Raw genomic sequence first — 60,289 nt, forward strand, 5'->3', positions numbered from 1 at the left:
CTTGTAGACCAGATCATTAATATCTACGCATGTGCCTGCAACTTTATCTATACCTCTGAAATGAGAATATCAGTGCGTCACGTTGTTGGATTATCACAGGCCATAGCTGAAAAAACAAAATTATTACCGGTATCCATGGTGTAATGGTGTTATGTTAAAATTACTTTAACCTTGTATGAATTATTTGTTTAATAATTCACTCAAGTGCCCGAATAGCTTCACCAACTAAAACTTTTCAATCACTAACTCAACCAATTTAACTGACAATGTTACAAGAGCAAAATCTTAAACCATATGCAGTTTAAAATGTTAAAAAAAAAAACATAGCAACGATGACCTATTTCGAGGGTGAAGAGAAGATATATTCCCTTCAACTTACAGAAAGCCATCGAGAAATCATAGTGACGTAAAGCGTAACTTGTTTCACAAATTTCTATTCATCGCCCTTAAAACTAAATATAAAAAGTCAATTTATAAAAATTGCCGTTATTTCAAACCTTTTATTTGCATTAACGTTAATACATAAAGCAAAAAACCCAAACATAACCTTATCATCAGTACTAGGTAATCTTATTAACGATATAGTATTATGAAGAAGTACAGTAACTATAGAACATTTTGCCGGTATCCGAATAAAATTTTAACGTCAATAAAACATTTGCATTAATTGGACTTGAAATTATTCTTGGGGTTATTATTTGTATAAACATGCAATGTATGAACGAAAATCTGAATAAGTCTATTCTTTAAGACTTTGTTTTTCTTTTGTTGTTCTTTTTTTCTTCCTCAAATGTTCGTTTTTTTCTTTCCATTTCTTGCTATTGTCAATTTAAATGCTAGATTTTCTGAAACAATTTCTATTGGTCTTTCCATTACTCAGCGGCACCTTTGTTGCGCTAAAGTGCGCTGTTTTCCACCATATTCCCCATGTAAGACACGTTTTGTCAAATGCATCGCCATTAACTGTTTTATTTTTTGAGATGCAGAATATCTAGATCTGGGTCTGCTGCAAAAAATGTTATCAAAAGTAAAATACACTTTTACATGACAGAGTAGATTCAATAAAAAAGCTTAGGAGTTTAAGCTGGCATAGTGGAGTGTAGGATTTACTTAAAACCTCGCTTATATGTACCAAAAACGCTCATGACAGCTTTGTATAAAAAAAAATATCAATCTGCCTGAGCATTTTTATTTGCTTCGTTCATGAACAACCGGTTTTATTGAAAAAAAAATTATCTAATTTTATTATAACCTAGGAGCAAAACACTTGTTCAATATAACCAATAGATTAATTTAATGGCAGTGAAGATGAAAACAGTCTAGTTTCGAAATGTTTGCTGAATATGAATGAAGAATATAGGCTACGTTTTAGGTATTTTTATGTTTTAATTATTATTATGACTTTGTCGCCATTTTGTCAACACATTAGCTTCAATAATATAACATGATCAGACGCGGTATTTGTCAAATCTTATTTATGTGTAAAGTAATTCAAATGTAAAAATCAGATTTCGTAGATCTACTATTACAACAGGCTGTAAGCATTTGATTTACAATGTATAATGACAACATTTTTTTACTTATAAAATCAACATCTGCAGACGTAGAATCAATGTACGCTAACAATGAGCTCGATTATTTAACACCATGGTATGGAGGCCGAAACTATTTGCATATATAAAATTTTTGTTTATGCGCCAATTTCGAAGTAGCTGATTTGTGTATAAAACCTTCTTGATAAAGCTATTGTTGTTTTTAGAGCAGCTTTTCTGGAACAAATATGTTTCAATATCAAATACACGCGGAGACTATTTCCAATGTAAAAAGGTCCGTGTCATCAAATTGTACAAAAGTGATTACCCCATTTTTTTTATTGTCATTTCAGTGTTATTGCAATGTAGACTGAGATAGGATGCATTCTACAAACCTATCCTTTTTTACATTGAATTTGAATTAAATATAATTACCCCACTTCATGTTCCGCGAAACTTCTGTTGAAGAGCACTGACATGCTGTAGATCAGGTTACTCAACTAGCGGACCGCGGTCCGAATCCGGACCTTCTAGGTGCTGGGACCTTGAGCTTTTGGAAGAATAACATCATTGCCACGTTTTAGGGCTTCTTTAAACAGATTTCTAATGGGAGGAAGCAATTTTTACAGTGATTATCTTAGTTGCTGGAGGGATTCGCCCCCCAGACTCCCCAACACTTTCTCAGAAATCCAATTCGAGTGACATTTTACCTAAAAAAGTGGTTTGATGCAGATAGTTTAACTTTCGTGATTGCATGTGAAATAACTTATTCACCGGACCGTTAAAAATAAATTCAACTTTTCAAACTGGACCTTTGTTAAGATTAGTTGAGTAACCCTGCTGTAGATGCTTAGATTTATGGGGAAAACACGATATGTGCAAAGTTTCCATTCTTTTGTTGCGCACGTGTAAATGCAAATAGTGCAATAGAAATCGATCTAGGCGTTGTATAAAATATTGCAAAATTCTGCGGTGTTCGCCTAGCTGGCCTGTCTGGTAATACATTTTGTAACGATCATAAGTTAGTATAATAATATGAAGACCAGAATTGTAGAACTGCTAAAGCCATATTTTGTGGAAATTGACTTATCACTAAAATAATTATGTTGTTATGATGTTCAAAGCATCACGTAACGTAAATTTTGATTTAAAGAACGGCTTTATTTAGCTGTAGCACACGTGGTGTTTGCATAGACAGATTGAAAGACGTTGAAAAACCTTTAACCTGCTTTATCTCAAAAGCTGTATTTTGGATTTAAGTAGTTCTTCAACTCAGGTTTTTAATTGTTCAAAATGCTTTGGGTCTGTGTCTATCAGATTTCACAATCCCAGACTATCTGATAATAAATACAACATGAAGCCAATTGTTTTGTTTTACATCAGAAATTCGAGTTAACTTTTTTTTGTATCACTCAATCTCTTTTTATATATATTAGTGATTAATTTTAGTAAACTCATATATGTTTTTACTTTGAAGGATAAAGTCTAAAGCATTACTTCATATCATAAATTTCATAAAAATTTTGATTGTGAGTTATTTCATGTGTGCTCAACAACTATTACAATGACAAACCAATTTTGAAACCTTATCAATCATTTGAATTTGTTGTCACTTTTGCTGTGCTTTCTTTCTCAGAATACCTATGATATTAAATTAATGAAGTCTTTTCTTCAACACATACGGAGCCGACATTTTTAGTTTGGTGGTCAATTTGGTCTAATGAAGTCTCTCAAGGGCGGCTCTTATCCATTTAGCTACGGCTTTCTAAAAATGGTGTTGCGCGTTAAATGCTAGTCTTCATCATGTACTTCAAATCACTAAGAATAAAAATCTTCACAGATAAAAACAACAACTTGTTTCCGTGAAGAAGTTACATTTTAAGAACCGGACATTAAGACAACCCACTTCAACACAACATTAGGGTGAGAAGAAAAAATTATTAATTTTTTATGTAACAAAGTATTGTTTTTTTATAATCGCTTACAATAATGTTTGCACGTAAAGTTGTTGCTTTATGTAGGGCAGGTTTTCAACTCACAAAAATGGCCAAAATATTAAATGCGCTTACCAACACCACGGTATAACAAAAAAATTTTACAACACTGCTGTTCAAAAATATTTATTTAAAAATCATAAATAGCCCTTGCAGTTTAAGACTGAAGGCATCCAAAAACCTAAATCTGAAAATTTACCAGAAGCCCAATGTAGGTCTAAAAATCTAATTTTTTAATGAATTAAAACTACAAAGTCAAGCGAGTATATCAACATGTGCAAACTTTGCATAAAACCCCCATTTGGTTCAAAATTTAAGGAATGAAAATCCAGATTTTGACTTTTTTTTGGCTTGTTCATAGCTTTAATTCGATTTGATGTTGCTATGTCATTCTGCATTTCATAACTTGAAAGTTTTTTTTGGCCTAGTTGTGATAGATTCGTGTGCAGCCGGGGAGCTATACACACGAGACATTCACAAAATAAAACAGATATAGCAAAACTTTTTTATTTTCCTTTTAAAGCAAACACACCCAGTGCACTATATCTACTGCACATTTATAAAACATGACATTTAGAACCGAAATTCGGAAATACAGTAGGCCTACGGACTCGCTGTTTATTTTTGTAACGTACAATGAATATTATTCTTCACACAAAATTAGTCGATATTTTGTGAATCTGAAACACGGATTTATTTACTTGTGTATTTACTCAACTGGATATCCCTCATCAGAAATATACTTTTTAATATGGTCCACAAATAAAAAAACGTTTATTTTATCACAACTTGGAGATACAAATTTATGAAATTGTTAGGCTACAATAAAAAAGTAAGCTATAAAATAATTTGAAAAAGTGACAACGAAAAAGATCCGCAACTTCTCAAGCATATGTAGCTCCAAATAAAATGAAAATTACATGACTTTAAAACTCTTTTTTAAATGATTTGAAATCAAATGCTGAAAAAAGCATTACTAAATACTAATGCCTTATAAAATACTAAAATAAATACTAATACCTCATTAGGCATCCTCTTTCAAATCGTAGGCTGCTGATTTTTTTATTTTCACTTGCTGAACCTATATAAATCAATTTGTAGCCTGTGGATTCTTTTCTTGCTTCATGGGCCAATCCGACAGTCATTTGAGGTAAGCTGCGACCTTTTTTTTTCAATATAAAATAATTGCGTGTTCTTTTGCAAATTAATTTTGAACTGTTGACGTAGACGGTTGAGCTCACTGTTAAAGTAATCTGCAAGTTACAACTTCATTGCGCTGTTCATTAAAAGTTTGGATGGTAGGCTAAATCGTTCAAAAAAAGCTTTTGTTTTCTACATTAAATTGAAATTTACCATATTGCACCATTTGCTAAAATGAAACTTATTGCGATGTTTAGCCAATCATTATACTTTCGCCAAGTATCTTATAGCTGTAAGGATGGGCCTATAATTTTTGCAACAGCCTTATTTTAAATTATTGCAAAACCTTTCAGATTAACAACACAAACCTTTTGTACATCGTTGAAGGTTGCTATCATAACAGTTTTGATACAACCTACCCTTCTAGTAGTCTATTCTAACACTGAAGACAAATACAGAAGAATGTATCTAATTATTCATATCATTTACAAACTACCTTAGCCAATCTGCTTTACATATTAATTTTTTTGTTTACAATAATTCCAGTGGATAAATAATATGACGCGTATTCAAGGATTTGATAAATGTCAATCGAAAATATCTTATGTAAATTGCATTCACTATATTATAATTATCACAAAGTGATGATAAATGTTGGTTTGCCAGTGGAAATGCAGGCAAGCCTTTTTGAAACCGCAGTAGACCTTCTCCTGATTCAAGATAATGGCTCATTGCCCAGTTTAGATGTGCGTAACACATTGTTTGCGTTGTATGCCTGCTTAGTGCTTAGGCCTATTTGTGAGAAACGAAGTTTGTTTAGACGATTAAGCAACTTTCAAAAAAAATTGCTACAGTCTTGTAATTATTTTTGACGTAAACCCTATTTGGTCTACGTTGTTTTAGCCGCTTTCAGAAGTTTGTTAAGTTGGCCGATGTCACTACAAACATATAAAACTTTTCAGCAGTTATAAAATAAATCATTTTATATAAAAACATTCAGATACTTATTCACTTTTTGTCATTTTAAAACAGTAGAAAATCCACGTAGAATATCTACCAAATACACAAAACTGAACTTCGACTCTTATCTTTCCCATGGAACAATATTAGTCCCAACTATTGTTGACCAGGGTCAGGGTCATTGAGAGGATAATTTGGGTCTGGTACCACAATGAAAAAGACATTATCTCAAAAATGTGGGGGAATATATTATTAAGTTTATCAAGAAAATAGGTACGGTAGTTTGTCATCAAAAAGAACATTTTTCTATAAAAGAAGAATCTTAAATGGATTCAAACGCATTAGCTTATATCACAATAGTCCTGCCTAGAAGTAGCTGTGTTTTCTTGGTAACAGTCTTCATTTTCATTTTCACAGTCTTGTAACCTTTGAGGAAATGGTTGAAGCTCAATCGCTTTGCAAACTGGGGTTCGCTGATTCAATTGCAACATGTTCTTATGTGGCCTCGCCGACTCACCAGTTTGCGCATGTGGCTCAGATTTTTAAAGTGCATACCACATTATATATCAATGTCCTGTATACCAACACCGGTCTAGTCAATTTATTTCGTTTTAATAGCCCCACATTTAGATAAACAGGTTAGATATGTGGATAGATAGATAGATATTTGGATCTAGGATAGATACGTGGATATGTGGACCCAGGATAGATATGTGGACCTAACAACGCTCGATGAACACACAATCCATTTACTACTGTGCCTGGATATGACAACGTGAACTGCGGTGGCCGCGAACGCAAGAAGAACACAGTCTTGTAAAAGGTGGTCAATTTTGCAAATTAGTTTAATTATTATTAGTGCTTCAGCCCCGGTTTCAGCGAAAAATCACAAATTATAGAATAATCTATTTAGTCACACTATGAATCATTGAATCCTTAAGCCTAAACACGGTGGATATTGATAATTATCAATTATAATAGGTGATAGTTTGTGGTAATATGGACTTTAGGATGCTAGTACTAACCAAATAGGCCTACTAGTTTGTTTGTCAGAAAGAAGAAAAGCGTTGTGCCATTGCGCTCCACGATTTCACAATGGCTGCCAAACGCGAACGTAACTAGTGCTTTAGTTTTAAACCTAGGACTAAAAACCAAACAGATTTATTACATGCAATGCAGTAGCCTAAGTATGTAAATTAAGAAGCCCCAACAAACAATCTAGCCATCCAGCATAGTTTAACAAAATGATAATGATGTCTCTCAACCTCTGTTCTGGTTCCTCGATGTTATTGAGGATGAAAAGTTTTACCTACAAAGATGTTTCAATTAGAATGCGAACCCACAATTTAGCATAATACGTGCAGCAAACAAAATTAATCAGGTTCGAAAACCTGTAAAATTTATTGATAAAGCTTTCGCCACCCTAAAAAGGGCTTCTTCAGTATTTTAGCCTACTCAAGTACAATTTTATACAATTTATTGATAAAGTTTTTGCCACCGTAAAAACGGCTTCTTCTAGTATGTTATTTAAATACAATTTTATCTGAATAAGATACTGAAGAAGCCGCATTTACAGTGGCAAAGCTTTATGAATTAATTAGCCTATACAAGTTTTCGAGCCTATATATATGTCCTAGGCCTACTTCTCGAATGAAAACGAAAAGTTTTTGACACAAAGAAACAATAGCAGCTACAAATTTTAACTTAGCTATGCGGAGAACGCTAATTAACTCCTCGTAATATATACCAATCAAGCACAACGCAGAAGGTGAAATGTCATGAGAAATTTGTTACGCATAAATTGCAGTGTCGCGAATAATGGTGTCTGTCCGTGCATCGAAGTCCGGAAATCGAAGTTAATCTGCCACTCATGTCAAGGTTCATTAGCCTACCTGATTTCCAGTCAGTGTTAAATATCACGTCAAGCACCGTATTGAAGAAATTGCCTTGTGCTATAATGCTGTCACAATCTAACTCTGTAAGATGATTAATGATCGTTTCAAATGAGGCGTTATTAATGCAGCTCATTATGATATTACTCTCAATGCCACCTGGCGATTATTTAAATAGGTCTAATGCATGTTAAACAGATAAGCCTAAAGTACCGTAGCCTATGTCATAACTTTTAAAGATCAATTGCTACACAACTTTTGCCTTGAAATCAATGCTCGTAGCAAAATCCACATCATTTCTGAGGAGAGTAAACGATTATTGGCAAATGTAGTATCATCTCAGACATTGAGTAGCCTGTGTATAGCAAGTGAAAAGTCAGTGTTAATAAAAAGATTTTTATTGCGTTTTTATTTTTGCCACCTCCTTCTGAGTCGAAATAGAAGTTTTTAGTTACTAAAGCTTGCCAAGTTAAGATCTTCATCTTTAAGAAGTAAAGATGTGAGCGGTGTTTTTCAACAACCAACAGCCGCGTGTGCGAATCAGGATCGTATAATCAGAAAGGGAGCGCCTTATCTGCGCCTGCGCCATTTAATCCAGCTGTTCGCATGTTCATTTCTGTATAGGCTACAACTTAGTGAATAAGAACTAAAAAAGAGATAGAGTTTAGCCCTAACTTGTGCATATTTCAATTTTAAACCAACTTTATCTCATAAATTGTTTTCATGATTGATTTTTGTAGCTAATTTATGTAGATAATTTTCAAAACAACTACGGTACGCCTAATTATCGGAAGAGAACATTTGCTGCCACAAAACAAAACGTAACGGTGAATTTTTAAAGAATTACACGGTTAATAAAGACAAAAGGCATTAATCTCTTTGTGTCAAATTTGTCTCAAAGTTAAATAAAATCTATCCGCTAAAAGAAAACTTTCCTCTGCTGAGAACCTTTGCAGAAAAAGATGAAGCTCATCTGTGGTGGAAAATTTTCACTTGTCGTCTGGCAACATAGTTTATTCACTCAATTTTCAATGGTCAAAATCAAGTTGATTCAGTTAAATCAGTTCATTCAGTCAAAGTTTACAAGTTCATGGATAGGGAGGTCAGTCGGGTGTTGTCGCCATCGGTAGCAGGCTCTTATTTATGCATAAACCAGTAAAAAAACAGCTTGTCTGTCGTGACCCATTCTTTCCAAGGTGGTAACTGACTGATAGACGGTATGGTTGTTTCGTTGTCTCTTTAAAAAGTGTGTGTATTTTTAATAAACAAACAGTTGAGTACAGTCAACCCCGCTTAATTGGCCCACGTTTAATAGGACCACCCGCTTATTTGGACCATTTTGCACTGGTCCCGAATCCAAATCCATTTTTCTGTACAATTTTCCCCGCTTAAACGGACCACCACCCCGCTTAAACGGACCACCCTCCGCCCTAAAATAGGCCTTTATGGTTAACGTTTTTTACTTTTTGTACATTTTTCTGTGAGGTGACGCGTCAAGAGTTGATGTAGGCAACGTGCTACGTTCTCGCTAAGCCATTTTAAAGTGAAGTAGGCTACAGATAAACAAACGCTTGTTGTCACTTCATAAGGTCAATTGTCATCTATCAGAATTGCAGTAATTGTGATGCAGCACCGAATACTGTACTGTACAGAAGAATGAATGAATGCTTTTAGCGCTTAAATAAAATTGGCAGCAATAACTCGCGTAGATCAAACACTTAAAGAAAAAATAGAGATTCTTAACAAAATGAAAAACCAGCCTTCGGGAATGTCAGAGAGGAAGTTAGCCGAGATTGTTGACCTACCAGAGTCAACATTAAGAAGACTGCGTGTACAGGAGAGGGAATTGCAAGATCTATGGGCAAAGCATGAGAATAATGGTAGTGCAGCTACAGCTTCGCGTAAACGCCAACGAGGTGCTTAAAATGCTTAAACTATTTTCAAAAACGATGAAAAAAATTCGTTCTCCCCGTTTAATGGGACCACCCGCTTAATCGGACCAATTTGGCTTGGTCCCGATGTGGTCCGATTGAGCGGGGTTGACTGTATTTGAAATGGTTTTTGAAAAAGCTAAGGTTGTAAAATATTATTACTGAACTAGGGTTAATTTTGTGATGAAAGTAAGTGATAGATACACAGGTTGCAGCCAGCTTTCCCTTTGTAAGAGTTGTGATGCAGGGTTCATGACAGTTGGTGGTATGCAGGTGGAAATGTGTTAAGTGTTATGGGCTGCTAAAAGTGATTAAACATTGTGAACCATTAAGTATTTTAAAAATAAAAAAGGATCATGTCAAATAAAAGGCAGAAGTTAGAGTCTGAGGTATTGAGTCTAAGGAATCAATCACATTGGGAAAAAGCTAAAGAAAGCTTGAGACAACTTATCAACAAATATGGTTCATCAGGTTAGTCACTAAAACCTCAAATTTTTTAATATCATTCCATTTGTATGTTAAGTATGATAGGCTATAGAGTTTACAGTAAGTAGGCTAGTTTAATAATTTTAAACATTTGTCAACTAACCTAGTAGGAGAGCCTTTCGCAGGGGTGCCCAAAGTCTGTCGCGTTGGCCAGTTCTGGCTCATGCGGCAATTTTTTAAAGCCTACTTTTGTTGCTGCACAATGTGTTGGTTTTGGCCTGCAAACACATATAAATTGTGTAGGCTAATAATGGCAGCATTTTCTCAATAACAATTGGAAAATAGGCTGAAATTTTTTATTGACTGGCAAAAATAAGTTAGAATTACTATAGCGCCATATTTGGAGGGTTAACCAATATTCTCCTGAAGAGTAGAATTATACGGTGGCGTCTGACAACACTGACCAAACATTCTCAGTTACAAATGTCCACAAAAGCCGCTTGAGACCAGAACTGAGCGACTCCTATCTATATAATATTTTACACTTTGCTCATCTATTACTACTCTCAAATTACAGTATTTTTTTCAGTCATTAATGTGTTCTAAACTGATTGCTTGAACTTATCAAAACACTCATCATATTATGAAACTTGCCTACATTTCGTGCTCGTAAGATGTTCTTTCATTTTCTTGTTTACCAGATCCATCTGTGAAGTTGGTTGAATGTGAGGCACACGTTGAAAACTTTTTTCTTGAACATGAACCACGGCACGAGAATGTAAACAAAGCATTGTCATCACTAGCTGGCATTAAAAAATCCTTGCAAGATTTGCAATCAAGTGAATGCAAGAATTCATTGGTGTGTTCTGTGTATACTGTATACAATGTCTCATCTTATGGCATGACATTTTTTGATATATTTCTTGTAGAAATGTAAACTTCTTAATAAAATCTATTAATAGATTTTATAGATTATATAAAGCTCAGTTGTTGTCACAGAATACATGACAGTATACAAGTGGTGATTTCAATAATTTTCAGAATTTTTTTTTATTTTGAAAAACAACAAAACTAAGCCCTGAAACAGCACCATTCCTATAACAGTACATATGCATTACAATCCTGGTGTGTTAAAACAATAGATGACTGATATAAAGATGATGATTCCTCAGCCTCATCTGGCAAAACATGGTAGAAGATATTTTATTATTATTTAGGGATGACAATCGCTACTCCAAGATACCTGATGCTTGTATTTTGTCAGAGCTTGAACATAGATCCTGCAAGCTATTTTACCACACTGTGCTGTTAGCATGATCTCAAGACTCACGTATACGCTCAATACTGTTATATATTCATTTTAATATGTTACTATTTCCTGACAGTTTCAAGTCCCAGAAGAAGCGTCGATGCTTCTTGCCAAGGTCCATTACGCCCAAGGGAATTTGTCATCATCTCTAGAAGTGTATGATAAAATAGACCTTGATGTGTCAATCAAACAAGCTTGTCACTTGTACAAGCTAAGAATGTTATCAGAAGCTTACTCAATCAAAGGTTTGTTCATAACCTTTAGGAGTAATGGTAACATTTTTATCTTGAAAAGTTAAATTGAAATTATTGTATAATAACCGCAAGTCCGATTTGTTTCAAAAGATGCATGCTGAATTTTATTACAAAACTTTATTTCTTAAATACGTCTCGTAAAGTGACAGCTGAATGTTCTGAATTCCGGTTATTTTATATTTTCAGGTCTTTGCTTGGAGCAAGTATCCGAAAAGTCTTCAAAAACAGACACTGATCCGTTTATCAAGTGCTATCAACAAGCCATTATGCTATTAATTAAATATTTGGTTGAATTTGAAAAGGTTAGAAAACTGCCAATACTTTTGTGGTTTAGCATTTCTCGTATTGTAAATAACCTGCAGCCTATTAGTTCAACAATCAACATTCTTGTAAATGACAATTTTTATTTATTTCAATTGATGAAAACAACTATATAATAGAAACGATTGTACTTCATATAATTGAGTGGATGGACAACATTATCAGTTAAACTTATTTCTTTCTCACTAAAACTCAAAACTTGTTTTTGTGTCAGTAGTGGCTTAATACTTTGAATACGGTAGCCTATTTGTCATACCCACATTTATCTTTCCATTTTGCTTCTAAGAAGCCTGGTCTTTATCCTGAAACATCAGAAGTCAACCATATTCACATGCATATTAATTATATACATGTATATTGTATAACAGTATGTTTTTCTGACATGTTACATGTATATACATTGCAAAATGCGAGTCTGATGTTTACGTTTCATTGTGAAATACGTGACACAGGTTTATCCCTCACGGAGCATGATTACTGATGACACGCTCGTGAGCTTCGTGATCGAAACTGCGATTCATAATTGCACAGTTCTTCAAGTGAAAAACGGGTACGAAAGAAAAGTATTCAGCTAGTCGGTTTGAATTATACAGCGATTTGCAACAGTTTAAAATTCTAGCATTCAAGCAATAAACTCGGATACAAAATCTGATCTATTATATTTTTGCTATATTCTTACTTAGATTTCACGTGCTGAACAGTGCTGACCAAGATTTTAATTGCAAACGTAGTGGTAAAAAATAAATCTAAGAATGAAAATTTTTGTTTCAAAAGCAAAACATAATGCCGCAAGTAACAAAAACGCAAATTACATAATAACTTTTATCAGCATTGTGTAAGTTGGAAATAAATTAAAAAAATGTTTTTATTTATGCCAGTTGCATCGTTTGTTTATATTTTAGTCCACATCTGTTTACTTGCTTTGGGTAAAAAATGCCTGTTGCTTAGTAGACATATGTTCCATACCTCTTCATATCAACAGTCATGCTAAACAACGTTTGAAATATGCTATGACATTGTTTTACAAGTGTTTGTTACTTAGTGTTAAGAGAATATGAGTGGATTTAGGGTAAGGCTGATGTAGTCGACTTTACCTCTATAGCCTACCGCTTTTCTGAAATTTTGTCAATTATAAACTGCTCGCAGTAGTGTGTGCTTGCGATGGATGCAGCTTCTGTTATTACATCACAAGCAGCACCATTTACTTTATATGATAAGACTTTCGTTTTTGCTATTGTTGATGCTATATGTAATTGTGTTTCCTTGCACCTCAAAAATAAATTTAAGACAACAATGTTTTGTCACTGTTTATCTTGTAAAAACGCATTTGACTTTTTTGTTCATACCTTTCTTTCAGCGATATGTGGAAAGGTGTGAGTCTTCTTCGAACCCTTATAAAGACATTACATTCAAAGCTATCTTTTCATTTCCAGCAGGTTCGGTTTTATTGGTTGTATTATTTTTGATGTGGTTTTCAAAAAGCAATTTAGTTTAAAGTGAAAACAAAGCACTTTTTGTTTCGAAATTAATTAGTTACGTGTTTTTCTGCTTGGTTATAAAGCTGTGTGTTGCCAGATGGATTTCAGTAATTTGAAATAGCAAGAATAGGGCAAGATTTTACTGTTTTCTTTCCAGACTTTGTCTTGCAAACTTGCCATGATACTTTTGCGTGGAACTTCAACGATCAAATACAGTATTGAAGGAAACGAAGATGACAAGCCGAACGACAAACCGTCCCAGTTTCTCAACATGAGCAAAACGTCAGAAATGTTTCCCACTTTACTTGAATCTCAGCTTCCTACAAATAGTTCTTTCCAAACAAAACCGAAATTTTTCTTGGGAGAAAAGTTAGTGGGCACGAGTGATGGCTGTATTATACTGCTTTGCTGCCTGCTTTTTATTTTTGTTTTGTCGTGTACTCACGTTTGTGTGTAGTCACTTCTCAAAGATCACTTGTAGTTAATCAACTTAACGACGCAACTAAAAGTTGTGAATCTGACTCGAAAGGACTGATTAAAATGCAAATGTGTTGATTTGATGTTAAAGACACTTTTAACTTTGCTAATTTCGCCGCCAAAATCGCTTGTAAAACGTTTTTTTTTGTTTTTTTTTCTGTCGCATCCAGGCTTACGCCCAATGGTTGAAGATTTAGATTAAGTGGACGGAAAGGCAAGGAAGCCAATCTTTGTGTCCACCATCACTGCCATCACGCATGTAGTGTCCTGCCAAAGACGCAGCCGTATGCTCTCGAGCGGTGTCGAACCGGCACCCTTTCGTTGCCGTTTCAGGGCTCTCATCACTCGGCTATGCAGCCGACAATTGTAAAGCCGTTAAAATTGTACAGAAGTCATAACATTGATTGTAGTACGGGTAGTAACTGACAAACTTAACCACTTAAACTTGTCCTTGGAATGATCGGGTTGTACGTATGTACTGGCGTAGCGAGTGTAACCAGTAGATGCGATGATCCTAAAGATGGAATGCGTTCGATCGATGTTGGTTCTCATCACTTTAATAAACACCTGCCGGTATTTTTGAAAGTGAACTGCATGAAGTTAGATTGCGTCCGTTTTGTTTTCATGCTCACTGCATGCAAATTGTGGAAACGCTGCGCTGTTTAGCATACATTTTTGACGTTCATGGAAAAAAAAGATCGCAAGCACGTGCAAACGTATGTAATGTCTAAAAGAAGTTTCGAAGCTGCATTTTTTCTTTTCACAGAGCAGTTTTCTTGATCATGTTTGGATGAAGCATGTGGAATCACTAACTTTTCTCTACAAGATTTCGTTGACACATTGTCACTGTCATGGACAATAATTTTTTTTTTCAATGTCTACCCTTCAAAGAGCATGGCTAGTTCATCATTTATTTTGTTCCACTTCTACACCAACATTCACAAATAACCTTATGGGCAGTAAACTTGCGAATAAATAGATTTGTTCAAATCTTGAACAACTGATTCTCTTTATTTCTCATCATATTTTTGTTTTTCTGCATTTGATGTTTTGTTAAACACTAAACATCCAAGCGATGGACCAATTGGAGCATGTTTAGTGTAGGCTTTATGTGTGATGTTATAAAACAGTAACACATTATTTGTCGTTATGATGATAATACAAACACATCGTGATGTAGTCACAACACAATGCATTGCATATTTTTTAATTTTTTATTGGAACATTGAGGCCGATCTAGCTTATAATTTAACTTTTCTTCCTCCTCAACTCTTGACATGGACGCATGTCCCATGTAGTATACAAGAGTTCTATTAAATATTGTTTTAAAATAAACAAAGTATACAAATTTTGAAAAAACTTACTGATCTGTTAGAAGATATTTCTCTTTTTTTACTTAAGAATTGATCAACATCCCACATTCTAATCTAGTTTTCACGATTCTTCGTAGAACTTTGCAAATCATTTTCAAGGAACAGTTTTTGTGTGCGTTTTTTTTTGGAAATCGCTATAGCTGTAATTCTTTTCGTTGTTTTTTAGCGAGTTCAAACCTGCCACCATTGAACAAGAGGCCATTCTATTGTTGTTCATTTCTGAAATAATGGTGAGACTGATTTCTCAAAATAATCGCTCAAGTTCTGATTTTCTTGTATGTTTGGTGTTCGATTCACGTTAAACTCTTTGACAGCATAACAATCATGCACCTCAACCGCCTTATGTTCGTAACAATCAATGGCTTCATACAGTAGTATAAAACTATCAGCTGTGCTCCAACCAGGGATATCTAAAGAAGGGGATACGAAGGCTTTTATTACGTCTGACAATAGAAGGGCTTTAGTTTATCGTAAAATGACAATTGGCACCGATAGTAGTTTAGTAAATCTTGTTATGATAACCTGCATTGCGCTATTAGAATCAGGCCTGGATATCCACAGCATGCTCATGGTTGCTTGTTAATTCAACTACCCATATAGTTGCTTTACATCTAGCTTACCGCAAAGGCTTTGTTAAAAAAAACAGCTTACTCGTAACTTTTCAACTGTCTTTCCAAACAAGTATTCTTTAAATATGCTCTACGTAACATTTGCTAACTGTCTTCTGTAGCTCATTGTACCAGCTGCACTACAAAATTTTCTACGATTTTAAAAAGAACCACATGTTTAAAGCACTACAAACTACCGCCCTGGTAGTGTCATGAGAATAAGGCAATCGCTGCGAGCCTTCATATCCCCTTCTCTAGATATCCCTGGCTCCAACCAAGTAATGTTCGTGTTTTATGCACCTCTGTATCCAACGCAGACATGCGTTGCTCTCAGTGGCTCACAAAGCAGGCATCAATTCATCAAACTTGTATAAAAGCAGAGCTTAGTACATTATTAGTCTCAATTTATTTCCCTAATGATGAGTGCCATGCAGTTACCTGATTTAGTGCCATACTTATGAGACCTTTATTAACCCGACAGTGCATTCAAGTTAAGTTAGTTTTGTAGCAGAAAATGCAACTTGTAGCACAACAGGAATAAGGCAAGTCCCTGCCTTACAACCTACCCAGCCACTGCAGCGATGCACTCCTTATAATCCGCGCAACATACTTGCAGTTAAATGTGGATCCAGTATTGGACATGTCGCCCGAACACGCTGAGAGCAGAGAAGAGACCCTTCGTAGTGCGGAAACTGTGTACAATCTCTTATGTATTGCTTGTGTACACTTGGGACAGTACGAACTCATAAGCTCTGTAAGTACAGTTTTTAACTGTTTCTCAGTGGCTGTATCCTGTTAAAAATGATGCATGTTCTATTGTACGTGTAAGCTTTCAGCAATTGCTTATAATTATTATTTGCTTTTTTTACAAAGCGGGTTAATTAATTATTTCTTCTGCAGTCTAGCAGAAATATAACAACTGATTTGAAAAGAAAATGGTAAATGGAACGATTTTGTGCAGTAAGTGCAAACAACTTCTTTTCTCACTAACATTTGCTTTCATTTATTCAGTCCATAGAAAAGTCACTGAAGTATGCTTTTGATCGCTACCATATTTGGCATCAGTACGCTCTTGCGCTTTGCTCTGCAGGAAAAGTAAGTATTTCATGCATTGTCCACATTTACCTCGTTGAAATTCAACTATGCATAGGAATTCCATACAATGCGTGTTGATTTTGTGTTAATATGTATAATTACATTGTAACGTTTGATAAAAATGTACAGAAAGAGTCAGTTTTATATCACCACAGATGAATTACATCATGCTGGTGTAACAATAAGAACGCTTCTTAAGCTGTCGTCGTCAACAGATTTTTTGTTCAGGGTTGCCAAGCTCTTCAATGCTTCTCAGAATGTTGCCAAATCAAAGAGAACGACTCGGTGTCAGCACTGCTGGCTGCCAAGACTTGCTACGAGCTACATCCTCCAGAACTAGATAAAGGTTTAACGTATTCCCGAGTAGCAGTCAAAATGGCGGAAGGAAGTTTCGAAAACGAAGGATTGCAATCACGGGCTCATCTTAGCATCGGCGTGGGCTGCTCTTTGAAAGCGTTGTCCAGTGAGTATTGTTTACCACAGCATGACTACTATGGATGGATTGCACATTAACCTTTTTTGTTTTCTCATAGACAACAAAGTAAAGCGTAGCGTGTATATGAATGTAAAAAAAAAATCTTTTTTCAAGGTTCTATTCGTAACGAGCAGATTTCGTTCAGACACCTTGCCGAAACTGCGTACGCAAAGTAAGTGCTCTTGATGCAATAAATAGTGGCTGTTTAAGTTGAAACTATGTAAACGCGGCAACTTTTGACGGCTGGCTACACTTCCATGTTGCAGTCGATAAACAACTGTTGTTTATTGGTGTAACCCAGTGTGTAGAGCACCCTGCTGCATCACCGATTCGATCATTTATTTTTAGAGCACACTCACTCGACCCACACGATCACAAGCCACTCCTTTTCCTCGGCTTAGAACTCGCCCTGCAAAGAAAAATTCCTTTAGCGTTAAAAAAGGTGAATGAGAACGCAATTGTTCAAAGAGTTACTTTAAGTTCTTCAAGATAGTTACTTCAAGGTTGAGTGTTAATTTTGTATCTTTTGACGTCAAGAAATGTTGGGGTGTCGACTCTGCGATGATCACTCAGTCGCCATGCCAGTATCTATGTATTGATAGCAAAGGTTTGCTTTTTGGCAGGTGAAGCAAGCTCTGGAATTAAATCCGGAAGACATTGACTCTCTTCTTCTACTCACGCTCCTCCTTACATCTCGCAAGCTCTATGATGACGCCAGGCTCTCTCTTCAGGCCACGCTCGACATGTATCCAGAAGACATAAGGTGAGTCATAACGTTATGTATCCTGCGCTTCGATGGCTAGAAATTTTCGCATACTTGATGTTGTGTTTGGATCTTTCTATTTAAAATGTGTGATTTGCAGCAATAAAACTGCCTTTTGCATCAGTCGCCTGGATAAAACGTTTATTTTGCTCAGTAATAACGCGTTTAAATAGAATGATTAACAATTGCCCTCTTGGTTATAACTTTTATAGCAATGCTGCTTCAAAGTTTTTTTTGTTTTGTTTTTCGTTAAACCACTATATGATGTTGAAAGCAAACTTTTCGTTAGCAAGCATGAGTGACTTGCTCAAGCAGCTAGAACAAGTGCTGCCTGCTGGTCTCGTATGAGAATGACGTAATACAGAGGCGTCGTTATCATCATCCAGCATCGGTTTTTCCTCCACTGTGGGTGGCTGATACTGCCCTTGCGGCGTTTGCCTTTACGTTTTTTCTCCGTCTGATTCTGTCCATCGCAAATCAAGAGATGAAAAAACTAGTAGGTCGTAAAATACACAAGCATCTTTGCTATTTCTTATCGTTTCTTGTTCAGGTAATCTGCGGATATATGCAGTATGCGTTTGTAATGACAAACTGTATATGATAGGTTGCTCGCAACTATGTGCAAACTAGACCAACACACTGGCAACGGTGGCGAAGCTTTGTGGATGTGCGATGAAATCATGAAGATCTGGTCATCCAGGCCCGAAGCAAACCTGTAATTATGCATACCAATTTTCTTGTGTGACAAAATGAATGGCATATCTTTTGCGAAGTGAAAAGATTATATTAACGTCTTGAACTTTTGCTTTAATTGCTTGCTGTGCTTTGTAAATGCGTTTTCTGTTGCTCTTCACAACATGTTAAATGTTTTAATGTATGAAAAGTTTTTTTTTAATCTGCTTATTTGGTCAATGTTTTGTTGGTAGGTTGAGTCCAGACAACGCCTTTGACAGAATGACAAATGACGGGATGAGTGCAACCAACTTAAGTCTTGGCTTAGAGCTGGAAACTGGTATTTCCTTTTTGTTTTGTTAAAAATTGTGAAATTTTCTGTTGTGGTCATTTGAACTCATGTTTGGTTGGTGATGACATGTTTATACCTGTGATACAAATTAATTTCAAAGACTCGACTGCTGCGAAATAAACATTTTTTCCACGTGTTTTTTTGTCATGTTCATCTGCATGTCCGGTGGTTTAAGATTGACGTAAGTGGACGGGGAAGTCATTTTCCGTATTTTATGTATTTCAAGAATGTTACTACGTCACTTATTAAGACACAACCATTCTTCGATCAGTGCTTTCACCACTCGGTCATGCAACCGAAATTTGATGTCTGTTAACTGGTAACTGCAATGTAGGTTCGATCATGGCTGGCTCGGCCATTGCTTCCAAATACGGTCAGACAGCCTCTGATGTTACATCACAGACGGATCTGCAGCCAAGGTAGCGAAAATTTAATTCGTTTTTGTTATGGTCTTGAAATGTTTTAGTTGAAACATTACAGATTTCGTTTCTGTCACGGCGTGGGTAATTTGCACAGATGTCTGGATCTACCTTTTTAAAATCCTGATCCGACGAATACAAGTCGGATACGATGGTTTTGAAAATTCAAAAGATCCTGATATTGTTAAACTTTCAATGATTCTGTGAACATTTCTGCTTCCTGGCAACCCTAGGACACAGTCCTTAATCCTTTCAAAATTGAATTTTAAATGACATGTCAATGTGATTTAGAATCTATACCAATGTCATTTTGAACTGGGGTGCGCAGGGCACATCCAAACTATAGCTCACTTCATGTCATGCATAGGCTAGATATAAAGAAAAAAAATTGATAAGTTCGTCAATAATTTTATGCGCTTTTTTCAACATTTGATCGGCTGCAAAAACTTTTGAATCCTCCTGATCCTGCAGGATCGTGATCTTGTGAATATCTCTGGTAATTTGTATGACTTGGTAAACTGAACGCAATGCTGTCATGTGAAATTATCGTGCGTCAGTCTTGTCAAACAGAACTTTTCTACACAACTCTGAGCAAGAGAGTACAGCGCAGTAGTTTCATCCGAGCGATAAATTTGTTACACCTATGTTGTTGAAATGCAGTAATGATTGAAAGCATTCTACCAAGGTAGTAGTGAAAAAGTGTGAGTCTTTTCGTGAGTTACCTAACAAGTGTCGTTCTGTGTCTTAATTGTAACGAACAGAAATCCACAGGTTGGCTTCGATATCATCGGCCCGCGCAGAAGCTTGGCTGCAGGTCGCTGAAGTTTACCTGACGCTCAACCGGTTTAACGAAGCGCAGCTGTGTGTGACGGAAGCGGGATATATTCATCCGCTACTGCCGTCGTTTTTATACATGGTAAGATCTCACTTGTGTTGTAGTTTTTCCCTGGTCTGTTTACAATTTCACGTCAACTTATCAAAAGTAATTCGTTTTTTCAGTCAAACACGAAACCCAGGATGTTGTTTACTTCAGTTTTCAACAAAAACCACGCTTTTAGCTGATAGAAAGGTCTGGTATATTGTATCTGCAGGCATTCCTACTTTAATTGAACTAGTCACTTAATTTATTCTGCTTTGTACATCGAAAACAGTCTTATAGTCTAGTGATCGGTATGACGTCTATGTTTGAAAATTTGTAATTTGGATTGTTTGGTTGTAGGAATCTTTATCTTCGGACTGAGAAAGTTTTTTTGTCAGCTTAATTCTGACAGTGTCGCATACTTGCAGAGGCTTTGAACCACTGACACAGGCTCTTCATCAATTGGGCTATCGAGGGTATTATGTTTCTGTAAAAAAAAAAAAAAAACATGATAAAGCAGACTGCAAGAATGGACTGATGATATCAAATACTGGACATGATTTGAACACAAAACTGCAATTAAAAATCTCACAACAGAAAAATCTGGTGCTTTGTTGCCTCCTGAACCTGATAAGTAATTTGCCAAAGAAGTTTTGTGTACGATCTCATGTGCACCGCCCTGAAGCATGGTTTTTGCTGTGAATGTATTGCTACGTTATCGTTATTATTTTGTTTTGTCGTCCAGAAAGGAAGGCTAAGCGAACACTGTGGAGACTTGGCTGAGGCTTGTACCATGTACAACAACACACTCACTGTGAGCCCCAATCATGTTGGAGGTATGCTGTGCTTCCAACAATGAATATTTTTTTCTTTGCAAGCTTAAATGTTAGAGACATTTTGGCAAAGGATTTTTTGTCCAATAGTCCCCGCTTATTAATCTCAAACTCGCCCGATCCCGAAGTGAACCTAGTATGTGGGCTCCGGGGACTAGGTTACTGTATAAGTGAATTCATCGACTTGTAATTAAGTGGCGCTGTATACTGTTTACAGTGTATAATGTTCTTGAAATGCGACTTCCAGTATGTGGATTTACGAAAATTCGAGCAATGCTGTTCTTGTTAAATTAAGGCAAGTCGTCTAAAAAGCATCTTGCCGTTGTCGCATTTGTAAATGTTATGTTCATCTTTAAAGCTACGGAACATCTGGCCAGTGTACTTCAATGTCAAGGAAGAGTTGGATTTGCGAAGAAGCTTCTTCAAGACGCTGTCAAATTAGACGCCACATCACACACCATATGGTGAGCCACTGACGCTGGTGACTAGAATTTTTTCATACAGTGTGTGATATTGTCCTTTTGTCACTGCCTATCTGTGAGTCTACTTGATGAAGTAGCTTATATAAAATCAATGTTTTACGTTTATTTACAGTGATCTACCAAACTTACTAAAGTATAGTGTCTCCGAGACGAAAGCCGTAACTTGCGAAAATTTTACGTGTCATTGCTTGGCGCATCGATGAACGTTGCGTTGTTTTCATATGATTATAGTTTTTGATTAATTGTTGGTAGACCTAATTTATCTGAGCTTTGTTTCGCTTTCAATGACCAAGACCGTGAAATGTGGTTGCGTTAACAAGGGTGACCAAATACTTTTGCAAACTATGTGAACAGGTATATACATTGGATTGATTGAGGTTTATTTTGTTGCAAGTATAAATAACACACACTCATTAAGCAAAGTCGGTGTTGTTAACATATCACTTTTCGTCACGCAGGCAACAGCTTGCGGAGATTCTTGAAAGCGAGGGAGATAGTGATGCTGCTATCGAATGTACCAATTGGGCGCTGACTTTGGAAGACAGTTCCCCTGTGCTTCCGTTCACTACCATTGTTCCCAACTTGTAGACTTGCGAAATAGTTGATGTTTGCTTTTATGTGTTTTACTCCAACTATTGAAAATTGTATTGAATCACCATTACACTTCCATTCTAAGCAACGTTATTCTAACGTCAAACAGCATCATACTGATCTTGTTTCTTCTATCAAAAGATGTTAAGAGTACTCCAGCTACGACTAACTAATCCAGCCAATATATCAGTTCTATCTTACACTGATTCAACGTCTACAGATCCTAAATCATTGTAAAGGTCTACTGAGCTTCATGGCAGAAAGGATAAAACTATCGCAAAGACAGTCTTGAGAATTATTTTATGACAATAAACTGCTATTGTGAAACTGTGCTATCCTTCAGTGAAATCTTTCAAACCAGGGAAAATCATGTGGTCGTTTATGGCTGCAAAAGTTTGGTTGGCGGTTTTTAAAACTTCTGTCATTTCACGATTTTGCTGGAAAAGTTCCAACAACACCGCATCTAGCATCATGGACGTTACAACGTGATATTGATGGTTTTGTCAGTGAACTTCATAATCGCGTTGCAATATTTAGCAAACTTACTGCTATCATCATAGTTTTTAAAAGCGTTGAGTTATTTAACGTTGTTAGTCTGTGTTTTTGTCCTTTTAACTTTCATGTTTCCATGAGGAAAAGTGAGTTTGGAAGTATACTGTAGCTAATTGTACAACTTTGAAAATCATCGTTTTATTGTGATGCAATTATTTTAAACTTCTTCAAAAAACTTTAATTAAAAGTTACCGTCATTGACTTTCCACTTGCTATTATTGATTTTGTAAGTTATACCACAGCGACAATTATCGATCCCATCATGGAATCGAACCCTTGGTCGAAAACCTAAGCGTGCTTGAGGAAGACGAGCTATAAGGCAACGAAACGGCAAGTTATTTCACAATTTGCGCATTTGGAAAGGTCCTAAGTTTACAGATTGATTGTGTTCTCGCTTGCCGAGACCCGACACGCCTACATCTCATTGCACTAAGACTTTGAATTGTGACGCTGGTCAACACAGAATTCGATGCCTGGAATGTTCTTTAGAGTATATTTGGAGCGCCAATGTAAAAGCACACTCATTTTTCTAGTCACTCTAGTTTTTAGGGGAAATAGGGTATAGCATCTTGTTGATCTAGTTCTTTATGTAAATTGCCTACCTGAAACAAGACTACAATTCCTTTCATCTTAAATACTGATTGTTGAAGATTAAACAGCTCTATGTAGCCTATTACCGCGGAATAAGTATTCGGGACGAGTATTTTTTTTTTTATCAAAATAAGAGTCGCAGTTGCAAGGTAGAATAGACATTACAAAGGGCTTTTTTATGTGTTTTCAGAAGTGCTTGACTAAATAAGAACTTCATTGTCCTACAAGCACCAAAACCTTTTGTCCAGCCCCAGCGGTATCATGTGCGTCTCAAGGTTTTCCAGGGAGCCGCGTAAATATGCAAAAACTGTAGCGTTTATGTTTGTTCGCAAGGCCGTTGAGGAAACATTTTGGGCACGGATGAGAAGGAAAGGTATAGAATTTCATAAAATATGAGTTGTTTTCTTTGTAGGCCCTTCGACCTGGTCGTCAACGCTAGTGCATACAGCGTGAATTTAAGTAGGTAATTTGGTCACTTTAATTTTTAAGAAAAAAACTTATTCACACGGTGCACAGGTATGTTTTGTAGGAAAATGGACGTTCTCTGTTTGTAATCCTACATAGCTCCAGATGTTATTATTACGTTTATTTTATAACAAAAACAATAACTTTATTTTTTTCAAGAAGATGATTTCCAAACTTTTCAGTTTTGCGGTTTTCCTGCGAAAGTGAGCTAGTTTTGTTCTGTTTACTCTCATTCCGAACCGACTAATAAGTTAATGTTATGTTTTATTTATTGTCGCTCAAACTGCTAAGGTCTTTCAGCGACAGGGTTCGTTTTAATCATATTGCATTTAGGTTGTCATCAAATTATTACCCGACTTATCTTCACTGCGTTATGCAAGAAAGAACATTATCGGTAATATGTTTAAAGTCTTCGGTGCGACCCGACCTGGAATTTATTACAAACCTACCAGTACTAGAGGCGAAACCCCTTTATATAAATAATAAATAAATTCATAGATAAATGCCTTTCATAAGAAGCTATTATTTCTAACCAAAAATATTTGGTAATGAATATTTTCAAAAAGTGTCTTGGAACTCCGTCATTTTTTGTGCATCAAACACAATTTAAAATGATTTTTATTTTTGAAATAGTTGCAAGTTTTAACTTACTAGGGCGTTGTGAGCATTTATATATTTTCAGATGTAGCGGTTTGCAATGAACCCTTATTTGTAACTCAAGAAAGCCTGACTGGTGTTCGAAACCTGGGTCTATGAATAATTTATGGAATTCAATTAAACAAAAGAAAATATAATCACTGCTAATAGAAGCGCATGCGACAAAACTTGATAATACAATGTAAGGATACAAAATAAAACATTCCCTTTGAGTTACAAGCATATTGGCTCCATGGAGTCGTGGCAGTTACAAGGTAAAACATTTCCTTTGACTTAAAAGCATATTAGCTTTGGCTCCATCAGGTCGTGGCAGTTGTATCTCTATCCAGACTATCACGCTCAGCCAGCAAAGTTGCCAATGTGATGGGAATTGTTTCAATGTCACCAGCTGATGGGAAAGTAGTAACTTTTCTAGTTAAAAATTAAGGCATCATAGTTTCGTCCAAACAAAGATTGTGATCATAAAAAATAGCACAGTTTTAGCGTCTTCCCGAGCTGCTAAAGTTACAGAAAGATACACAAAGCTTGATTGCCATAAATTTTTGAAAAAATTTGCATTCTTTTGGAAGCTTTGGAGCTCATCAACATAATAATTTTATTCTTCAACAGAGTTAGCCTAACTGAAAAATATTGTATTAGATTTAACAGTCGGTAATGATATAAGTTTGCTTGGACAAAAAAATAATTCTTTTAAAAAAGATTTTAAGTCTTATAGGGCTTTATACAATAAACAACAAATTACTTTTTTTAAAGAAATCTTAAAACTTTATTTAAGCCTAAATTATCAAGCTAATTGGTTGCTACAAAGGAAAGTTTAACTGTAAACTTTGTTTTGCAATGTTACAAAATCATGAAGAGGTTCTTCAATTCCGTTTAGGTCGGCTGCATTGCCGAATGGTGAGAGCCTTGATGCGGCAATCGAAGGGGCATCGGTTTGACACCGCTCAAAAGCATGGCTGCGTCTTTGGTAAGACATTTAAAGACGTACCTGAAGGTGGATACGAAGATTGGCTTGCCTTCGAGTCCACTTGTCTTCGAGTCCCAGGCGTAAGCCTGGATATCACAAAAAGTTGCGATTTATAGGATGCCATTTATATCAAACTGGTGACACTGGTCAACTCTGCGTCGTTTAATTGTGCTGTTGTTGAAGCTAAAAATTCAAATCCTGTAGACCTAAATGTAATTTTTCATGAAGGGCTGACAAAAACAACAGATAGCCTTGTCACTCTGTAGAATCGGCAGTGAGTAGGCCTAATGAAAACAAGTTCTGCACAATGCACATGCGAGGGAAGCTTAATTAAATATTCTTAACCGATTCGGCTGAGCAGTGGCCTAATTAACAAATGAACTGGAATACTTGTTTAAGCTTTGCTTATGTTTTTTTAACCGTGAACTTAAGCATGACTAATTTTCTGAAAGTCGTTTCATATCGGAAAGAACACAAACCGCGTTGTTATAAAATGCAAATTCTGTAGAGTTTATGCACAGTAGGAGGCGTGAAAGTCTGCAAACAATGAAAAAATTGATACATAGGCAGGAGCGCTGATAGGGGGATTAAGAAGTATTATAGGGCCAAGGCCAAAGATGATTTTAGTGCCCGAAACTTTTCTAAAGGGTTCGGAAACAATGCGTATTCTTTTGCTATTAATCGTTTGCATTTATCCATTTTGTTTCAGAGACAACTTGGACAATGCAGCTTTTTATGTAGAAAATCAACTTAGCAGCCTAAGGGTAGTAGGAATTTTCGTATTTTTCTTCTCTTGAAAAAATGATGCCGCAGGTTTAAAATAAAAATAACAGTAAGAGGCTTGGCATTAGCATGGCTTCCTTTAAGTAACTTTTGATTCTTGACGAACCTTGTTGACAGGACCGTTTGTGTTGCTCAGGCTACTGTTTTGTGAAGGCATTTACATCAATTTATTGTCACTCATGCGTTACTGAAACGTTTGAATTGTTAAAAGTAATCAATAATTTATTTCTTAGGCTTTAATCATTTTTATTGATTTAAGCAATAAAAATAAACTTTTTCTCTTTGTTGATTTGTTAAAGAAGACGCGAAACATTTTAGCTTTCACAAAACAATTTTACTCACAACATCTCGCATAATGTTTTTGCATTTTTGCAAAACTTTATCTCCTTTAGGAAGCAGCTGACTCGATGACTGATATAGTATTTTGTTGTTTCCTGTCTGTTGTTGAATATAATTGTATTGGATTATGTTTAACCATAGAGACTAAATTACAACTATAAAATGGTAAAAATGGTTTATGTTTGTACCGTATACTATTTTTCGAAACAGACAAAATAAGAGGTTTCTTTCTCTCTCTCTTTAGAAACAATATTTATGACTATAGCCTAATTACTCATCTTAAAGGCATTGGCGTTAAGCAACTGTTGAATCTATGCCCAAAGGTTTTTGATATAATGAGTATTTTTTTGGATTACGTGTAGTGCGTAAGCGTAGCTTGCTTTCCGCAAGCGTAGCTTGCTTTCTTTGTTGTTTATTCTTGCTGTCACTTCATTGTCAAGTTTTGATCGATTTCTTTCCGCTGCAGACCAACATCCGTTGTAATTTAGTTGACGACCGCTGATGGTTGATAAGGAAGTTGGAAACTTGCAGAAATAGGCGCATCTAATTATAGAGTTTGGCAACTTGTTTGTTCCGAAAGTCACGTGCATGTCTAATTAGTTTACAATAGGTTTGTTTGTCACTCAGCAATGTCAGTTTTTATGATCAGCTCAGCGGGAAATGGGCAGCCAACTTTCTGCTTCTCGCAGGTTTGGGTGTATTTTCTGGTTCTTCAGTATAAGAAATATTTGATAATGGTTATTTGCGTTTTCCTTTATTTAGTGCAGTGAGAACAATTGAGAGTAATAATATCATCAACGCACAATTTTGCAGCAACGGTCATATTATCGGAGGGTCCGTAAAGTAAGTTACGTTTGGAGCTTGGCCAAGAATCATTTTTAGAGGCTGGAAATTTTTTCATGGGGAATCGAAAAAAGCACTGCGCATTTTTTGTTTTTTTATTGTGATGTTATAACTCTGCATCCATTCCAGATTTCATTACCTTGAAAATCTTTCCTTTATTATCTTATGAATAGGCTACTTTTCCTTTTTTGAGGTAGTTAGGCTGTCTTAGAATTGTTTTGCTTGACCGGCCGGTGCCTTTCATTGAAGCAGAGCTCCAACTGATGTCCTGTTAAATTGTGCAAGTCCATGTATTTTAGACATGGTGATGATCATATAAAAACTGTTGGAAATACTATAAAATAGTTATGTTTTTATTGATAACCATTTTGTTCTTTTCTTTGTTTTGATAAGACTTTTTCCTTTTGAGAGTGTAGAAGTGTTAGTAATACTATGAACCTCTTTAGAATTTATTTTAACAACTTAACAAACTTGTTTTCTTTTTTTTACTTTTGTCCTTATTTTTGTACCTATAATAAGTGTGGCAGTTTTAATTCGTATCTGTTTCATTTCATGGTAAAGTGTTAATTTGCTTTCAAGGCTTTGTGGTGTAACTCAAGAAATAACTACCATTTTGCATTACAAACAAAGTGCGGTAGCGTAGATATTGTAGAAAGCAAAGCTATATTTTTGTACTCTAGTTAGTGGCGTAGAGTGACTCATTTGATTGTGCTGGGGTCACTCCAGAAGCACTATATAATTAACTTGAAACGAAACTTTAGCTTTTTTAGGCAAGTTTTAGTCTATACAATTTAAAATTTCACCCATCATCTAATGCACGCATCTATAATAAAATTTGGCCATATATACCTCTCTAACTTGGGTTATTTGCAAACTTACACAATATGCATAATACAAAAAACCTCAGATCAAAATGAAAACATATGCGCAAATCTGCTATGGATTCTTCATTTTCCTGAATTTGGCAAATGGGCTTGAAAGACTTATTTGTTTAAAGTATCCTACAGTTCGTGCTGCATATACTGTAGGCTACTCACGACGCTAAAGTGCCGCAAAGAACATTCAATTAACCATTTGGCTAATGTAGGCCATAAACCTTATAGGGTAAAAAACTTTGAATCAGTGGCGAACGAGGAAAGTTTTTATGGTTGAGGTTGAAAACAATGCATGAAGTTACGATAAAAAGAAACGTGTTAACAAACTTTTACTCTGCGCTAAATGGCTTATAAAAGTTACAAAATGTAGCCTAGGTTTTTAATTATAAGCATAATTAGAGGGGCAACATTGTTCATTAAATTTAATCGATGTTGTTTCAATTGTCATTAAAGAAATAATTTTAAATTTTTATATTCTATTTTAAACAAACATTTTTTAAATTTAACGTCTAGAAAAACCTTGCTTTAAATTGAGCAATATTGTGAAAAACAAAGTGTGCGTCTTAAAGAAGACGCAATTTGGATCTAAAAAAATAATCAAATAGTGTCCAAAAAATGTCAAAAAGTTTGAGTGCAACCCCCCAGACCCCTGATTTCTTTTTTACTTAGTATACTTATTATATAGCGTAGCTTATACTTCATTTCACACATTTTACTTCGGACTTTGTCGCCTCTTAAATAATTTTGTAGATCCGCAACTGGTTATGGGGCTAGTTCAACATTGGTCAAACATTACTAATTATACAACACCGCTTGATTACAGTATATCACACGGCTTACAATAAAGCGATTCTCATAGGCTTGCAGTTCTTTGTTAGTCCCAGCTAGACTAGCAGTAAAAATATATATTTTATGTATAAGTACTTCAGCAATAGGCATGTTAAGCAATGTTGAATTAACAAAACTTTAATATTGATTTAAAGAAATCCAGCCTAAAGCATTTAACCTATTAATCGGCTTCATAGCCGAGTGGTGAGAGCGCTGTAACGGCAATCGAAAGGGCGCCGGTTCGACACCGCTCAAGAGCATGCGGTTGTGTCTCTGGCAGGAAACTTAAATGAATGCCTGGACATGAAGAGTGGCTTCCTTGCCTTCTCGTCCACTTAATCTAAATCTTCAACCACCAAGTGTAAGCCTGGATACGACAAAAAAAAAACTATTAATAATTTTTTTATTTGAAATAAAATCTCTTGAAATATCTACTCTACATTAGCTTTTTTGCAGCCAATAAACTCATTTGCACTCAAACATGAGTTAAAGGATACTCAGAAAAAAGTTCTTTTTAAATTTTCGAAGCTGTCATTTACTTTTCTTTGCTTTTATTGATTCTCATACAACTTTCCATCCACAATCTTTAGCCATTACGAGCCGTTTAGACCTACTTGTATACTCCAGTGATCAACAATTCTGTGAAGTGAACGCGCTGCTGTTCTTTTACTGAAACATCACATTGGCTACAGGAGGTATCAAGACAACCAGTAAACACTAAACACATTCGTATCAGATAGGTCAGGTTCAAATCTTCACACTTTTGAAGTCGCGTGACGGTGAGGGTGTTTTACCAAAAGACATCGTAAAAAATGTAGTTTTCTGAATGTTTCGTTGCAGTAGGTTACTCTTAATTTAGCGATCATGTTATGTTTGTTGTTTGCATAAAAAAAATTAAATGATTAAATATTAAATAGTTTGCAGAGAAAACAATTAAACGTTTTGAAGTTTTTGTGATCAATTTTACTACATGCTTGCTTAATACGTCCCTGAGCGGCATACACCAGTCTGTGGTGAGTTAAAAAAACTCCGTAGTTTCAACAAAATTTTATCTATGACAGTTTACAGAAAGAGCAAAGTCAGAAAGTATTCAATAAAAAAGGCTGTGAAAGCATTTTTGGCTTCCTTTCTTACCGTTATCGTATTAAAAAAAAAGCATAGAGAAAAGACTGGTACGAGGAGCTACTGCTTGCGACGTGCCAGTAACAAAAAACAAACTTTTTTTATATAAACATAAATTGTAAGACAAATCTATTTTCTACCTAAGAATTGGCCTGCTATAGTAGCCTACTATGGGACAGTGGAACAGGTTGCGGGATTTCTAAGACTACTCACTAAAGACACAGTCAGCTTTAGAACGATTCAAAGGCCCGACCGTAGATATAGAAAGGTAAGTTAAGTTACCTACCTTGCAAAAAGATTGCTGTGAATGCATTTGAATTGTAAAAAGTCTGCATGAAAATAAGACAATACTGAAATAAACGTAGACCTAAATGTAAACTGGAAACTAAATAGAAAATATAAGAAGCAGAAGAAATGGATACCAATAAATTAAACAAAATATTTTCTAAATAACCCACTTTCACTAATTATTCTAATTACATTTAAACACTTCAATTGTTTGTTGTGATGTGCAAGACTGCTAACTGGGTCGATTTTAATTTATGTAGAAGATAGGCTATTTACAAAGCATCTGCAAGTCCAGATTACACATTAGTTTGAGTCTTTCGTTTTCTTTTTTATTTACAAGTATCGTGCTTTTCCATTAGTTTTAAGTTCGTGTTCAGCAGAATACGAAATTTTCGCGTCAGTCGCCGACGTTTACCCTTAATTACTTGACATTTAATATATGTTATAATTTTTACCTTTGCCAGTAGTCTACCCTTTTTTTCGTTAGTAAACTGTGAGTATTTCTGTTTTAATAGATGCAAAATATATTTTCTTTTCCAAATCAATGATTAACTAAACTCAATCAGCATTTTTAATTTGAATTCCGAGCTTTCGACTGTCAAATGTAGGCCACATTCGAGTTTATGGTTTTGATGATTATGTTTTTTTCAAATGCTTTGCTGCAGACTTTTTAGGTTAAACGTAGACTATTTTTATTGAAAGCAAATGACATATGTTATTAATTATTTTCATGATTAAAAAGACTTTTGATACTGCTGCGTTTTCGCAAGATTGCTATTTTATCAATGAATTGATTGCCAAAGTTTTGCTTGTTACTATTTCATGGGTAATTTATCTACAATAAAACTTTAATGTACAAAGTAAATATTTTTGATGTTTTTCAATGGTCATGTCAACTTCATGATGTCCAACAACAGTACCCTTGCGTCGATGTTATTCTTCAGCACTCAGTTTGATCAAACCAAAAGTCCAAATGACACTGAACACGGCCAAGAAATTGCTTTGGTCATATCAACACTTGCTGGACTTTGCAGCCTTGTTACGGTGGTTGGAAACATCATGGTGATTTTATCTTACATCATCAACCAAAGCCTGAGAAATTTCAGCAATTACATGATATTGAGTTTGGCCCTAAGTGATCTCACAATTGGAGCTTTTTCAATGAATGTCTTCACCACATACAACGTTCATCAGTCGTGGACTCTAGGACAAGACATGTGCAAAGCATGGCTATCCGTGGACTACACCGCCAGCAATGCTTCTGTAATGAATTTGCTGGTTATCTGTGTTGACAGGTACGATGTAGGGCTTAGCCTACTTGTCTGCAATGCTTTATCGACTTAATTAATAATTTAAAAGTTTTTTATTGCTTTTCTTTTGTCTGTACGGTACTTTACACAACACAAAGTATAAACACTTTTATTAGGCTAAATAGACAAAAGTAAAAAAAAAATGAATATAATCACTTCATCGAAATTTTCTAAAGCCTAAATTGCTTCTCCAGTCGATTTGTGTTCTCATGTTTTATTAGAATTTAGTTTTGAACTCCCTACAAAACAATGCACTGTGATGTATGGCTAAGTGTAAGTAGCCACCAATAAAAAAAATTCCACTTATATAAACTGCTTGATATACTTAAGATAGAGGATAGTTATAAACTTGAACTTGAAAAATAATGTTTAAAATTTATCATAATATATATTACTAATACATTTAAAAAGCATGCTCACCAAATCTAACGACAGGCACGTGTAGCCTACTCAGTCAAAAGTGCTAAAAATGAGTCTATATATATTCAACAAATAAACTCCAATTCTGGAAAAAAAATGTTTCAAATCTGCTGGAAAAGCCTTGTGGAATAACATCTCAAAGCACATTACAATGTTGTTTGATTCATTCAAAAAGAAATATAAAAATGAACTCATATCAAAATGTTAAAAACTTATGGCATTGTTTCCTTTCAGAACTTATAAAGGTTACCATCAACTGATCAATTGATGTGATAATTTTGATTAGTATTGTATTGTTATTGTTGATAACTTATATAAAATACATAAAAAAATATTTAAAACAATGAAAACTATTAATATTACAAAAAGTGCTCAATGCTAAGCAAAAAAGCAAAGCAGAGCGAATTAAATCAAATATGGTTGTTTCTATCTGAATCCTTAACAGCCTGTTTCACCTACACGGATCATCAGAAGGTTCTTATTCAAATAGAATCTATTTGAATAAGAAATGATATTATAACTACATTCTATTTGAATAAGAACCTTCTGATGATCCGTGTAGGTAAAACAGGCTGCTAAGGATTCAGATAGTAATAACCATATTTGATTTAAAAAAATATTTATATTTTCTGCTATTTGTGCATTGAAATGAATGTGGAGTTATATTGAAAATGAACTTGATTGATCTGTAATCACTAATATTACACCTTGTTCGACAGTTTTTAGTTCCTATTATCCAACACAGATGGTTTGTGGAACTTCTACTTTAAAATTCTTTGTTTTCTGTAAACCCCACATACACCTGAAACATAAAATAGTCATTTTTGATATATAGGCTGCTGTTCTGTATTTACATAGGCTTACTGCCCACTTTACATATTTGCATAACAATGCAGGTATATCGCCATAACCAAACCAACAAAGTACAAGAGATGGTGCACACCTAGAAAGGCAGCATTGGCAATTACAGGCGTATGGTTGACATCTTTCTTGATGTGGGTTCCGGCCATAAACCTCTGGGATGTTATATCCGAAAATGCAACTCTTCCGGAAGGGCATTGCTATATTCCATTCATCAATCATAATCCATATCTTTCTGTTGCCACAATCGCCATCGCTTTTTACTTCCCGGCTTTTCTTATGTGTGCTCTTTACCGACGAGTCATTCATGAACTAAAGCGAAGACGAAGGTAAGAATTCACTGTGGACAAAAGGGGAACATTTTATAGTTTAGTGCAGGGGTACTTTACCAGGGGTGCACGCACCACTAAGGGGTATGAGACCTATGCTTAGGCGGTGCGGAGATGCTAAAGTATCAAGGTTTGTTATAGTATGACGTAAGAAAGTTGTTTACCAGGTTTCAACAAAAATTTCGAACTGTAGGCGACTATTACTTTTCAGCCAATCCTAGGGAGGGAGGGGGTGCGAGAACTGGTTGATAATTTCAAGGTGGTGCAGACAAGGCAAAAGGTTAAGAACCGCTGATTTAGTGTATCTTTTGTGTATAAAATATCTTGTACTCTTTTGCATGATATTTATATTTTTTTGTCGCAATGAATGCTAGAAAGACCAAGATGTAGAATAGGGTGGCTCGTTTTTAAACTTTTTTTTTAAATTCTCTTGGGGTAGTGGGGAAATGGTGGCAATGAGTGAGAAAACAATCATGACAAAATTTGAGATTCGTAAAAAATTGTTTTCAGCCTCCTCATGGGGTCCAAAAATCGAAAAATGGGGTCAAAAACGCAATTTTTTTCAAAAATTTTTTTAGTTTGGGTAGATACAATATGATGATGAACTGTTTTATTTCGATCAACGGACGCACGAGTACAAAATAATTGACACGGCGAGAAGAACACAATAAACATAGCCAGGTCAGAGACTTTAAAGAACCGGCCTGCCACGTCCCGTGGAGGCGGGGAGCGGCGTGATTATGGGGTGGCGATGCACCCGGAAGGAAAGTCCACCAGCTTAGGTCGCGGGGGCCAGGCTGGGGAGTCTAGGTACCTGTGGAAGGAAAGTGTGGATTGAGAATTTTGTGCGACTCGTCCGCAAAAGTTAGAATGGCGGAACGGGCCAGGCAGACGGGCTTTGCTTTCTGCAAACGCAAAAAGGTCAGCTCACGACGGGCCGGGCGACAGAAGTTTTATAAAGCCAGGCAGCGCCCACGTCTCCATCACGTGACCGTAACACAGGTACGTTCAACTCCTATACCCGGTCTGCCCGTAGACAGACCGGATAAACTTTGGGGTCTCCCACGAGGAAGAGATGCTTAGCTACAAGGACGATTTGAATACTCGTGGGAGACGAAAATTATATAAAATCTGGAGCAAAGGCTCAATTAATTGGTGTAAAAAAAAAAGATGGTAAGTGGGAATATATTGTATGCTTTACCTACCGAAAAAGTGTTGACGTTGAACCAACGAGCACGGATGTGCACTGGCCAGACGTTGGGGCAGGTTCGCCCAGATGGGTCGGGGGGACTAGCGATCGAAGCGTAGATATGACTAGGCTACGTTACCAGGAAAAATATAGAATAGTGGGATGAAACTTTGGAGGTTGCATCGAGTTGATCAGGAAATCATGTTTATCGATGAGTTAAAAGCAACGCGAGGTTGATCCGAGCGGGAAAGAGCAGCGTATCGAGAGAAGGTAGTGGTCACAGCGGTAAACCATTTAGATATAACTAAATAACCTAAAGTCATTTGAACTATTTTTTCAGCTTCCTCACAACTTCTAAAAATTTTGATTAAGCTGAAAATTTCGCATTTTTGTTTGTGGTAACATAACTACAAACTTCGTCAGTGACGTAAATTCAAATAAAAGACGTCACTTTTTCCTATCAAATTTTATTAAAAAATGACGCAACAGCTCAGGGCAGGTCTATAAAGAAAAATACAATGACGTTTTATAGCTGGCAAAATGTCTAACGCAATTGTGTATCATGTAACCACCCACAAAAATGTGAAATTTTCAGCAAAATGGAAATTTTCAGAAGCTGTGAAGAAGCTGAAGGAATAATTCAAACGACTCCAATTTTTTTTCTTAGGCTAATTAGATATATCTAAACAATCTTGTATCTACCCAAACTAAAAATATTTTTGAAAAAAAATGTGTTTTTGACCCCACTTTTCGATTTTTGGGCCCCATGAGGAGGCTGAAGACAATTTTTTACGAATCTCAAATTTTGTCATGAACATTTTCTCACACATTGGCACCATTTCCCCACTACCCCGAGAGAATTTTTAAAAAAAAGTTCAAAAACGAGCCACCCTAATGTAGAATAGGCCAAGCAAAAAAGTTGTTTGTTGCAGCGAAGAACGAATATGATAAAAATAAAAGTCCGCTATCTTGGAAAAACAATTCGTGACAATAAAGGCTATCATGCGCTTTTAGTGTTTTCTTGGCGTTTAATGATGACTTAAAAGTAATTTAGAAAGAATTTAGATAACATTTTGTAACAGTTGTTGTAAGAGCACTCTATAGGTTAGGAATGTGCTACAGGCACGACTACATTATATCTATACAATATAACTTACATATTTTTCGACCCTTCTAAAACCAAAATTGCAAATTTTGTTAACCAAAAAGGTAATACAGACTAAGCTTATCTATTTCTAATAAGCACTATCCGATTCTATTTCTTCTTCTTGCGTATTAAATAGCAGTCACGTTATTTCATCCAGGCACTGCAGCCATTGGACTGTGCTGCTATCAAGCGCTGTAAGATGGGCATTTCCATTTTGAGGTCCGAAAATTGGGCAGTGATGAATGATGTGTTGTGCAGTTTGGGAGGCTGATCCACATGCTCTATTTTTGCTTTTGCCTTAATTGAAGTAGGCTAACTAGCGCCGTCCGTGATGCAACAAAATGAAAATTAAACTCCTCGATGAGAATTTTGTTTCTGGCCCACTGGTCTGAATTGCAATGTTTCTGGAATGTAAAAAGGGGGCTAGATTTCAATACTAAAAAGTTGTGATATGAAGCAGGTCTCTCTTCAGTAAAGCAACGGGAAGGACCTTTGAGATAACCTGCAAGCGTATTTTGCAGCATTCGCATTATGGTGTAGCCTAGTGTAGGCCTATGTCACAATCCTGTATTGATTGGAGGTTAGAGCTTTTATACATCATTTGATCTTTGAAATAAATAAGCATAAAGTAATTCAATCTATCATGTATCATATCGATAGCAATAAGCTTGACTTACTGTAAAATACAAAACCGTTATGATCAAATCCGGCGGTGCCAGTGATAAGACTTGTTTACAACGTGTCTAGTCTTATTTATTACGATGTGACTTTTCTCAGTAGGCCTAAGATAAACCAAATTCATTGATGAACGTGTTGTCTCGCAACGCCTCACAATGGCACACCTCAAAGTTGCAGTCAGCATTTTCTGTTTACTCTTTGCGTTTTCACCAGCACTCCACCAGGCTGTTATTGTGCCAAGCTTGACTTTTATTGGATTGTATTACAAATAATCTAACACAAAGTGACATTAAAAAGCCAATATATTAGACTCCTCTATTTTAGTCACATTTAGTGTAACTTAAGCCAATCTTTAAGATGACGATGAAGTCTAAAATGCAGAAAGCATTAGCGCTATCTAACCTATGCAACAAACCAATACCAGCCTTGTCATGTCTTATGTTTCAACTCTCTCTTGTTTTCGACATGACGCTATCGGTTGGATAGTATGGCCAGTTGCAAGGACCTAGCTACGGAGGTAGGCTTGAAGGGCAATAGCCCCCTCAAAACTGTACCCTGCCCCCTCACAAAAATAATTAGCTACTACTTTAATACTATTTCAACGTTTTAATACCATTGTAATTTATTTTGATTTATGTTTGCCTCCTACGCCCCCAACAGTGTTTTTTACCCTTCTAAAATTTCCTTTCTAGCTGCGTCACTGGCGAGTTGACAACAATAAAAATCAAATGAGACCAACGTACAATTGGTATTGAACACACCAACAATAGTCTTTTCGATGATTAAGCCGACTAAGTAGCTTACATCACGGCCAAACTTTTTTATCAACCTTAATCCGCTGATTGGAACCGCCGACGATGAGTTTTGCCAAAATTGATTTTCCAGTATGTCATTAGAGTAAGTTAGACGGTCAACGTATCCGGAGGCTTGAAAGATTAGCTATTGCTACATATAAATCTCATACTTGCATAGGAACAAAAGATTTAATTCTTCCAGCCAAGATAATGTTTTAATCACCATCCTATGTTCTTTTCTACACGAGTAGCCAGCCTACAAGGGCGATTTATGTTCAGCTGTTTAAAGTAAGATTGTAGTTAGTTCCTAAAAATTATGTGACACTTTGCTATCGCAGGCATGGCATCGATGTTAAAGCCGTGTGCAATGTGTGAACGTTTTTAAATGTGGGTAGTTTATTTAGGGAAAATTGAACGACTGAAGTGTTCTCTTTTGAATCATAAATTTATGTTTGTTTCCAACCGAAATAAAGTAGTAGCCTAAATAAAACACAATGTGTAGTTTGAAAAAAAGATTGTGCTAAACGTGAAAGAATTACACGTGAAATAAAACACAATGTGTAGTTTGAAAAAAAGATTGTGCTACACGTGAAAGAATTACACGTGAAATAAAACACAATGTGTAGTTTGAAAAAAAGATTGTGCTACACGTGAAAGAATTACACGTGAAATAAAACACAATGTGTAGTTTGAAAAAAAGATTGTGCTACACGTGAAAGAATTACACGTGAAATAAAACACAATGTGTAGTTTAAAAAAAAGATTGTGCTACACGTGAAAGAATTACATGTGAAATAAAACACAATGTGTAGTTTGAAAAAAAGATTGTGCTACACGTGAAAGAATTACACGTGAAATAAAACACAATGTGTAGTTTGAAAAAAAGATTGTGCTACACGTGAAAGATTTTAAATTAACATCAACCTCTTTTTTGTTTAGAGGATGCTTGGACATGCAAGCATTTATAAATCCTTTTTATGAGCAAGCGATGATCACTTAAGCTACTTACCATATCCTAGATCTTATTGCCGACGTAGCCAGCTAAGAGGATGTTTGTTTATTGTTACAGAGGAATACGGTCGATAATTCAAGATGCCTCTGTCACTATGGCCAGTAGAGGATTTGGCAATAAAAAAAGAAGCTTTTCCTGCAGCAGCGATGTTTTACTCACGAAGACCTCAACAAACAGCAATGCAATAACAACAAAGGTTAGCGACAATGTCATAGTAAAGGAAAAAGTGAAAATCGTGGTCAAAAAGGAAATGCTGCTAAGTTTCAGTGAAAAGAACGAGAAGTTGGATACTTTGGCCAAATTATCAACAACGTCGAGTGCAGGAAACATTGACACCGTGAAGACTCATATTTTTTCACAGAAACGATCAAGACATGAAAATGATGTGACTACGTTAGATAGGATTATAAAGGCAGACCGTCCATCAGCGCACAAACCCAACTTGCTTCGTTCGCATGGCACAGCTTCGTTACGAGCTTCCACGCCCAAAGCGCCGGTTCACGATCGCTTCATGATGAAAAGCAAATCGATCAGTTACAGCACAGACTCAGAAAATGAAAAACAAACTTTGACGCGACAAATTACCCGCGCGCGAAAGTCACTACGGACCATTAGAGACCAAAAGATAACACTTCTTTTAAAGTTTATCTTGACATGCTTCATTTTGTTATGGCTTCCTTATAGCTTGATTGTTATGGTTGCCGCACTTTGTCCTAACCTCACCATACCCTCTGTAGTGTGGAATTTAAGCTATTGGCTTTGTTACTTGAACAGCACAGCAAATCCTTTTTGCTATGGGTTTTGCAACGAAAATTTCCGTCGTACTTTCGAGGCAATCCTAACTACACCCTGGTGGACCAAAAAAATTCGAAACGATTTACGACAAGGACGCAAGGCTTTGACTGCGAAGCCTCGCGCAATACTAAAAGTCTCCGAAGAAACTGTGTAGAAAATGTGCAATGAAATCGCTGGCATTTAACCAAAACATTTGAAGTTTTTGATATAACTTATTCAATTTGTTGAGAACCCGTGTTATTTGAACAAACATATGGAACAATTTAAAAGACTTTTCTTTTCTCTTGCATTCAGCAGTTTCTTCTGCCGAAACATAAGTTATTTCTTGAAGCTTTTTGTAGTTCCAAAGTAAACGGATTCACGAAAGGACATTAAATGAAACGGCCATTGATTTTATGTCAACTTTTTTGCTGTTAGCAAATTTGTCGAGTTTTACTGTAGCCTACTTTCCCACAATGTCAAAACAATGCATAAAACAGCATGTAAATGATCTTTGACACGATCGAAGACCTCTTGTGTCTTTTGATATTATTGAAACAAGCTTGTTCAATGTTCATGTCTCATTAATCCCGGCATTAATCTTTGGCATTTCAAATTTTTCTATTCTTGTTGTAATCGCCGAAAAAAATCAATAGCAAGAAAACCGTTTCCACAAAATTACAAAGATGATTTGTATTCTAATTTTCCTGGAATAATAAAACATTCGATGGATAGCTTGCTACGGTCAGTTCAAGGAAAAATAGTAAAATCAAGACAATATGGGTCAATAGTTAATATATGGTGATGAGCAATGCAACTCAACGCCAGATATTCTTCCACTGACATGACATGGTAAATTAAAAAAGAATGGCTTACCTCAGAGCCTTTGAGGGGATAATTTGGGCCCGGCACCAGTGAGAACCGCAGACCCCAAATCAAGACTCTTCTTAGAAAAAAGGCACTTTATCTAAACAATATTAGTTTATCAAGTTTTTGGGCCCTTTTGAAACACTGCGGGCCTCTGAAATCATCCCGAGTCCAAAAGTACCCATGGATTCCCATATTAACGCTACTGGCTTAGTTTTATACACTTCGACCAAGTGGAAACTCGGTTGGTAGTTGTGAGAATTTTTGTCCTACTGAGAAAGTAGCCTGTGTTTAAAAACTTAGTTGTAGTCGTTTTGTGTACAGTAGCCTACTTGTAAAGGCTTTAAAATACAAACACAAGCTCCGTCGCCGATCCGCCGATCGTGACAGATTGCAGATAGCCTCCGACTTGTTGTTGAAATATTGGTAGGCCTACTGTAGATTATTCCATTTATTTGTTGATGCTGAATTGATATCTTTAATTGAGATGCATTTCTCAAGCTCACTTTCCGGAGTTGAACCAGCGTTGTTTGATTTCTATCTTGATTGTTTCAGTTTAGTTATGATCTAGCCCAGTGGTCACCAAACGTTTTTCTCTGAGGGCCGGATTGCTGCGAGATTAACAGCTGCGGGCCGGATGCAAATTGCGAAAAGATGTACAACTATTTAGAATCTCCATTGACTTGAATAGAGCACAGTAAATAACAAAGTCAGCGGTGAAGTAGCAAAGTTGCGATGAAAATCGAAAGGTTGCTTGAAAAGTTGTCCCCTGCTGTGATACACTACAGGGCATCGTGCTCTTGAAAAAACATTACATCTTTCCAAATTTGGCCTAGGCTGCCCCAGAAAAGTCATTAGCAGGTTGTGTGTAGCTCAACAGCAACATCAGTTTTTTACAAAAAGTTTAGTAACTTTTTTCCTTAACAGTTGTAGAGCAGCTGTTATTTCCGCAGCACTTGGCGGACCGAATGAAATCAGTTTGCGGGCCGGTTCTGGTCCTCGAGCCGTAATTTGGTGACCCCTGATCTAACCTAACAATCAAAAACGCTATGATCGGTAACCAGGCTTGAGTAGCTTAAGGTCCGATACACAAAAAGATACATTTTCAGCCCTAGGACAAGCATTATAATAATCTACCGTACTCAGTTGATAGGAGGCATAGTCGACTTCTACGTAAAGTGAAAAGAAATTTTAATGGTCCAAAGAAGTTAAGTGGAACAGAGATGGTATGCTAAATCCAATGTAAAACTGGTAGTGGTTTAAGCCCTATATCATTGATATTATTTTTAAAACATTCTGTGCTTCATCAAAACTTTTTATGATCGCTTAAAAAAGCAATTTAAAAGTGTATAGCCTAGGCTAATTGCTTATTATGACTGTTGCTGAATTTAGGTTTTTATCTACAGTAGCTATATTTTTAATAGATTGCACTTGGGAAATTTGACTTGGTTTAAATTTAAAAATATTTTTGTGGGTGAACTTTTTTACATTGCAATTAAGATTATTTTTTGACCTTCTCCGGATTCGTCAAGGAAGAATAATAGATCATTGTGGAGTTTCTTGGCTAGAAATTAAATAATATTCTTTGCTGCAAATCTTCAGAGACCAAATTATGTTGTTATTGCTGCATAAGTAAAAACAAATCAATAAAGTAAAAAAAAAATTTAAATAGCCTATTTTGTTTGGAAATGAAAAAACATTAAAGCTTAAAATTGAATCATACCTTCAGCTGCTCGTTCTTCAGTAATCTAATTTCAGTCTTTCACGTTGTATTGTCAGAAAATTCCGATGAAGCCTACAATGGAAACTCCCTTTGCAAAGCTGAAGCGTTGTGTGTAGCGTTCCTTCATGAAAGAAGTTTCAAAAGTATCGTCATTAAACGGTGTTTACACTTGACAGGTCACCAGCTAAACCGAGAAGGCCAGGCTGGGGACTTAATTATGTTTTACGGCCTTTTTGCAATTTTCCTTTGGGTACCTCTAGAAATTTCAGATTTCTTTGGGCGTTATGCATAGCCATCTTCATGATATAAGGCCAAGGCGCCACCAACAGCAAAGTCAAATGATTGAGCAGCACAGCATGTCTACATGCAATTATTTGGTGGCATATAATTTCATACCTTTTGTCAAATGAATGGAAAACTACGTTAAAAATTCAAACCTAAAGTACTTCACTTTGACACTGTTTCCACCTGTTAGGCTTCATCCGCTGAGCGAATGCTTGGCTAATAAGCGTACGACCTATCATTACAAAGTGATAACCTCTGCTTTTGATACTGCCGAGGCGTGCTAATGAAGCATTTCACGGTCATCATGCCATGAAAAGCCAACTTCAATGTTGGCTTTTGCTTACCGTATTGATTCCATGTCGACGCCACGGAGGGTGGCTTTATTTAGCAACACTTTTATGAATAGTTACCAACAATCAGCAGAATAATTATTGTTTTTTCAATAGCTAGGCAAGTATTACGACACACTAACTTAGAGGAGGTTATTCTTCATTATTGGCTTGCTACGGTAATAGGTTAAAAACTTTTAGAAACAATCGCAGCAACAGCCATGATAGTTGTTGGAATTAATCACCACACTTTTGGACACATAGCCGGAAGGAAGCCTAGGTTTTTCCTAAAATCAGGCTTAATTTTAAAATCAGGCTTAGTTTTTCCTAAAATCAGGCTTAATTCGATTAAACCAGACTGACCTCTGGCGGTTACAAATATTCAAATACATCGGTCAACAGTTGCAGCTTTGTCGTGTTATGCAACTGACCATACCTATTTTACAAATCAAAACAATAAAATGACAGTAAATTGATAGCAATTAAACTTTTTTATGTCAGTTTAAGATGCCTTGTTAATAATGCAGCAACAATTTACATGCCTCACTTTTATAATTAGAAATTGATTTCGCTATAAGGGAACGTTCAAATATTACGTAACGTTTTTTTCCGAATTTTTGACCCCCCCCCCTCCCCCATGTAACGCCAACTTAACGCTTTTTTCAATCCCCCCTCCCCCATGCAACGCTTTTTCACTACGAATTCAGCACAAAAAACTACCATTCCGTACTCGAAAGCGTTACGTAACGTTTTGCTTGAACCCCCTCCCCCTCGATGTGACGCTAACGTAACGCTTTGCATAAACCCTCCCTTCCCTCTCGAAGGCGTTACGTAATATTTGAACGTTCCCTAACTGTGGTCGTCAGCCCACTCGGCATGCGACAACTCAGCAAGTACATTTCAACTACGGTACTACCAAGTCAGCAAATCAGATTTACATTTACTTGCTCAGTCGGGACTTGCTTGGTCATCGCTTGTTAAACTGATTTTGTTGACTTGTGACATGCCCATATTCAGCTTGCTCAGTTTCCTTATTTAGCAACTTGCTGAAATGTTGTTTGCTCAGTTGTCACTTGTTTAACTGACATTTGCTCAGTTCACAACTGGTGACTTGTAGGACACTCTATAATTATAGTATCTTCAGTCTCACAACGTCAAGAGGAAAATAAGAAGTGCTTCACAGGCTGTTTTTTATGTTTTTGAAATTACTGAATTTACTGTATACCAACCAGAAACAATATCCAGACTTAGATACACACAAGTAAAAAATAATCTAAACTAACGTTCAATCTAGTTAAAGTAATGCCGAAATCAAAATCCTTTGAATAAAAATACTGTCGCAAAATTAGCGTGCCAGTGAGGGGTTGTTAAGAATGAGAAGACGGCGCAACAAGAGCCGTTGTAGCCTACATGTTGACAGTAAATCTCACGCGGAGGGTGGGATAACAAATTGAGGCATGTCTTTGAACAGCTCTTTGTTTAACAGCTAATGCCGCCTTGCTGACAGAAGATGCTTCGAGCAATTTTTAAAAGCTTGTTAACCTTCTCCATAATCACCATCATAATGTTAATAAAACAAGACTTTATCAAAATTCTTGAGCGCTGAAGAACTAATTGAGAATTCGCCGCGCGGTCGAAAGATTTGTCTTGCTTTCAGTTGCTAGCCGAAACTAAAAGTACTGTAAATGGTCAGTTGACTTCCGTTTTACTCAGAAACGTAGTTTATTAGGAACACAATCAATCCGAAACAAAGTATAGATATATAGATAGGCTATCTTCTGAAACAGAAATGCGGGTCACCGTAATTTCAAGTAGATCTATCTTTACCACCGACAGATTTTCACAATTTCGTACAAGCAACCACAGAAGGTGCTATTCATAAGCTTGAAAGTACATTAAAACTTTTTGTAAAACAACTATGACATTTCATGATACGTGACATGCAAACTTCCGGGCATCTCACCGACGAGTATGCATTATCTTTTATTTTTGATACGCCACCTCGATACACAGAATGAATTTTCCACAAAAAGAAAATCCTTGCCACTTGCAATATGGACATTGGACAAACTGTTTCGCAAAGTTCTCTTTATTTCGGTCCTAACATGTCTTCGGGCTTGACCCATTCGTTAAATTGTTCTTCTGTGAGCAATTGCAAGGAAAGCGCGGCTTCTTTCAAGGTGAGTCCCTCTTTGTGAGCAGTCTTCGCAATTTTTGCGGCAGAGTCGTAGCTGTAGACAAATGAAAACAAGTTAACGGTTTTCCATCGGCTCTGCGCGAATAACAGTTGACAGAAAAACTGATATAAAATTATACTCGCTAATGCTAAACAATGATATATTGGCCGCTCTAATACCAGTCAGTAACGGATACAAAACAACAATTGTGGCCGCCATAGTTTGCTTGAAAGTAAAAATCGCATAAAAAATAAATTAACAAGCTTAAGCCTCCCCAAAAACGGTGACAATTTTCTCTTGTTTCATAAAAATTAGACTTTTTTGTATAAAAATGGCCTAGCGCCCTCCTAGATCCACTCCCGAGTCCAGTATGCACAAATGGGCTTTGGTTTCTCCAGCAGTTTTCAAATGCCATGCGGGAAATACGTAACTGACTTTGTCGGGCTAGTACTTACCCAATATGCGGGTTTAAAGCTGTAACCAGCATAAGAGATTCATTTAGTAGGCTGTCAATTCTTTCACGATTGGCAGTAATGCCTTTGACGCAGTTTTCAGTGAAAGAAACACAGGCATCTCCGATCAACCGTGAGGACCTGCAAAGTATTTCGGTTGAAAGCAAGAAAATGAAAGATTAAACCTTGGTGAGTAGGCTATATACCAGCATCAGTGCCTTGCGGACCTTGGAAGTTTACAAAACTATCATGATTCAGCTTCCAAAGTAGATCACTGGTATTCCAAGATCAATATACTATTGCCCAATTACTGAAAGCAGCAACGTAACTTGGAGTAAAATCTTAAAACCTTCGAAAAAGAACCAAATACCACTTTGCCAGAAAACGTATGACATTGGCATATTGCGTGAAATTAGCAATAACATACGTGCCAATTACTTTTACAACTGGAAAAAGTTAAAAATTAATTGTAACTTCTCGTGTTGGTCACATTCTTAATTGGAAAGTTGAAAGTTCAGTTACATAGCCAATTAGCTATGTGCCTACTGCTTATTCTTTTTCAATTACCTTGCCTGAACCAGGATCGATGGCCTCAGATGGATAATAATTAGGCCAAGTATTCCTATGATGTGTTACATGAATGATTGTTTCAGATGAGTTTGTCTTTGTTTGTGAGGTGCCAGGTTTGCAAAAATTTTACTAATTACTGTATAGAGAGATGCTCTAGTTATTGCTTTCTTATTACATGGCCGAAGAAATTTATATTGTACTGTTTTAATATTTTCAAACAGAGATCTGGTTTGGTTCACTTGTTGCAAAAGTTCTTTATTTGTCTTCTTTGCAAGCCATAAAATACGTTGCATTCCACGGAAGCATAAAAATACAAATACCTATTAGCAAAAACTTGTATTTAGTTATCATTGCCGATGCAGCCCTTTATGTACAGCGATGTTTCATTGAGAACAAGAAGCTTTTAAAGCATCAGTTTTCTTAGGAAGGCAGCAATTACCTCAAAACATTGGAAACCATCATTGGTTTGAAGACATTAAGTTCAAAATGACCGTTGGATCCTCCCACAGACACCGCCACGTGGTTCCCCATCACTTGGGCACAAACCATCGTGATCGCCTCGCACTGTGTGGGGTTAACTTTGCCTGAAATCAAACCAATTCGATCATTCTGACATATGATTGATATGTGCGGCAACTGGTGATATAGCGATATTGCAATTTGAAAATAACATGCCAACCGTAGATTACAACTCGTGTTTCAAAGTTTTAAATTGTAACTAAATAATACTTGGATGAACTCAAGAAAACATTAAAAAAAGCTTTCAACAGAATAAATTCCAAAGCTAGAAAACTTTACTAAAAGATAAAGAACGGCGAAGCAATAAAATGGTTGCAATTGAAAATTAGACAAAATGACCAAATAGAATTATTATCGTTTATTTTTTACCGGGCATGATGCTGCTTCCCGGTTCGTTTTCAGGTAAAGAAATTTCACCAAGACCACATCTAGGTCCAGACCCAAGGAACCTGTAAATAAAGATCGCCATGTCTAAAGTGGATGAAGTCATCAACTGTAATAGCCTAATGCACCCAAACAGGGTGGTCAAAGTAAAGCAGATCGAACAACACCATGGCTGCTTTGTTTGATACATTCCCGACACCTAATCCAGATCACCGCCATTGTAATAGGTTGTTAGACTCTAGTCTTTAGAATAGGATGCACCAACACAGCATTTTCATCGATTAAGCAGCTTCATCCCCGGACTAATTTTTCTCATATCCACAAACCGTAATCTTCCGATTAGAACCCCGGTTTACTGATCTACCGATGAACTTCGTGCAAAGTAGTTCTCGATTTAAACTAATCAGACGAATAGATTAATCGCCGCTTAAACGATTCTTTGTTGGTGCGTCGAACTCTTGAAGACCGACAAAGAACAGGAGTTTAAAGATTGTCTCAACTAAAAGAAGATGATATTAATTTGTACAAAGAACCAAAAGTGAACGTTTACCTGATGTCATTGGCTATTTTCATGACTGAGCAAGCGGTTGTGTTTAGGGCACCGCTGATTTCCACTAAAGCGTCATGCGCCGCAAGTGCTTCGAACTTGTTAGGCGCGGTCACAAATGGCAACCCTGTGATTGAACACCTCCAAGTATTACAAAAGTAAAAACGAGTTGGCAATGCACCACAAAAAGAAATCGTTATCCACAGCATGAAATGATTAACAAGAAGTATCCTTTGCCAATAGTAGTTGCATAGTTTTAGCACTGCACCTTGCAACGAATGCATACGGCATGAAAAAGCAACTATTTTTTTCTTGCAAAATTCCAGATTAGACAAACCTATCACTGATAATTATACTGTATGCTCAGAAGGACATCTTTTCACAATGTAGATATTAACGAGTTAACGACCTGTTTATAATACATCTTTAGTGGTGAGATACCCGCCTCATCGACAGCCCAATCAACGACGCATTGCGAACTGTGACTGGATGCCTGCGCCCAACTCCAACAGAGTATTTACCAATCCTCGCAGGCATCCAACCTGCTGAGCTTCACCGAAAGGGAGCCCTTATACACCTGGCTCGCCGGGCGGGGGATCCTAACCACTTGCTTCATGCAAAACTCAACATCCCACCTCAGGAATCTCCCCGGCAATTAAAGTCAAGACACCCCTTTGTGCCAGCTGCTGTTGAATTACTACATCCATTCAGCGATCATGCCATCAGCGCAGCACACACCATGGAAGACAATTGGAATGCAGCGTGGTGTGCCACCGACACGAAACTACATCGTTTTATACCTCACCCGGTGGCGCGCCCCCCTGGTATGGACCTGCCTCGGCCGACTTGGGTCAAGTTCAACAGAATCCAAACCGGAGTCGGTCGCTTCCATTCCAACATGCACAAGTGGGGTTTGGCTCCCTCACCGGCCTGCGAATGCGGCGCGGAGGAACAAACTGCTGACCATGTCGTTCTCGAATGTCCGATCTATAAGGCACCAAATGGAACGCATGGTATAGCAACGCTGGACGAAGCTACACTCACCTGGCTCTCCATCACCTGCCCTGAAATTTGATTTGATCTAGTCTCAAACGAAAGAGAGAGAGTGGTGAGATAACTAAGGGAGTAATCACTTTTCCTGCTCAAACAAAAAGTAAACACAACATTAACATTTTTATATTGTGTCACAATCCTTGCGTCGATTTCTAGATTTGACCTCACGCACAGAAAATAGCAACCTTGTTGAAGTTAAATTTCACACACACACTCACGCAAAAAAAAATACGGCAATAGTACATTATTGACGAAGTGTTCCAATGCAACAAACTATGCAAACCTGTGATGTTTGATACTTCTTTTGCCACTTTCTCTGCAAACCCAACTCTGGTGTTTAGTCCAGTTCCAACAGCAGTACCGCCAGCTGCTAGCTCATAGATACGAGGAAGGCAATTTTGTATACGAACGATGCTGTTTTCTAACTGCTGAACGTATCCAGAAAATTCTTGACCCAATGTTAGCGGTGTGGCATCCTGGTTTTAACATAAAAATACACAAAATGCTGCGATACTGCTATGCAATGATAGATACTAACTAAGGCTACAAACTTAATTACTTTTGCAATAGATTGAGTTTCGTTTTTAGCAGCAGCTTTTAATTGCTTTTCCTTTCAATTGAGTCCGATCTCAAATTCTTAAAATTACATTGTTAAAGTTGGAGTTCAATGATTTTCCATTGTCTCTGGTTTTGCATTCAATAAAAACATCCTCCTATTGATTGTCATGTATCAGTTTTTAAAGTTAATGATTACTTTTTTAACATTAAATTCACTCACTGTTGCAACTGCAAGTGGCATTTGGAAGCAGTGAATCTAAATTTTTTTGTTTGAAAATTATGAAATGAGCAAAAACAAAATCATTTAATTTGTTTCGGGTTGAAGCATATGTCGTAAAAACATTGAAATCCGCCCAATTTTAACCATTTTCTCAGAGATATTGTCGAAAAACATAAAATAACACATTTAAATTCATTACAAACCTGAGTGTGAGTTCTGCCAATTTTGATGATATTCTTGAACTCATCAGCTTTAGCTTGAATATTATCTCTGAGCAACTTTATTCCACGAATCAGGGTGGAATGAACGGACCGCGCAACAGCAATGTGCATAGCAGTTGGGTAAGTGTCATTGGAGCTCTATTGAATACAGTACGACCTTAATTAAATGAACCCTTTTTGCTATTATTTAGTACAAAGATGTTGTTTGCTTGTGCAAGAACACATTACTGTAGAGCAACACAAAAGGTATATACATTATATTCCCACATATATAATTCAGTTAGAAAGCCCAGACCGGTTCAATTACACTTTTAAACACAAAAGGTTTGAAACTCGAAATTAGAAGATAAATATTATTGGTAGTCTGATCAAAAACAGAAAATTCTTAAATTTTTCTAACAGTGCATTTAGGAGGACGAAGCCACTAGAGTTGACCAAAACAATGTTGCCAGATAAAAAATCATTTGAAAATTAAACAATTTTTAACTCACAGGTATTTGTTAAAAACATTTTAAAAAAATAGTTGTGTAGGTTAATCATATCATGGCTGGCAATAAAAGGTGTAAGCTTTAGAGCAGGGATGTCCAACTTCTTTGGCCAAAGGGCCACATGCGGATTACGACTGATTGCACGGGCGACTTGCGTGTTTATTACCAATTTGTAATCTTAGAAACGGCTGTCTTATAATTTCTAATTAAAACCATCACATCAACATTCTAATCTTAGAAATGTGTATTATCCTTTTTTACAATTATAAGCAAAATAGACTTATCAATATATACCGTAGTAAAGTCAACAAATTTTTTACTCGACATGTTTCAATGTGAAGTTTGGCAGTATTCGGTGATATGGACGATGTAGCAATGCGAAGCGAGTTTTCCATATGGCTGTCAGAAATTAGTGATCTCACAGGGGATGGTATTGGTGAAAAAATGTGCTCGCACACGTAATGAGGTCATGAAAACTGCCAATCTGTGAATCCTCTAATATATTTCTTTAGAGACATACTTAGTTTTCATTCCACTGCAGAGTGCAGAATTGTAGACGTTTCACTACTAAATGTGTTTTGTGCGAGTCTCTGATATCAGATGCACCTCAATGAAGCAAAAAATATTTCTGACTGACTGACTATTAAAGGCATACTAAATGAAATTTTTAAACGAGAATTAAGCATTAAAATGCGTAAACTGAACATTCAAGAATACATTTCAAAAAAAATTACCGAAAAAAAATTGTTTTCAATGGCGCTGGCAAGGCTCAAAGTCCAATGTTCCATTTATTTTTATTTTTTTTCAAAATGACCAAAAAGTGCAAACACTGCTCGAGAATACGTCACAAAAGACAACAATAACAAAAGCCACGTTACCACATCTGATGTTTTAACATCAGATCTGAGGTTTTGAGCAAACTGTCTGATGTTTTGATGTTGAAACCTGATGTTTTGATGTACATACATATATAGCCTCCAGTTAAATCGCCAGCAGTAACAACTGTTGCGTGATCAGCTGATTGCTCGTCTTTTGTGACGTAGACTGTACAGTCGCACGCTTCGCTGCTCAGGCCCATTCTGGTTTTGAAAGCTCTGACAAAAGTACGCGCGCAATGATGGTCAGACAGCAATGGGGCAAAATTTTATTGAAAATCGTTTTATGGTAGCAAGTTAAACACAAAGAACGTGGAAAATCGCCAAGTCAGGTTTTTCCTTTAGTATCACTTTAAAGCACGAGTACGATTGTGTGGAAAGGATGTGGAGGTAACAATGTGGAAAATGTGATGCGTAACAGTGTTCATTGTGATGCAATAACATTAACTTGAACAGTTGTGTACCACTGCAATAGGGACTATAGAGTACGGTAATAGACAAAAAAGGCAAATAAAAAATAATTTCTAGGAATGTAAGTTTGCCATAAATTATGTAAGGGTCATTCCATGCCAAATGAGCAAATTTTTTGGAAAAATTACACCACATGTCATAGATTTTATTGAAATTTGGCATACTTGTAGATGTCGAAGAAATATAAAGAATGCAAAAAAAATTTTTGAAAAATTTCAAACATTGGTGGAGTTATGGGCATTGGAAAAATCACCATTTTGCCTGTTCCACTTCAGTGATTTTGTCCAATTTCTTGTCATATTTCTAATTTCTTATCCTACGATCATACAATATGGCTGAAAATTGCTAAACAGACATTTTAAGATCCAAGGAATCCAAAAATGTAAACTAAAAAGTTGACAGAGAACTTCTTGATATGATTATAAAGGTTTCAACTTGCTACATGCATTTTTCGGAGGCCAAACTTTGGGGGCCTATAAAAAAAATGGGTATAAAAATTAAGAACTGAAATTCACATGTTTTATACTTATACCAATACACTTTCATGTCAAATAAAAAAATTGAATTAATTTTGATAACTACTATGATAAAAGTTAGATTTTCTGACTTGCAAATTTTGACCTTTTTTACACTCATTGTTTAAGATTTTTGTCTATGACATCACAATTTACATTATTGCTTGTTGATGACATCACAATTTACATATTGTTTGTCATGACAATTGTTATGTAGCTCATGAATGAATTGAATACTGGTAATACACTAAGGTTTAGTGCAGTAGGCCACTAGGCCATGCACCATAGTAGTGGTAACTTGTAGAGTTATTGAGTTAATTACTCTTTTAACTGTGATTTCAATTTTAGGTTGTCCTATTAGCAATGTATTATTCCTAACATGCTCCACAGATCTTGCAACCAGAAAAGATACTTTTCCCACTGTTCAAGTGTTCAAAGCCCGTCTACCTGCTTGAAGCAGAGAAATGTCAAGGTTCATAATAAACATGTTCATCTGTTTCTGCAAGTCCACCAATGTCCAAAAACCCAATGCTTCTAGCAAAGTGAATTTTTATGGTACAATACCTTATTTTTTTCCAATGTCATAATGCTGTGATGAATCCATAACAATTTGTGTTATTGTAAAACTAATGTAGTACTAATAATATGATAACTACTATAGTGCATGGCCTACAACGTTAAACCTTAGTGTATTACCAGTATTCAATTCATTCATGAGCTGCATTATGATAAACAATATGTACATTGTGATGTCATCCACAAGCAATAATGTAAATTGTGATGTCATAGACAAAAATCTTGAACAATGAGTGTAAAAAAGGTCAAAATTTGCAAGTCAGAAAATCTAGCTTTTATCATAGTAGTTATCAAAATTAATTCAGTTTTTTTATTTGACATGAAAGAGTATTGGTATAAGTCCAATACATGTGAATTTCAGTTCTTAATTTTTATACCCATTTTTTTTATAGGCCCTCAAAGTTTGGCCTCCGAAAAATGCATGTAGCAAGTTGAAACCTTTATAATCATATCAAGAAGTTCTCTGTCAACTTTTTAATTTACATTTTTGGTTTCCTTGGATCTTAAAATGTCTGTCTAGCAATTTTCAGCCATTTTGTTTGATCATAGGTTAAGAAATTAGAAATACTATAGGAAATTGGACAACATCACTGAAGCGGAACAGGCAAAAATGGTGATTTTACTAACGACCATAACTCTGCTAATATTTAAACTTTTTCAAAATTTTTTTTTGTATTCTTCATATTTCTTTGACATCTACAAGTATGCCAAATTTCAAAAAAATCTATGACATGTGGTGTAACCCATTTGCTCATTTGGCATGGAATGACCCGTAAGCGATTAAGTTGATACATCACACCTTCCTGCGGGCCACGAGTTGTATACCCCCTGCTTTAGAGTAAACACTAAACATGTGTAACAACAGGTTACCTTTAATTTGCATAAAAAATCTAGTGGGTCATTCCATGACAAGTATCCTAGACCTATCAGTTTGATCCTCTTCGATTTTGCTTAAACTTGGTCAAAATGTTATTTGGCATGATTTAGCCATACATTACAAATTTTAGCTCAATATCTATTATAGTTTTGGAAATATGATGCTTTAAAGTTTTAGGTACCCCCTAAACTTTTCTGCATTCGGTTTTTTGGACCATTTTCAATTAAGAATTAACCATATATTTTCTCCAAAGGTTAGATAAAGTTTATTTTTGGTAAAATGATTTACTTTTAGCTATGTTACATAATTGCATTATCAAAACTCAATTAATTTGCAGCATAATGGAGTAATCAAGCCTCAAAGTAGCTCTTTTCTTTACCAAAAACAAATTTTTTTTACCAAAACAATTTAACATTATATTTATCAGAAAGTTACCATGCATCAAAATATGCAGTAGGCAGGCACCCTAAGCAAAAGAGCCAAAATAACACTATCTTGTGGTATAAAAATACCCCTGTAAAAAAGTGTTTACAAAATAATCCTTTTAACCATTTGAAGAACATTACCTAAGGAGCTTGTGTACAAAGTTTTGACTTCATGACTCAACCATTTAAGTGGTTGAAGTGAAAAAGTAAAAAATAACTGTAGAGACAAAACTACTGCACTGAGCCATTTGGAACCGTTTTTATTGAATTCAGCGCCCCTGAAAACCCCCAAATACCAATTTTCCCCAGTCATCTATCATCTATATAAGAAATATACTAAAAAATCACTCATACGGAACCAGGATTTGCACCTCGTGTGGCCAAATTGCAATCCTCAATACCTCGAGAACCGAAGGTCATAGAACGCTTTTTTTTAAAAGAGTTGTCTCAATGAGCTCTAACTGAACACAATATATAAAATTCTGAAACCATGGGATGTACTAATATTTTATTCCCTAAATTAAGGATGGAATGACTCCTCTGCAAATAAGCCAATTTTTTATTATGGAAAGTTAAAAAATTGGTCCCCAACTTACCTCTTAATAGTTGAGTGACAAAGTTAAAACTTTGTACACAAGTTCCTTAGGTAATTTTCTTCAACAGGTTAAAAAGATTATTTTATAAACACTTTTTTACGGGGGTATTTTTTACCACAAGATGGCTTTCTTTTGGCTTTTTTGCTTGGTTGAATATTTTGATGCATTGTAACTTTCTAATAAATATTATGTTACTTATCAAACTTGGTGAAGTTGTTGCCTGGTAGGGAAAGAGCATACCGTACATGATAAATATAATAACCATCCTACTTTTCATAAAAAAGTTACAGACTTCCAAAAATGGCACAAAATTTGTTTTTGGTGAAGAAAAAAGCTACTTTGAGGCTTGATTACTCCATTATGCTGCAAACTAATTGCATTTTGACAAGGCAATCATGTAATATATATAGCTAAAAGTGAATCATTTTACCAAAAATAAACTTTATATAACCTTCAGAGCAAATAATATGGTTAATAGAAAATAGTCCAAAAAACGAATGCGGAAAAGTTTAGGGGGTACCTAAAACTTAAAAGCATCATATTTCCAAAACTACAATAGATATTGAGCTAAAATTTGTAATGCATGGCTAATTCATGCCAAATAACATTTTGACCAAGTTTGAGCAAAATCGAAGAAAGTCAAACTGGGATCTAATGATTTTAAGGACGTTTGGCATGGAATGACCCTAGTTAGATTTTTTATGCAATTTAAAAAATTTTAGGCTAGAAAAGTTTTTTTTATAATGCATGGAAAAACAGTAAAAAAAAGAGAAAAATAACGGAAAATATATCAACTGAAAGTTTCTAAATTTTACACCTGAATGAACTTCAAAGTTTTATTTGATCTGATCTCTTATGAAACAAAATGATAAACATTTATAACAAAGTTAAATTTTTACTTCAATTTGGATATGAAACAGTGTATCAAACAAAAACCAATCGTTTACTAAGAATTTGATTAAACACACAAAAAACCTTAGCAAATTGATGATATGAATAATCGTATTTATCCATTAGTGTTAGGTTTATAAGATCATGCACTACACAACAAGCATGATTCAAGAAATAGTTTGTTGTCCATCAGGCTGGTTGAATAAGCACTCTAAATTTAAGATATGTCTTAAATTCTAACCTGGCTTTTGTTAACATGATCATTGGGATGGACGGGGGTTTTACTTCCAAGATTACCTCCAAGCAACTCAATGGCACGATTAGCTAAAACTTCATTAATGTTCATGTTCGATTGCGTTCCACTACCTGTTTGCCAAATGACCAATGGAAAGTGGTCGTCCAGTGAACCACTTATAACCTTTGACAAAAAATGATATTGTATCAATTTTATATGAATGTTATTTTTCACCATGAAACACAAATAATACTGAACATAAAATAAAAATGCAACAAAAGTATGGAAAATAAACATGAAAACAAAAGTGTACACACATTAAAACGAAAAACTATAAAAAAATGTTTAAACAAAAATTGCATCATGGTTATGTAAAAAAGAAAATGTGCAAAATTACAAATCATTGAACTAACCTCATCTGCAGCAGTTTGAATAGCTTGAGCCAGTTCTGCTGGTAGACCAAACTCCTTGTTAACTATTGAGGCTGCTTTCTTAAGAATAGCAAAAGCATGAATCACTTCAATCTGTATCAAAATAGATTGTGTTATCCAACAACTGAGTAAAAAAGAGATTTCTACAGGTTAAGATGAGAATTTGAGAAATCAGAATAGATATTATTACAGACGAAATCGGTTAATCGAATCACCTATTTGCCAGACGTTTTGATACGATTATACGATTGATTCGTTTAACCAATTTACTAAAAAAAAAGGTTTATTGTGAATGGGCGTAATTGTTGGGAAGATGTCTGTGCTGACTAGGCTGCAACGCACAGTACAACTGATGCTTCCTACAACTGTTTACAATTCTGGTTAAACTTTAAAGAGTTTACTAGTTCTGTGTTACATAACACTATGCTGTATGTTCCAGCCAGCACAACTGGTCCTTTTTACATTGATTTATCATCTGCAGACGTTAAAACAATGTAAAAAAGACCAGCTGGCTGAGCAGGTATGATCAAAGCATTTTTCTGCAAACTGCCGCAATCGGACTTCTTTTAATCTCACCGATCTCTGTGACGTCACAACGCGAACTTTGACGTTGACGTTTTTGATTCAAGCGTGCTATTTTTAGCTCGTACCAGCTGTGTAGTTTTGAGTATGGAACGTGGCCTACGAAACTAGTGGTATTGCAGAAAAACACGGCTCACACTCATTGTTTTGAAATCGCAAAGTTTTTTTTTCAAGTCTTTTGCGCTGTCTGGTAAAATAAATAATTTGTAATGTTCTTCAACTGAACGAAACTGCACAAATGAAATTATGCACTGCATTTCACAACAGTAGGCTACTTTTTTTCAGCAATTAAAAAAAAATTCTCCAAAGTTTTCTGGTAAAAACTTTTGGACATGCTTTCCAACACTTCCCTCTTAAGTCGAAATAATTTGTCCATGTCCATTCCTTGGAAGGCCAGTCGCCGACGGATGACATCAAAAGCATTTAAACTTCTTTAGTGTGATTATTCCTTTTGTGTGCTCTTCTGTTTTAATGAAGCCCAGCTGTGCGAAAATTGGTTCTTTGTAGTGCGATGTCTAGCACATAAGATTATGGCCTGGGATTACAGACACTTGTCTTTGTTTTGAGCGCATGCCTCTGTCTCACCTTTGCTTCATTTTGCCTTTGAACATTGCAGACAATAATGCAATGCAAAAAAGAGACATTCTTTTTTCGCTAACGGGTATAATTATACGATTAAATGAATGAAGAATGCAAACTAGAATCAAATCTTGATGCATTTATCCAACTTATTCTTTTAAGCGGTATGCGCTTAACCGATGTTTTTACTTAACATCAGATTGGATTTGGTTTGGGATTTCAGGTTTTGATTCGAATAAACGATTGATACGTTTAAGCAGTATACTATTAACCGATTTCGTCTGTATATATGAAAAGTTGTCAATCTATGGTCATCCAAACTGGAAAAATACACTATAATTAAGTGGCTACAGCTAAATGCAGCCATTCCATGCTGCATATATGCATTGCATAGTCATGCGCACAACCTCATTGGCCATCTCAGGGTGTATCACTGTGAACTCTTAGTAAGAAGTGTGTGTGGTTGAGCAACATATTTGCAAATTTTAATAAAAAGGCAAATTAATCTTTAAAATCTTCAACCTTTAAATAAAAAAACATATATATACCGGCATTCAACAATGAACATGTTATACTTACAGGCATCCTTTCAGAAGGGCCACCAATTTTGAAGTTCATTAGTGAACGTTCTGTGTTGGCTCCATAATATTTATTATTGGGAACTTGGAGATCTCCAAAGCTGTCGGTTTCAATCCTGAATCCATCGCCAGCCTAAAATGCAGTACGGTACACTCATTAAGAAAAAATATGTGTATTGATATCACATGAAAGTAACATGCTATTGAACCACCCTGATATTGGTTAAACAAAGCAAACTGAATTTCCAATAGGCTAATAGCCAAAATGCTGATGTCTTGCCATAAATAATATTCACAAACAAAAATTGGAGCTGGTATACAAGTCCCGCCTCATGGTAACTCATGACAAACAGGAATTGACCAAAACATGTGGATTGAAGTGTGTGAACAGCAAAGCAAAGGTAAAGTAGTTTCACCCTATATGTTTGGTCGAGTCCTGTCTTTGTCATGAGTTACCAGGGGGGGACTTGTATTCCAGCTCCCAAAAATTATAACACAAGAAACATTGAGGAGTTTCAATTGCAAGCTATATGTTTTACCTATATGTTTTCCTTAACGATACGAGATGCACTTGTACTTATCTTCTACTGTCACTGCTTATGTTATTTCTCAAAAATTTTTCCATACCATAGACTATTATTATTATTATTTATTTGCATCAGACAAGTTGTCCATATCCAAAACAAAACAACGAAATAATACAGTCACAGAGAGCCACTTTGGATGCCGTCGGTTTAAAAGCTCACTAAATGGGCTATCTAATGTTACAAATTTACACACAATGAGCGTTGGAAGAATTGAAAGTATTCAGAATGATAAAAACAATCAGATGACATCAGGTCTGACATAAAGCGGTTTGAGGAGTGAATGCAACGGTTGATAAATGAATAAATTATTGCATTAGCCAACTTACCATACTTCTCATAGAATGGTTTAAAACTGCACTTGATTTGATTGTATTTAGAATTGGTGTTGCACTTGTTGCAGCAATGCCCTGCGCAAGCCTAACATTAAATCTTGAAGTGTGTGTCAAAAAACGACAACCTATCATTCTAAATAGACTTAGGGTAACTGCTAAGCTTTTGTTCAAAGACAATAACAAGAAGTTAAAGAAATGCTCATTCAAATGTCTAGCGTATCCAAAACAAAGCAGTCGAGTTCTTCACTGTGAGAGAATATCACAGTTACACAAACAGAAATAACCTTGAGTTGAAATTGAATAAAAAGCAACATGCAAAAACAAGACTTGGAATTGGATTTCCCAGTGAGGTTGCCAGGTTGTCATAACCAAACATGATGCGTTAAAGTTCAAGAGCAAATTTAAAACATCTTTGAAAAATATTGAATTGACAAGAATAATTCATATATGCAATAATACAATGTTACTTTCACACGCTCTTACAATTGAGCTTTACTTTTCAAAACAAAAAAAATGCCACATACTACAGCAAAACGCCTTTTCATACTTGAGCAATTGCATAAGTTGCAATGCACGTGCACTAAGAGTTGAAAATTAATGAATTGCAGCTTTATAAATAATTCAATATGGTTTTAAAATGCCAAAATTTATGAGACAACAATGAAAATAGCCGAACGAATTAAAATTGTCTAAAATTAAAAATGAAATAGCAAAATATTTTAAAACTGGCAACACTGGTTTGCAAGCTTTTCAATAAACGGTATCGCCTAGAACATCACATAACTAAGGCGAAAGAGAAAATTGAATTGAGTCCTATCTTTGTCATGAGTTACCAAGGGGGGTGGGGGGGGGACTTGTAGTTGTAGACCTGGGACTGGTATATAATCTTGAAATGAAACATAAAAAAATGAAATTGCTAATGAGTAATGACCTCCGATTTGTGAAGTCGTCATGTTCAAAAAAAAAGTTTAATTTGTTTTCACCGTATTTCTAATTATCACACTGAAAATTTTCTTCTTCATCGTGTGTCACACGGCCGTAGCCCGGAGCATCACGCAGGCTCTTGCTCTATCGTTGAACTCGGCCAAATCCTGTGCAGAGCACCTTGCTTTTACGTCAAGGCATTCGAGTAGATGTTGCATCGTTTGCTCCTGTCCGCATTTGCAACTTGTGCTCCCCATGGAACACCCCCAGTGTCTCATCAAGGTTTTACACCTGCCAATACCAGTTCTTAAGCGGTTGAGGCATCGCCAATACTTCCACGGTTCACTTTTTCCGGGAGGAAGGCTCTCCATGGGTGTGAGCTCCATATTGGCCAATGTCGGTCCGGCTGCCAGTCTCTCCTGCCATAGTTGAACCCGCACATTGGCGGCGACATCGTCATGACTTAATGGGACAACTGAAGCTGAAAATGACACTGAAAATAATACCTCGCAGGTGAGTGAAGTAGCAACCAGTGGCGTATATTCAGGGTGTTCAAGGTGTGCACTGCACACCCCAGGAAATCCAAAAAAAAGAAAATTTCCATCGGTTGTCGATGTTCTTTACTTTCATGATATTCTAACATCTTGCTGCATGCTGATTGCTTTCTTTTCAATTGCAAAACTCGTCCCCATCTAATTTTAATATTCCAACGTTTGAGGTCATTGCCTTTAATTTTTTTCGGTCATTACCTTTAAGCTGGGAGTGCACTGACAGCTTGGCGAATGCTATTTAAAATAAACAATTACGAAAAATGACGTCACAAGGCAGCGAAAACAGCAATGGTTTTAGGTCAGCCAGGCTGTGCACTCGCTGATCTAGCCTACACACCTTGGCGCGTCATTGGGTAGCAAGTTTTAGCTTGTTGGATTAGAGCAGTGGTTTTCAACGGGGGCAGTACCGCCCCCTGGGGGGCGTTTTGAGTTTGCAGGAGGGCGTTTTGATTACCTCGGCTTAAGGGCGGCGTTTTGATCATTAGGAGGTATTCTGGTTTAAACCATCTACCGCCCAGCGTAACGATTTCGTCAGAGCTTGTATTTTTGTGGTAGCATTTCCTACCTCATACCTGGTGGAAAAGGGATTCAGCTGTGTTGTTCTGCTACATACCAAACAGCGAACCCCACCTGACATAGCCTATCCATAAGAGGTGATCTTCGAATGTTTCTCACTGGCTTTACACCGGATGTGAAGAAACTGGCACTTTCTCACCAAGCCCAAGGTTCACACTGACTACCAGTAGGCCTACTGTTTTCATGCTGGCAAATATATATTTGCTTTTCATCAAATATAGTTACTAGTCTCTAA

The 60,289-nt window shown here is 36.1% G+C and overlaps 3 protein-coding genes across 4 annotated transcripts; 2 read left to right on the forward strand and 1 right to left on the reverse strand.

Annotated features, from left to right (window-relative positions):
* Positions 1 to 9,730: 9,730 nt before the first annotated feature.
* LOC145783257 (tetratricopeptide repeat protein 7B-like) lies at positions 9,731 to 22,989 on the forward strand. 2 transcript variants are annotated; one of them, XM_082595075.1, is made up of 21 exons: positions 9,731 to 9,920; positions 10,577 to 10,734; positions 11,261 to 11,429; positions 11,625 to 11,740; positions 12,212 to 12,309; positions 13,117 to 13,195; positions 13,395 to 13,606; positions 15,254 to 15,317; positions 16,312 to 16,449; positions 16,707 to 16,790; positions 17,019 to 17,253; positions 17,380 to 17,437; positions 17,614 to 17,707; positions 17,889 to 18,028; positions 18,633 to 18,743; positions 18,955 to 19,040; positions 19,387 to 19,471; positions 20,243 to 20,387; positions 21,076 to 21,166; positions 21,522 to 21,627; positions 22,104 to 22,989. In XM_082595075.1, the coding sequence occupies exons 1-21, from the start codon at positions 9,806 to 9,808 to the stop codon at positions 22,231 to 22,233; spliced, it is 2,514 nt and encodes an 837-aa protein (XP_082451201.1). In that variant the 5' UTR covers positions 9,731 to 9,805; the 3' UTR covers positions 22,234 to 22,989. The 2 variants fall into 2 exon arrangements, with proteins under 2 accessions (XP_082451201.1, XP_082451202.1); XM_082595076.1 differs by having other exon boundaries at positions 13,395 to 13,519.
* An 8,460-nt stretch (positions 22,990 to 31,449) lies between these two features.
* On the forward strand, positions 31,450 to 39,235 carry LOC145782906 (muscarinic acetylcholine receptor M2-like). Its single transcript, XM_082594669.1, has 3 exons — positions 31,450 to 31,841; positions 33,173 to 33,466; positions 38,344 to 39,235. Exons 1-3 carry the CDS (start codon positions 31,450 to 31,452, stop codon positions 39,233 to 39,235), a joined length of 1,578 nt encoding a protein of 525 aa, XP_082450795.1.
* A 4,738-nt stretch (positions 39,236 to 43,973) lies between these two features.
* Positions 43,974 to 58,282, reverse strand: LOC145783024 (fumarate hydratase, mitochondrial-like). The gene is made up of 11 exons (XM_082594787.1): positions 57,998 to 58,282; positions 57,086 to 57,217; positions 55,328 to 55,438; positions 54,921 to 55,097; positions 48,948 to 49,103; positions 48,250 to 48,442; positions 46,917 to 47,040; positions 46,352 to 46,431; positions 45,903 to 46,047; positions 44,897 to 45,034; positions 43,974 to 44,495 (listed from the first exon to the last, which is right to left on the reverse strand). Exons 1-11 carry the CDS (start codon positions 58,133 to 58,135, stop codon positions 44,354 to 44,356), a joined length of 1,536 nt encoding a protein of 511 aa, XP_082450913.1. The 5' UTR covers positions 58,136 to 58,282; the 3' UTR covers positions 43,974 to 44,353.
* Positions 58,283 to 60,289: the final 2,007 nt, after the last annotated feature.

Source organism: Aplidium turbinatum, chromosome 14, assembly GCF_918807975.1.
Source record: "Aplidium turbinatum chromosome 14, kaAplTurb1.1, whole genome shotgun sequence".
In the NCBI taxonomy this organism is placed as follows: Eukaryota; Metazoa; Chordata; class Ascidiacea; order Aplousobranchia; family Polyclinidae; genus Aplidium; species Aplidium turbinatum.

Coding starts and splice junctions, on each gene's coding strand:
- LOC145783257 (XM_082595075.1), top strand. CDS start 9,806: ATGTCAAATAAAAGGCAGAAGTTAGAGTCTGAGGTATTGAGTCTAAGG. Junction 9,921..10,576: donor CAACAAATATGGTTCATCAG/GTTAGTCACTAA, acceptor CTTGTTTACCAG/ATCCATCTGTGAAGTTGGTT. Junction 16,450..16,706: donor AGTACGAACTCATAAGCTCT/GTAAGTACAGTT, acceptor TCATTTATTCAG/TCCATAGAAAAGTCACTGAA.
- LOC145782906 (XM_082594669.1), top strand. CDS start 31,450: ATGTCCAACAACAGTACCCTTGCGTCGATGTTATTCTTCAGCACTCAG. Junction 31,842..33,172: donor CTGGTTATCTGTGTTGACAG/GTACGATGTAGG, acceptor ATAACAATGCAG/GTATATCGCCATAACCAAAC. Junction 33,467..38,343: donor GAACTAAAGCGAAGACGAAG/GTAAGAATTCAC, acceptor TTATTGTTACAG/AGGAATACGGTCGATAATTC.
- LOC145783024 (XM_082594787.1), bottom strand. CDS start 58,135: ATGATAGGTTGTCGTTTTTTGACACACACTTCAAGATTTAATGTTAGG. Junction 46,432..46,916: donor AAAATAGCCAATGACATCAG/GTAAACGTTCAC, acceptor CTTTATTTACAG/GTTCCTTGGGTCTGGACCTA. Junction 46,048..46,351: donor GGGAAGCAGCATCATGCCCG/GTAAAAAATAAA, acceptor GTTTGATTTCAG/GCAAAGTTAACCCCACACAG.